This window comes from Ixodes scapularis, unplaced genomic scaffold (genome assembly GCF_016920785.2).
Source record: "Ixodes scapularis isolate PalLabHiFi unplaced genomic scaffold, ASM1692078v2 PGA_scaffold34__4_contigs__length_609834, whole genome shotgun sequence".
NCBI lineage: Eukaryota > Metazoa > Arthropoda > Arachnida > Ixodida > Ixodidae > Ixodes > Ixodes scapularis.
In genome coordinates this window covers 1-72,089 of record NW_024609862.1, presented here as the reverse complement: position 1 = coordinate 72,089, position 72,089 = coordinate 1, and the positions used below count along the sequence as shown (strand labels likewise).

Sequence of the window (72,089 nt, the reverse complement as noted above, 5' to 3'; positions counted from 1 at the left end):
GTTTTGAAAAAAACAACAATTGAAGTCACGTGGCCTATATACCAAATTAGTTTCCCCGCTAAATTTTTCGAGGAAATTGATGTTCCGCGACCTGACGTCACGAGACCTATACATCCATTCAGTTTCTCCGCTAAATTTAGCAGAAAAATATTGATGTGAAGTGACCTATGACACTTATTCAGTTTCACGCTAAATTAAGCGGAAATATTGGCGCCACGTGACTTTTGTGCAATGTCGGTTTCCCTGCTACATTTAGCGGGGAAATTCATAACAATCTGGGGTCTTCACTCCCCGATACGACTGTTTAATGTCTTCTAAGCAAATTTAAACGATCGCTCCTCAAATATTGCATTTCATGGATTATGGCCATAAAACTTTGAAGACAAAGGTCGTCCTCAATTTTTTTACGTTACCTATGGTACACCAGCGCCCGGCACTGTTCAGACTCGATTTCTGCGTCAGCACTAAGACTCGTGATCTCACTGATCGGACACGAGTCCCGGCCGAACTCTGACGTAGTACTCGTGGTCCAATCACTGCCACATGATGGATTACCTTAGGTGAAAATAAAAATCCACGTCTACGGCCTTCTGGTCTAAGTCCGGGGTCTCCAAATCCAACCCCCGGGCCAAGCCTGACCAGCGGGGCTCTTCCGATCACCCCGTGGCTGGCCGCGGTCCTGCCAATGAAGCCCGTCACGTGACCCGCTTCCAGCAGGGCCGCCGCTACCGGCGCAAAGAAGTAAAGAAACGGCGCCGCGCTGCGCACCAGCCGCACAAACTAAGGTATACCACAAAGAACGAAAAGAAACTGCTTATTGTAACACAGGTCGTCTTGCCATCTTATTCATTGGGCATTGTCATCACCAGCATCACTATTCTTAGTCCCTCGAATCATATCTGTGTAACTATACGTATGTTACAGTGCCTCTCTGTTAACACGTATATTGAGCAGTGCCCTTTGCGAACATGCCAAAGTCCCTAGGCGCTTTGAGGTATGAGCTTTCTGGATCCCAATTACTGTGCATTGTTATACTTAGCTGAATATTACATTTTAATATACATATAGTTCTGTTCAAGCGGAACAGTAGCAGAAGCAGTAGAGTTCCGTCCAGACGGAACGACAGCAAGTTCCGTATAGCCCTCCAGTTGGTGCTGTCCCGAGGGCCCAGTAGAGAGTTGCTGTTTTTCGTCCAAGCTAGAGTAACAACAACAAGCTCTCGGTCTATGTTTTGGGGTGCCAAAGGTTTTCTTCGTTTTTTTTTTTTTTTGTGTGTGTGTGTGATTTGCAAGATGCCAGCTTCTTAATATGCACAGGTAATTACAAACTTATGCGCTGCAATCAAAGAGAAGCATCGTGGAAAGTTGAGACAGGAAGTGCTCCTTCATTACTACGATGCACCCAGCCTCAGGTCTTGCATTACAATTGTTGCTATTCCTAAATAAAGCTTTTGTAATGATATCTACCGTATTCACTGGATCTAGCTCTAAATGACTAAACTAAAAGATAAGTAAAATAATAAAATAACCGATGCATGAGAAGAGAATTTGAATGGGTATATTTTATTCTTCATTTATTTACCTTGAGGACCCGTATCCGGGTATTACACAAGGGAGGGTAGGTTAAAATACACTTGTTTCAACACAAGAGTAAATATCACAAAAAATAAATAGAAAATGAAGTAAAAATAAATAAATCCTGGTACAAATGCTAAAGGGCAATAACAAATTAACAAATCACTGTACAATTTTATAACTCGTTCATTTCATAAAAGAACAAAAAAACACTGACAAGTTTACAGAACTTTGATGTGTTAATTTCTAGTACAATGTCGTTGGGTAATGAATTCCAATCTAAGCGAGAGATAGCATGGAATTTGCGAAAAACAAGGACGAAGTGCGGATGAATTTGATTTTACACACACTGTCAACCCTAGCGCAAATTTGATCTGGGACGCTGAGAAATTTTCATCTGCGGATTGTGATAATACATTTTATGAAGAAACAGAGGCCAGAGATGTGTGCTTTGCAGCGGCTGGACAAACTTTTTTTTACAAGAAGAAATAGAAATATTATAGGAGTGCTAGGACAAGTGCATCTGAATTAAAGAAGACTACATTAAAAATGACACTAGAACCATTGTCAGTTCTCACTCTGGAAATGGGACAAAGCACAGAGATCAACCCACGTGTAGGCTGGACGGAGCTTCAGCGGCGCCTTTCTCTTCCGCCTGGACAGAAGTTTTAAGCAGCCTCGCTTCAACCGCTAGTCTAGCCACCGTGGATGAAAAACGCTTTGTTTGGGCGCCAGTCTGGAAACCGTGGGTGTGCCTCAGCAATGCTTGATTATCAGACGATCTACCCACACCAGCAGCAAGATGGTGGCGCCAAGAGGCCGTACTTAAAAACATCCATAGTTCCGTCTGGACGGAACTTTAGTGGTTCCATCTCGACGGAACCAGAGTTACATCTGAACGGAACTCTCCTGGTGACTATTGTTTCGTCACGACCGAACCCTAGCAAGAGCTTTTAATATAAAGTATATATATTCATAAATCATCTCTCTTAAATGCTTTGTTCATAGTTACTCCAAGTTTCAATTTAGAATACTTAAATGATTACCTAGGATATGTATATTTAGTGCTTCCTTATTTGTATTTACTTAGTTACTTCCCGGCCCTCGAGACAGCGGTAGATACTCCATCCAGCCCCTTAGCCAAAACGTTTGGAGACCGCTGGGTCTAGGGGATGAGCATATTGCTCGTAAAGACTTTTGGTCGACTTCAGTCCGTCGGAAATGGGACGACAGAAAAACACTTGAAATAAATTACGCTATCTCGTTTATTCGTTTTGTTACTGCACCCTCAAGGTCTACATAGACCATCTCACTTTAAAGGAATGGTGAATCGAAATTTGGATTTCAGAAAACAATGCAGGCGCTGTAGGTGGGACGCTACAATCCATACAACACTAGTCGTAAGGCGATATCTCGAATGGACGGCCGTATTTTTGGAAAAAAAAGGTCAAGATTGAACGAAGCCGACGAGGCGCGTGATGTCAAGATATCTTGCTTCCTCTTCTCTTCGTTTCGCCCCCTGAAGGCGGCGAGGCGAAAAAGACGCGAGGCCGTTTCCTCTCGTTCTCGGAGAAACACGACGTGAGCATATCTGTCAAGTGCGCCTCCTTTTTTTTAAAAAAAATATGGTCATCCGTTTGATATAACGTTGTATGAGTGATGTTTCTAGTATCCCGTTGCACGCTTTTGCCACCGTGCTTTATGGAATCCAGGTTTCGGATTCAGCGTCCCTGTAAATCTGACCGCAGCCAAAGACGACGAGTGCCATGACGACGCATTTTTAGCGCTGCTTGATTGTATACACCGGATTGTAGTGACGGTGAAATGAAGCATAGAGACCAACACGCGGTTCTGACGTCACCTCTGCGGAGGCGCTTTTGTCGCCACGGCGCATGCGCAGAACCTTCACCTCACGCGAATCTGGTTTCTGCGCTTGTGCAGTGCCCACACCTGGTGTGGGTGAACGCGGGGGGCTTGTTTGGAAACAGTGGGTCGGTCTATAGTTGGCACCCAGATAGCACAATTTGTCGAGTGATATAAACACGTTGCGTCTGCTGATATGTCGAGGCACGGTGAAGTTAGAGGTAAGTTTTAGAAACGTTGCTCCACCTTAAATCGTTCCGAATATATTGGTTCTCCTGTTCATTTCGACACGACGTTTCTTGTCCAATCTTTTGCAATAAGCGATGTCAAAGATATTTGATCTCAGTAACTATCAAAGAGAACAAACCGACGCCATCGCATCCGTTCACCTTGAACCTCTACATCGAATCGGCGGGGCTACACCATGTACCGCAGCGATCCACAACACTCGGAAACAATTACCGAGATTCTCTAACAACAAAATAAAAAAAGCCAAGTTAAAAAGCGCCAGGGGAAATTCAAGACATCGACCCAAAGATAAACATCTCAGCCTTCTCCTTTCGACCAACACAATTATAAAAATATAAAAAAACATACTCACCTTGAAAAAAAATATTCTGTCGACGATCACGTCACCAAACTACGTAACAATGCTTGAGTATAATAACCCGTACCATTATAGAACTTAACAGCCGGGCGTTAGTTTCCAGAAGCTTCTACAAACTCGACCTCCCCACAACTCGAAAAAGTCCCCGAGCAATAATTCTCGAAACTTGCAACACACGCATACGCCACCGCTGGTCGAGCCGACGTCATTGCTGCGACTATCGACTCGTCACCGTCATCTACCCGAAACACCTGACTGGCAAGCCCCGCCCGCGTCGGAAAGGTCCCGTGCGCCACTGGACCAATCATATTGCAGCGTTCATCTAGCGGAACGCAGATTGGACGCGCCCGCGACTCGCATCACCTGCCATGTCTTGTTTCTGGTCGTTTGGTTTTTTTCCCCTATCCCCCGCTCCTGGAGAAGGTCCCCGCAGCGGAGGAGGGGAACACTAAATTGTGTCTTCCCTTTCTTGTATTTTGATTTCGGGGAAAGCTGCATTCCGGGGTTCGGGATAGAGACAAAAAAAAAAGGAAGAAAGGGAGACCATATTGCTCTCGAGTGTTCCACCGGACTCGTCTGCTGTCCGTTCGGCGGACATTGCCGAGGCCCGGAGGTCAACGCGGTACCAGGACGTCCTAGTTTCTTTGCCGTGGACGTGAGGTTGCCTTCTAAAAGAGCAGTTCCATACAGTCAACGTCAGATCTTGTGTTGTGTTTGTTTTTTTCTTGTCCGCTTTCTAACGGTGGCGGTTCTGTGAAGTTTTGGTTGCATCGGTTTCCCTGAGATCGCCGAGGACTCTGCGTCGAAGCATCTTGATGCTTGTGGTGTGTCCTTGAGGAACTGTCTTGCGGTGTCTTTGTCTTCTCCGTTTTCTTGCTGTTCGAAGAGCGGATGTCTTCTGGAACCCTGCACACTCGGAGAAGGATCTCTGTACACCCGGAGAAACCATAGGAGAAAAGAAAAAAAAAACACGTCCAGAACACGGCGAAAACTAACAGCTAAAAGGTAAGAGCGCACAATGTTCGTTTGCTTTTTTTCTTTCAATGTGACTTCGTACCTTTCTTTGGATTCCTTCCCGCAAAACTTAGTTTTCGTTGCCGAAAGGAGATCGTGTCGGGTTAGGATAACGTGTAGCTTGCTTGCATGGTGGTCATCCTAACGTCAAAAGGGATGGAGTCGGAGCGAACGGTTAGGCCTAGCTTCTACCTGCTGAGATTTCAACGCGCCGTCATCTCGTGTTGGCCTTTCTCCCACCTACCCATGAACCGAATCATTCTGTCATCTTACGTGTCCTTGTAGTCGAACCCTAATTTTTATCTTTGCGGCTTTTATTGTACATATTGTATGGCCGTCTGCTCAGTCGCATACCGCAGCTATCTTTATCCCTCGTGGCTCAGTACCGTTTCAAACTAGTTCGAAATATGTTTCAGGACGAAATAGAACCCACCAGTCGCGCAAAATGCGGACTGGTAATATGTGTTATTGCGAGTTCAGGTTCGGTAGTCGAGGAACAACCGAAACTGTGAGACTTACTTTTTTTTTTTAATTTAGATATGCTTTTATATTTATGCTCTTCTTAACGGAGAGATCGGCCTACCCCAACCGGTTCAGTCATAATGTATTTTGCGGGTTATTCGTTTTAACCTGGACATGTTCGCGGGAAGAAAGACTTTGTGAACTCCATCCCTCGGACGGGAAATGCTCGGGCGGCCATTTTGGAGGTCCCATGGCGGCGCAGGCGGGATGCCGAGATCCCTGTTTGTCAGCAGCAGGAGCAGTCCGATCGATGGTCGGCTTCGCCGCAGAGCTTGCGCGTCGGGGTGTGCCGTCCCCTGGGAGCCGGGCTTGGCCGCAACCTCAGTCCCTTTTTTTTTTTTTTTTTTTTCAGTCGCGTTGTCGGGGCACTGCTTGATGACCAGTCCTCGCGATTTTGGTTGGAAACGTTTTTGTCGGGATGATGCGGGATATACAGTGTACAACATTTGATGAAACTGCTCATCAGGCAGGAACAACTGTGAGACCAGGAGGTATGCATACGATTGCATGCAGGGCACCTAACCCCCGCCATGTCCCCGCTCATGTTGTGAACAAGGACACGTTCTTTCAAGCTAGCCAAATGTACATTCATGCGAAACATACTTGGAGGGCACCAGCCTTGACGCCGTACTTGCATTTGTGCATAACTAATATGTGTAACCGCCTCATTTGGTGTTGCCAGACTTTCAGGGCCGATGCTTCCATTTGTGATTCATTTCTATTCATTATGTCTTGGTAATTGTAATCTGACATGCGGATGAGTTGTTCAGTTTCAATGGGTGTGAGAGAGATATGATGACGATCCGATAAAATGACAAGGAACGTTGGTGAATTGTTTTAAATGAGGATGTAAATATCATTGTTTTTAACCGCACTTATACGTATATGTAGTAATGTTGAAGTTAAAAATAATATATTCATGTATACATTGTCGCGAAGACAATGGGTGAAGTTCGAAAAGAGAAGGAAATATATTCACCTATAGATTACAGCAACATCAAATGACTCGCAACCCTGCTGTGCTTACCTTGAGATATTAATATTAAACTCACTGATAGAACAAGAAGTGCGGGGCGTGTATATTAACCTAACGATTAAACAATGAATGCACTCATCGCCGACTATTATTTCTTCAGTGACGGACAAGTCGAAAGTAGTCCTTTTTCTGGTGTTTTCACAAGGAGTATCTGAACATCAATGACCAGGTTTCTGAACATCAACATCCCTGAACATCAATGACTTCACCACGAGGCTCTTGCTCCCGTGGGACCATGTTTTCAAAGTACAAAGCAGATAACTTTTTCAAACCTAAATATTCTTAAAGCTATGAAGCGCCATGGATTATCTATCGTCAACGAGCTTTGAAGAATGTTTATCTACGGTCAAAAATATTGAAGATCATTTAAACAGTGCGCTGCATTTCTTCTTATCGGCCGTTGCCTAATGTTTGAATCAAATACATGTTTACGTATATGAAATGAACGCAAATATTCAGTTTCTTTTTTGTTTATTGATTACATACTACAAGGTGGAAGTTCACGTGAGTAAAAATGTGGATACCTTTCTTTCTCCTTTTTAATAGATTTTTTATGTTCCTTCCATCTAGAAAAGTGGTAGCTGGTGCGAAAAGTTGCACCAAGCGCAGTTTGACAAGGCGGCCCTAGCTCCAAGATAAGAATTCCCGTTATGCGGCTGCCTAAATAACACACGATAATTATACAACTACATGTACACATGCGCACTTTTACTCAAAGCACATAAATAACACCCCATGATTTACTACAATCTTGTTAGTTATAAATCAGTTGACAAACTGCCCGTTTAAAAGGTAATAAAGGAATAGGTAACATTTATAAGGTATATAATAATAAAATTAAGTCTTGCAAGTGGGAGAATTTTAATATACCCTTCCTACATGGAATAAAGAAATCCCGGCAGTTGTGTTTTCTACTTATAATTCTTCAATACTTATAAAAAATTCATTACCAGCAAAATTACACCGATTAATTAATCGATTAAACGTCACAAAATAATCCATCAACAAATCTTGACTTGTGCATAGTTTTACTTTGTTACTTTTACTAACACTATCTTAAGGGTAGGGAGACCACACCTTCTTGCTGCGGCTCAAATCTAGCGATATTTCAAGAACAAGTCTGTCCCACTGGAACGCGCGTACGATATTTCCTGCATGCATGGGCTCAGTCTCCTCTGTTAAGTTTGTTCTTTTTTTAATTCTGTCTTGCCAACCGGGTCAGGCTGTGCCGTTCCGCGTCGACGACATCGTGCATCGTGCGTGGCATTCGTCCCCAGCTGTCCGGTGTTCGGCAGCTGTCCGGTCCGCCGTCGGTCCGTGTGTCCGTTACTGCGCGTCCCGAGCGACCGAAGGACAGCTGTCCCAACGTCCAGCCAAGCGAGGACACGGCGCGCCCGACGCCCAACTCTTGACTCGCGCTCAACTACCAAATAGTGCCGTGCGAATAGTGGTTTGAATCTACGTGGAACCTCGTTAATTCACACCCGAGTGGGACAAGAAGTTTGTTTGAATCATAAAAAGTTTGAATTACCGAGAGTTTCCTTCCTAGAAACACATAGGACGGGACCTGCGTGTTAGTTTGAATTATCCGCGAGTTCGAATTAAGGGAGTTTGAATTAACGAGATTCCACTGTAGTAACGCTGCGTCCCTCGTGGCCTACACGGTGACTTTAGGACGTCGCCGAGCTTTAATTGGCTCTGATTAAGAGGATAGTGGGTAGACCTCAATGTTGGATGCCTTTAGGTCCACCCACTATTTTTTTTATTTTTTTTTTTAATCAGCCGATAAAAGTTTTGCGTTCTGAAATCATCGCAACCCGTGTGCAAGAGGCAGACGAACTTGTGGTTTGCATAGAGTTCACGTTGCACTATTATTCGGTTCCGAGCAGCTTTCGCACACCTCTTTATTACAAGTACACCGCCGGACAATATAAGCTGGAACGCTCGATCTGGAACTCGTGCTACGCCTACAGTTCCCGCAAGCTCCATAACCATTTCTCAGATTATAAAAGAGTTCTGAAATTGTGACTCTGGGCATCACGTGACGCATGTTTCCCAGCTAAATATTGCAGGGAAACTGAATTGTTGTGAAGGCCGCGCGACATCAGCTAGGTCCCGTGACGTCGACCTCCCCCGCTATATCGAGGGAGGATCTGAGCTAGTCTTTATGTCACGTGACTTTGATTCGTTCGCTATAGACCTTTTTCGTATAGCCTCAGGCCAGCGCGTAACCGACGCACCTTCGTCCCAGTGCAGTTTCGGATTGCCCGCTGACACAAGGTATGCAACTGCCAAGGTTATGGGCGAAAAGGCTTAGAAAAAGAAGTCGTGCGTGAGTTAGTCCAGAGTAGTTTTCTTCTACCGTGTTACAATAGACCCTTTTACAAATTCAGTGCCATTTAGTGGCTGAAACATCAGTCCAACGGTAGACGTACGGAAGTTACGGTGTTTTTCGATGAACAGTTATTTCTCTATTTGGTCCAGTTTTGATGGTGTCAACAAACTACGCTGAACAAAGCGCTAGTTGGAACCAGCCGATATTTCAAGCTTTAAGCTGCTAGACGGCGTCGTCGGCGTCGCAATTCTCAAGATAGCGACACCCTTGAAAAAAGGGTATTATAGACCAGTACCCGAAATTCTAGACACCGGAGATGAAAATGGAAAGTAATAATCTCAAACGCAGGCTGTTGTGAAAAGAGGGGCTCCGCATAAAACAATAATTTTTAGAGCGGAACTGTTATAATTGCTAGTTTCCCCAGTATCGTGTCTCTTTGCAAACAAAACTCTGGACAGCTACCGCCATCCGTACGCGACGGCGGCAACCAGGCAACCGGCTCGCCGGTTGTCTGGTTGCCGACTTGCCGCCGGCCATTACTTCACAGTGAGTTCATTCCCACCATAGTAGAGCTTCGCTGGTCTTCCTTCTTCGCCATACCAAAAAAGCTGAAAGCTTTTTTTTTTGCTTTTTAGAGCATTTCTGGCATCGGTGTTGTCCTTGGACCTTTGTGATTATGCATATCTGACGTTCTTGTGCTGCGGTATGTGCGAAGGTTTATAAAAAAAAACAGTCAGAAAAAAGCGCAGCCCTCTATAATCTCTCATGGCATCAGCTTAAACAAACATGGCGGAGCCCATACAGCAGAGCAGACATTGGGCTATATTTAGCGGGGAAACTGAACTCGTGTATAAACCACGTGACGTAGATTTTCACGCTAAATACAGCGGCAAAACTAAATCGGTGTTTAGAATTACAAGGCGTGAATTGTGCCGCTAAATTTAGGGGGAAAACTGAATTCACGCATAAAAAACGTGACGTTGATTTCTCCATTTGGTGTATAAATCACGTGACGTTGGTTTCCCTGTATATTTAAGAGAAAATGCACGGATGGACAAACGGACACAATTTTGGGGTGGGGGAAAAAGGGGGGGGGGGGGTGTACGTTATAAATTATTTTATGCTTTGATAAATCCCGAACGCAGTGAACACTACCTATAGCCTAGAACTCATACGCCCTCTCAATCTCTAGACTCCTTTATACACATGAAATTGTCATGAGTAAACTCTTGAAGCGTGGAGCCGTACAAATGAACTCACGCCTAACATGATCTGAGCAGCACTCTTCATCCACCCTTCGTATAATATAGTATGTAGGAAGTAGAGATTTCAGAAACGTAAGTCTGCGGAGCAAGCTCTTCTTGAGATCAGAGCAATCGTGAATATTAAAGAAAAAAACTGTACATGTATTTTTAATTCTTTTTTTACTTAGGAGGGCATTCGACACAGTAATTAATTCGCCCGAAATATTATTACCGAAACTTAACAAATGCGGCGTTTGTGAAAGCGCCCCACCGAGACTAACGATTCACTATTTATCCCGAACGATATCAACTGTGTTCGTGGGTACATTTTAGGCCCCTTACCGTTTGTGGTGTTCAAAAATAATTCAACGCCGATATATCCAGCGGACATATATGTATAAAGCGCCAGGGTCACACTGTTCATCTACATCCTACAAAAAAAAAAAAAACAGTCCGCAAACAGGAGTCATAGCCATATCCGTGGTTCGAATGACGCGTGTCAAGTTTCTTTCTAGAACTCGTGTCCGTGCGGCATTCGAAGCGGCACGGATCTCGCTTTGACTATATAGCGTTCGAATCTGTATGCAGACTGTCTTTTGTGTGATGTGTATAAGTGGCGTGGCCCCGGTTTTTAGGGAACCGTCTTTGCGCACCCGATACGGGACGATGAACCCTCCGGTTCTAATGGCGCATGCGCAGAAGACTCGCGCATGCGCAGTTCGTACCGGAGGGCCCATCGTATACCGTAACGGAGCTGCAAAAACGGTTCCCTAAAACTCTCCATTGTCTGCAAACAGTCTTTCATCCGATCTATTAGGACTGCGACCGGGACTTTAAAACGTTGTTTTTTAGTTTTTAGACGGCATATGAGGCCGGTTTTTACCGTTGAGAATAGTTATAATGGGTCACGCTGAAGGCGACAAAGTTTTGGCAGTGCATTCAATATACGACCGCTAACACGCTTTCTTTATCATAATGCATCGAGCATTCATGATTACACGTGCACAGGCCGGTGCGTTGCTTATCAGATCGAAGCGGGCGGGGGTGTGAGGAGAGCAAGTCGTCTGCTTCCTGGGCAGGAGTGGCGGTGACGTCAGAACAATGCCGAGTTCTGATTGGCTTTGATTGGAAGGACCCCAATGCTGTTTTGTTCAATCAGCCAATAAGAGCTCGGCATTGTTATATCATCGCAACCCTTGTGCAAGAAGCAGACGACACTTGCGCTTCGCATAGGAGCGAAACCAGGACTCTTGCATTTGGCCTACACCGCCTAGAAGACAGGGGCCATATAGTGCTTACATTTTTACGTCACCATGACGAAAGCCAACGCTGGACACGGATTGGAAACGAGTGCTGCGTCAGCGCTCGGCTTCGATTCAAGTTTGCACCGAACGTTGAGGAAATCGTCGTGTCCAATCAGTGACCAAGAGTTGGCCTTCTCCGATGACGTCATCTCTATCAGCACTACGGCTTTGTTATCTAGGGGGTGTGGGTACTGCCGCCGCCAACTTTCGCTCCACGTGTTCTAAGCTGATGTGCATGATTATTCGGGAAGTTATTATGCACGCTGACGATCCAAGCACGCGTATAGTGGTTCGACGAAAACAAAAGCACAGCACACTGCCATCTCTGGAAACTGTCAAAATTGCTTGAAATTTTTGTTGGTTACGATTAGACTCAAACAAAAAAAAAACATCATTATCAACCCAGTAATTAAACGGTATCATGAACTCATAGTCGTGTAGATAGAAAAGATAACACTGGAACAAGTAAGCAGGAAAACTTTCCTTGGCGAATAATTTACTGAGAAAAAACTCTAATTGGAACATTACATCATATAAGGGAATTCCGTATTTCCGGATAAATCAGAAAAAAAAACTCAGAAAAACAATCGCGCGGTAAAATTTTCGTTATATCAGATTTGTCCTATGAAAAAAATCACCGTGAAAAAAACAAAAAAACAAAAAAAAAGAGTTTTACAAATGTGTTTGTTCAGAGCAGAGGATAATTGATTCGATCAAAGTTTTCTTTGAAATCTCAGATCATTGACGAAACGGGGGTGCACCGCTTATCTCGTCATGATTGAGTCAGGACAACGGGTCACGTCAGAAGCCCCTGTTTCGGTTTCCAATATAAACTTTACCACTTTTCTGCATATAACGGGGAAGGTGGATTGCGCTTTTTAACAGTAAAAGCTATGAACAATTATTTTTATATGGAAGTGGGAAAAGGGCAGTTAAAATTTCCATATTCCTCGCTTCGCCACTTCCCCGGGTCCGTGCAACAGCGGGATGAAGTGGTGGAATGATATCAGAATACAGCTGGTTTCCCAGCGACTATATATCCTTGAGTTTCTAGATTTTAAAGTATCAACGTTCATTGAAGCACCGCATTTGCTTCCAAGTTTTATCGTGAGACAGTTATTTACATAAATGTCAACGACGCTGACGCCAAATTTAGCGAGAGAAATCCTTTCATGCTCAGGAGTTCTTAAACATTTAAAGCAGAAATCTGAAGATAAAAAAAAATTAGAGCAGATTGAAATAAAATTTTGAATGCTGGAGAATTGAGAATCTACTAAAAATAATATCCGATAGACCCCGAATGCTTGGTAAATAATGAGCTCCGAAAATCACCCTGAGGATTTCACGAAAAATAAACTCCCAAAACACGGAATCCTACATGTCACCGAGCTAAAAACTTGTCCATTCTTAAACAGAACAGTTAAAACAGGCCCTGCGAATGTTCGAAAACTACAAGGAAGATTATAAGAACTTCGTCGCGGGACTGGGGGCTGTGTTCTATAAAGAGAACTTACCCGAGACAAGTGAAATATATTACTTTCTAATTACCTCAAGTAATTAAAACAAATCAAGCCTACCTAACTTCCGGAGAGGAACTAACGCTTATGTGTGCTAGGCGGCGCCAAAAACGTAAAATACCCTGAGGTGCAATCAAAGACGACCAACCTCTAGCTTTCTAAACTGCAACTATTTTAAATCGCGAGCAGCCCGAATTTTATTTTGATGTCCCGATTGTAAAACCGTTCAGTGTTTACAGTAATTCAAAAGTTCATGTAGTGTTCTAATACTTTTGTGTGTTTCTTCACCTTTATTCTGTATGCTTTCTTTATTTTATTTTGCTTTTGTAACTTACAACTTTGCAACTTTATAAGACATGTAAGCTGTATACCTGCGTTATTTGTAAGTCTTAGAGTATTTTTTTTCTCAACACATGGTACTGTATAGTCTAGTTTTATGTGTTTACTTTTTTTGTTGTGCCTAATATTTTATTCTAAAAATGTGTGCTTTGTGAGGAAGTTTATGACTGAGTGGGGGAGGCGGGGCGGCCTTATCGGAAATTTAAGCATTTTCCTTTGGTCGCCACCGCGAAGATATTCACTGGCACACACAAAAATTAGGGGGGGGGGGGGGGGGGGACGCAGCCATTTTGGTCCTTGCAGGCCTAACCTAAGCAGCCCTTGGCTGTTACCATTCCCACACGCCGTATGCACATAGTTCAAACAGTTCAAACACTCGAAGCTCGGAGTACCGGCGCCATCTTGGTGTTCATCAAACCTATGGTTCACCTATGTAGCCCTTTAATGCCACTGGTCGAATTCATCTATAGATTGCATGTTCAAACACTCGAAGCTCGGAGCTTTGCCGCCATCTTGGTGTTCCTCCTTTACCTGACCTCACCTAACCTACGGTTCACCTATGAAAACTTGGAAACAGCGCGAAGAAAACAAAGGACAAGAACGAGAAGTGAACAAACACAAAGCTGTGTGAACGAACACACAGCGTTGTGTTCGTTCACTTCTCGTTCTTGTCCTTTTTTTTTTTTTGGCGCTGTTTCCAAGTTTTTATAATGCACCAACTAGCCCTACTTCACGCCTTGTTGTGGTTCACCTAAGTAGCCCTCTTCTGTCGCAGGTCGTACGCACCAATAGATTGATGTTCAAACACTCGAAGCTCGGAGCACCGGCGCCATTTTGGGGATCCTACCTTACCTTCCTCACCTAGCCTATGGTTTACCTAAGTAACCCTCTGTCACAGGTCGTATGGCCCTATAGACGCTCTACCCACGCTTCAGATTACCAGATTACAGCCGCCATTGCCGACCTTCTCTCGTCTTACCAAGAAACCGAGCCACCGAGAAACGGGCGTCGACGAGCCTCCACAAGGGTCAACGCTGAGGAAAAGGACATAATAAAATCCAAAATAGCAATGACCTGGCCTGCAACGGTAATGATGAAGTGAAGTAAACGGAATAAGAGGAAACCAAAACTGAAGGTCGGTTATGGCGGCGCCCGTGCACAGCTACGGCAAAGCGTCTATAGATTGCATGTTCAAACACTCGAAGCTCGGAGCCCCGTCTCCATCTTGGTGTTCCTACTCTGCTTGACTCACCTAACCTATGATTCAAATAAGTAGCCCTCTACCTATAGATTGCATTTTCAAACAGCGGAAGCTCAGAGCTTTCGCCGCCATCTTGACCATCCCAGCCCACGTGAGCGTCGCGTCTCTGCACCCTTCCGGATAGAACGCATATCGATCGGGACTGGCGAGATTGCCTCCCACTCTTCTATTTTTTCTCCCCCGTCGTCCAATGGGAGGCTCTTGCTGGGGGTTCGATCGGACCAATGGGGATGCGGCATCCCGGAATCCCGGGAAGAGACATCCAATGAGAGGAGACTCGAAGGGCGAAAAGTGGGGAAGCTGGGCTCGGGCGTTGGGCTCGAAACCGAGCCCCACGGCGCGTTCACGGAAGCGGCGTAAATTGAGCCCTTGACGGCCAATTGTGATGCGCCTCCGCACGCAATGGGCCTTCGCAATGGAGAGTCGCGATGTTGCGCTTTATCGTCGGAGGGGAATAGAGCTTAAGATGGGGGGGGGGGGGGGGGGGGGGGGGGGGGGGGGGGGGACAGGGGGCAATGCTTTTACGGGGAGATGTGTCGCTGAACGCATTATTTATTTCATTTTATTTATTTCAGGTTAGTGTCAGTCTCTGATGGGAATATATGATAGGAGAGAGCATGTACACTTTTTATACAGGAAAACAAAACGAAAGTAACACACGAACAAAAAAGAATGATAAATTTCATACCATAATTCTCTCTGACGTGTTGGTTGCAAGCTGCTGAAAAATTCAACATATCAAGCAAAATGTTACTTAGCAATAAGCTATAATGACAAACGCTGGAATGCAAACCCATGCGAAACTCAAACTTAAAAAGGAGAGAAAATTTTAGAGTTTTAGGCGCTGATACTGAAAGGAAGAAATTAATACTTAAAGATAAAATTGGCAGCGCGAACTTTACTTTCAAAGTTCCATAATGCATGAAATGCGTTATAGGAAATTGGTGAGGGCATTGGTGTGTGACGTGACGTATATTTTCCCGCTGAATTTCGCGGGGAAACTTCCCCAAGGTGTATAGATCACGCGACGTCAGGTGACATGACATGGCGACACTTTCACCGCCAAATATAGCGGGAAAACTGAATTGGTATATACGTCACGTGACGTCAATTTTCTACTAAATTTAGCGGGGAAACTACATTGGTCTCTATGTCCCGTGACGTCAGGTCACATGGCATCACTTTTCCTGCTTAATTTAGCTGCGAAACTGAATTCGTGTGCAGGTCTCGTGATATCAGTTTTCCCGCTAATTTCCCGCCAAGTTTAGCGGGAAATCATCGGACGGACGGACAGAAAACAAAATTTTGGGGTTGGGGGGGTAACGTTAAAAAGCATTTCATGCTTTAATAAGAAAAGTAATAAGGACTTTTCGTAGACCGTTTTCCCACTCCTGCTATGCCCTCCGAAACGAAGACGATACTACGCAGGCTCGACGCTAGCCTTGCCTGCAGAGTCCCAGATCTTGTAGATGGTTGCGGAGTGCGTTGCGGAACAACGGAAACGATCTACGATAACTCCTTAATGCTTAGAAAATACGCTATTTGGTGACTATTCGATGAAAGAAACCTGCTAAAGTTAAGGCTTGGGCGAGTTGGTACATACTTCGGAATTAAAAACAGCGCGAAAAGACGAGGACCAGATGAAGAAGTAATACGGCGCTGCGTCCGTGTTACTTCTTCGTCTGGTCCTCGACTTTTCGCGCTGTTTTTAATTCCGAAAGAGACCTGGCATTGAAAGGGAACAAATACGCCGGATCTGTGTAGGTTTGCATGCGTGTGTATGTGCGTGTGTGTATGTGTACGTGTGTGCGTGTACGTGCATGTATACGTCTAAATAAAACAGAATTTCATTCTTTGATAAGAAAAGTATACCTGTAATAATGCTGAAAATTGACCGCATCTTTACGTGGTGAATGATGTTGATTGGGGCGGAGCTCTGGTGGTGCTTGTCTGCGTAGACGCTGAGCCGCAGCATGCCGAGCCTTTCGTTCGTTTTCATCCATGTCGGAAAGAGAATGTGTGGTATGGAAACGTGGTTATATACGCATTTGAGCATTTTACCACAGCGCCCTCTCGTCTATAAACGTTGAGCCAATGCATGCAAAGTTTAACGCGATTATATACGCATTTGACCGCAGCGCCCTCTCCTGTATAGACGTTGAGCGGCTACATGCAACGTTTCATCCACGACATCCCCAGCTCTTGAGTTACTACCACATCTCAGTGCCCCTACTCGTCCCGCAGTCGTGGCCGAGTGGTTAAGGCGATGCACTAGAAATCCATTGGGGTCTCTCCGCACAGGTTCGAATCCTGTCGAATGCGCAAACATTTTTTTTTTTCTTTTTGCCCTACACGAGCACGTGAGCACATGAGCTCACAAGCACGATCTCGAGCACGAGCTCCAGCAGGATCGATGTGAGCACGGACGCCGGACGGACAAGGCTAGACCCTAAGGAGCTTCGCGCCTAAAAAATACGTTATTCGGTGATTCTTCGTAATGAAAGAAACCCGGCATGAAAGGTAAAGAAGCACACGCCGTGTCTATGTACGTGCGCGTGTGTGTACGTGTGCGTGTGTGTGCGTACTTGTATACGTCTAAATAAAGCATTTTGTAATTGTCCTTCTTTGCTCCCTCAATCGCAAACTTGTGTCATAATAAAAATTAAAAAGAAAACTCAAGATGAAGATTTTTCTTTTTGGTACATAGTCGGCCACCGCGGTCGTTAGTGCACGACTTTAGGGAATCTATTTGGGCTGCCCACGTGGGCCACCTTCGTGGGGCCCACGGGGGGCCTAAGGGGACTTCCCTTATGCGACCACGTGGGCCTACATGGGCAACCCATCATAAGGTTCCCCACGGGAACCTTAGCCCGTTCGGGATCGTCTCATCACTCCCCAGACGATGTAAGACATCTTATCATTTCATCAATTCTTTACGATGTGGTGTATCGCAGTGCAATAACAATTGGACATGCCTCTCTTTCCCAAGTAGGGTACCTCGATGTCAGTCCTCGCCGGATTCCAGGGTGAGGACATCTTTTGACCCGCGCCACGCTGCCACTTCTTGGCCACGACGATATCTTGTTTCAAAAGTAGTTAAACGGAGTATGTGTGCGGGGTGCGGTACGTGCGGTTGGACGTGCGGTACGACTCTTTTCCCATGAGTAGGGCCGTATGCGAAAAAGTGTTTCTGGTCTTCCCACTGATCTCCTAGTCGTCGAGCGTTAGCATGACCGGCTGTTCTGTGTCCATTTGGGCCGCTTCGTCGGCAAAGGAAGTCCGATGCTTCCGCTTTCCCCAAGAAAAGGTGCGAAGAAGAAAATGGGACTCCCGCTTCAAGCCTCGATCGCTGGAAGGCAAGTCATACCTCGAGGATCTGCGAGGTAAGTTAGAAAAGCACGCCCCCTTTATTACGATATGAGGCAGTATTCAGAAATCGTCTTAGCAGCTCCGATCGATTGCTCCATGATGGGAGTTGCTCCACTCAAAATCAGCCCTCGCTTCGTGACTCACCGGTCGGATCGAACGATCAATCGGAGTTGGGACGTAAGAAATTGATCCTCTAAAGCACCCGATCCCGAGTTTTAATGGTAATAACTATATCAATACCCCTTTTCTGCCGTTAGGACATATTCACTCATTAGCCTTCCCAGATTAAGATAGGTTCAGGGGGTAGCTCTTCAGCGTGAGAGTTTCTCGCTCGTGTACAAAGTTGGGATGATTTTTGTGCTTGTTTTACTATTCAAAGAGCCTGAAACGATCTGATAAGCGCGGAATATTGTCGCGTGCGCGTACACCAACTTTCTGTAGTTCAGTGACTGCATGCTATCTTCGCCTTTCGATCAATAGCCTTGATTCGCGAATGACCACCGACTTTTCTTTTTTTTTTTTTTTTGTGCATTCTTTTTGTGTGTGTGAAAATAATCGTCGATGGCGAATCTCGAGCATGGTCAATAATATGTTTTCGAGACGATACTCGCGAATGCAACATCGCGATATATCTCGGTAGTCGGCGTGTGATATATTTCATGGCCATGTCGCACAGCTCAACGTCTGTCACACAATGACATGACCTTGTCCCTGTTTCATTAGTACTTACATCAGGATTGTTTTCACGTCAGATATTATGCAAATATGCTGTTCAGTTTTTGTTTACACTCACGTCTCTGCCTTCCAATATGCACATAAAGAATAATCTCATTTCTTGTTTATTTCAGCGGCACTTCGAAGAAGACCAGTACGAGATGAGCCGTCAAGATGGGCGGCGACTTCTCAAGCGGACAACTGTACCTACGCTGTTCGATTTCAGACGTAAGTATTACTACATCTGTATCTGATTCGGTTGCGTACAATTTTATTTTGTGTTTAAATCTGTGCTGAGTGTCTCTCCCTTCCCTGAGCAGCGCAGCTGAAGCGAAGAATGTCCCACGCACCGCGAGCCCTCCGGCTGATCGTGAAGGTGCCGCCACTGCAGGCCCTTTGTCAAATTCTGCTGCAGGAGCTTCGGACTAAGAAGACTCAGGCACGGAGGACACTCAGGCAAACTCCATTTCAGAAGAAAATGTACACGACCGCCTGGACGGCACGGTTAATATCGTGACTCTGCATACAAGTGAACCGCGGAAAACTTTGCAAGACACAAGAAGGAAAAACTGCGAGTTGGAAGAGAGCCGGTCAGCTGCAAGGAAGAAGTTAAAGAGAGCTTTGAGAGAAACAGGGCAGTTAGAAACAAAACTTTCCACGTTCACCAGAAATTTGACATTTCTAGACGAGGACTAAAAACGTGTTTTGGAAAAACTAAACAGAAGGGGCTGTGCTTGGAGTGCTGACACCACACGGAAGGGACTACAGCGCAAGTTCGCCTGCGGCTTCACAGGGTATGACCTCCTACTTGAGCAGGGCATCCCCCTTCCGACGAGAAGGACGCTGTGCAGAAGACTGCAACACCTGTCACTTCAGCCCGGTGTGCTAACTGAAATATGGCGTGTGATAGAAACAAAAGTCGTTGCGATGTCAGACATTGAAAAAAAATGCGTCATTTTTCGTGATGAAATGGAAATTCGAAAAGGCGTTCTGTTGGACCGGGGCAATGACACTTTGCTTGGCAAAACGACGCTGCCCAAGAGTGACCATCGTGCAAACCATGCTCTCGTTTCTATGGTGGGAGGAATCAACTCACGCTAAGAGCAAGTCATAGCGTACAACTCCTCGGGCGCATATATAAAGGGAAACGAGATGAAGAAGTCTGTTTTTTACTTAATCAAGCTCTGTTTGGACATTTCACTGTGTATGTTCTGTGTGACGTGTGATATGGGCAGTTCTAACCGTGCCATATGTGGAGATCCCTGAACCTCTCCAGTTCCCGTATTTCTGTGACCGTATATATATGCAGTGTGCCGCATCCCTCTGATGATGGTAAGTCATTGATCTTCATGCCAGACCCCCCGCACATGTTTTGAAAAATCCAAGAGGTCACCTCGTACGAAAAGATGTAATGCATCTAAGTGGCGAGGTAGTCTCCAACTTCAATTTGCCAAGCAGTGAAGTCTCATACAGCATGTGGATATGGTGCTAAAGTTGGACACAGCAGCTGCGTGTGGCACCCAACTTAAACAGTGCTCATCTGCCAAATGGCCATTTCACGAAAATGAAAGTCGCATTCAGCCATTCAGGGAAGCTCCCTCGGCCATTCGGTATTTTATCCAACCGAAAAAACTGCCGGTTGAGGCCAAAGCAACTGCCTTTTTTTTTTCTTGTTTTTTTTTTAACTGTGTTCAAATGGTACACCCTAATGACTTGTTGCCATCCTGTCGTTGCTTGAAGTTTTGCGAATGAGAGCCAGTATCAGAAGGTCATTTCAACCATGAAGCTCAGTATTTTAGTCGTTGAGAGCTTGGGGTTCGGAGTGAAGAAAGTATAGAAGCCATGCCAGGCAGGGGTACTAATGTCGACAACCGTAATGTTGCCATTTTACGGTGTTCTTTTCAAAGAGTGTGGCTACAGTTTTGTGCTAATGGGACGGTTAGCTCAAGACTGTCTTGAGAACCTGTTTTCAATTGTCAGGATGAGTTCTGCAGTGCCGAACGTATATGACGTGAAACATGCACTCAAAATAGTGACAAATTAGTGACATTGACGACAGCACCTACCTGGTAGATTTTCTCTCCGCAGAAATCAAAGAAGTGCATCAGGAAGTTGAAGAGCCTCCAGGAGATGATGAGATTATAGAAATGGAACCACTCTCTAGAGCCGAGTGCGACATTGTTGCTCATTTGGCAAGGTTTTTGGTAAAACCTATGCTGCGCTGTACAGTCGTGCCGTGTCTGCACACTAATGCTCACAGGAGAAGAGGCTTCCGAGGATCACGCTCGTGTGCATGCTTATGAAAAATATGTTCAAGGTGGAAAACACCTCACGTACGTCAGCCTGGAGGTCTTCAACTTGGTTTCTTGTTGTAAGGGGGTATTTAAAGCATTCTCAGAAGAAGAGGACATTTGTCTTTTGAAGAGCCCAGTCAAGACCGTAAGACGATTTATTGAGCAATCTGTTCCTGTTCCTCCTGTGCAACGAACACCCAAATATAATGCGCAGGTTGTTGGAGCGTTTTGTCGTGATGCGCCTGCGCGTTTACTTGCATTGGCTAAGTTAGCCAGAGGAGTCGAATGATGGTTACTGTAGCAAACGGTCACCGGTACCAACCTGCAGTGAGATGCAGCTTTTCGCTTTTGCAGAAATAAACCTTGTTGTATACTGAGTTGAGGTATTTGTGTCTTTTTCCTGTAACATGGCATGTGCTAGTAAACGTATTATTTGGTATAATAAATTACCGAACAAGTGCATAATATACAAACCGAGCTCTGCAATAAGTGTCTCTATAATGGTAGAACAGCTGGTCCATTTATAACAACCCGTCGCAAAGTTGTTAAATCTATATTATTTTGCAATTATGTGCTACTTCATATCTCGAATAGTACTCACAGGGGTTGCCATTTTAAAGTGCTGCGCTCGTTTTAGCAGAAAAAATGTGTGGCAATAAAAAAAAGACGTGAAAGCGCGAAGCCCGTGCGGTCGCTTTTCACAATGTTTGCGTCACGTCCGCTCATTTATCTTTTATTTATATGAGTAAAAAGGCTCTCTGAGATGCGCGTCTGAGTTAGAAAATGCAACACGTAATGGATGTTGCACGACGTAAGCGTACGTAAGCGCATCCTAGGCTAGAAGTAGCCCACCCGAAATAGCGCATCTACACGCGATTGAACCAAGATGGCGTCGCCGGCGGAGATGTCTCCACCCTGGACGGAGGCGCGTTAATGGAGGCATCCTATCCTCAAGTGCTTACCGGAACAATTATAAGCCTTTTGATAATTATATCAATGCGCATGTTTTGTTGGGTCTTAAAAAAGGTAGTAAAAGATTGGTCATTTTACGTGTACAAAATAAAAAAAAAACCTCTGCGCTTCTTTTTTTTTTTTTTTTTTTTGGGGGGGGGGGGGGATTTCGTGTGAGATTGCCCTTTCTACAGACATTCTGAGTAGAAAGTTAGCAAAAACGTTTTCCAGGCCCAGAACTTTTCTCTCGCGCTTTAAATAGAATTTCTTGCTGATATGGTATCTCATTAAACGGATCTCCTACGTTAAATTTTCAGAACGTTCACTTAACGTTCACGATATCAGCAGACGTGCTGTACCATTTTGGAAATTACGCGGGCAGTTCAATTTGGGCACGCTTCCGTTTTGCCTCCTTGGAGCCCACATCCGTGCTATCTTTGCCCCCGAAGAGCCGACGTGGGACCTACGGGGGTATTGCACCAGCTGTCCAAGTCGAGCATGCCCTCAGGCAAACAAAGTGGGATCCAATCGGGGTATCTCGTGGACAGCCGAAGTTGTCATGTCGCCGCTTTGCCCATATGTACGCTAGCTCTAGCCCACTTTGCCCACATGGACAAAGGAGGCTATTTACTTTTGTAAGGTAGTGTACACCACAGCTATACCAACGGTAAAAAAACAACTTCCAAATGTTTTTACCTTATAGCGTGCTTGTCCGTATTAAATATTTGATGTTCACGGAATATATTAACTTCTTTATTTTATGCGTTACGTAAATGCGTGTGATGAAAAAATATACACGCCACGGTTCGCCTTCTGAGGTATCATAGAGAGTTTTAGTTTTTCGTTGTCGTGAGCGGAAAACATATCGCTCGTAAGTCCGCTGCCTCCTTGGACTGCAGTCGTTTTCGAACTTCAGAACAACGGCGTCGTAGTCCTCCTGCTCTTCTGCTAAAATTATATAGTATCCGATGTATTATTGTAAATATCGATAACGTTCTGACCTCCAACATAGTACAAACACGGCTGTTTTCTGCGCCTTTCTTCGTAACTTGGGGATGCGCTTGCGAAATTTTTTTTTAGTTTTCAGCAGCATTCTCCGACAGCACGTACGGGGCTTTCTGGCGGCAGGAGGCTTTTCATGCTTCGTGTAGATTCAGCTCAGCAGAGGCAAATGTTCCGTGACCGGCAGAGTCGGAAGTGCAAGACCGACGTTCTAGGTTGCTTCTCACACCTTGTTTCGGAATCAGATGGAAGGTGTGGCATCTGAGCAGAGACTGGCCTAGGCTTTTTTTTTTTCAGCGCGAGCTCTTTTATAAGATCGGATCAATATTGTTACTTGTCAATATTGCTCTTTTGGGTATAATATACAGGGAGTCCTAGTTGATTGTTTCTGGATTCCTGTAATTCTGTCCGTTTACGTTTGGGCCATTGAGCAGACTTGCGATTAGAGAGTTTTAGAGGGTTGTTTTTTTATGCTACGATAACGATAGCCGATATCATTACAATGGGTGCACGCAGACGCCGGCGGCGTATCGAGCAATATTATCAGAATGCATGAACGACCTTCTGAAGCCTCTTTTCGCACTCCGTTGGTGATGTCACTCCGTGGGCGCTCTGCGCAAGCATTCTATTGTTATCGGATTTCGTTATTGGATACCGTTATCAGTTCTCGAAGAGGGTCTAATAAAACTCCCTATTATTGCGTGTGCATTTCGCCAGAGTGTCGTTTTTTAATATCGGGAGTATCTGGAACATGCGTGACTCTTGTCATCGCCTGATTTGGCTAATTGCTGACAACATTCGGCTGGATTGCATGTTTAATAACCCGTTTTGAAGAGAATCTGTCATTGGAAACGTAATGGCACAGCATGTGTGCTTTTCCTCTAGAGAGATTAGTCACAGATATATTGAGTAAATCACGGCATGAGTCATATCAAAGAAATAGAGAAACAAAAACATCCCTCCACACAGCTGCCATCAGTACTTGAACCGAGACAGGCGTTAAAGAGATCTACGCCTTTCCCGTTTTCTCAACTTCTCGTGCGGCTGATTTTAATTCCACGGTACCGACAACCTTAGCATCACGTGCACTTCGCGCTCTGCAGTCTGAGTGGTTTGTTTATTATTTTCTTTTGCATTTTTAGAATAATCAAGAAGGTGGACACTGAAAGATGTGTTGACCTCCGTTGACGGGGTGAATGGTTCCGGTGAGTCAGAGAGGTAAGAGGGAAAGATGAAGCAAGATGTTTGAAGATCATGTAGCTGTGAGCCACACATGGGGTATTACTTGTTTTGCTTGGGAAAGTCATAAATTGACGCTTTCTTATAGCAAAAATCACCAGCGAGGCCGGTTTTTCGGAGAAAGGAAAAATATTCAGCGTCCTCACACCAGTGTTGTACGGAGCGGCGTTCCAAGGAACGTCGTTCCTGGAACGCGTTCCTTTTTGGAGGAACGAAGGAACGCCGCCGTTCCATTTTGCATCGGTGGAACTGGAACGGGAACGCGTTACATTTTTGCTGGAAGGGAAAAAAGAACGGCGTTCCTTTTTTTCCTCTAGTGGGGTAATTTTTATTTTATTTTTAAGAGACAAATTCTAAAAAGTATAGAAACAATATCTTTGCGAAGAGCAGGATCTCGTTAACTTTTTGGTTACTTATCTTAGGGCTCATTTTTTGTGGTTCTCGCTTGGTAACAGTCGGGCTCAGGAGCGCTAGTGGAAATCGATTCTTTTTTTTTCAATGCCCGATGTTGCTGCGGTACAAAAAGCGAAACTTTTAGTCGAAGGAAAAGACACAGAAAGAGGGACGATTTGAACTCAGCTACTTTCTTTGATTTCACGAATCCTCATACACCCTAAAAGCCAAGGCGACTACAGCCATCGCTAAGCTTCCACAAAGAGACCTACATTTACAACAAAAGAGCAGGTTAGCAAACATCAAGCACACCCTTGTATCCCGAATATTGCTGACTTAAAAGATACACATAAATTAACCTTTACTACTTTTCAACTTGTCCCCTACCTTCAAATTGAACAACAAATCCGACCTTCACGAAGGACTTGTAGGACTAAACTTCCAAAAGCCCTACCCTCTTCTTCACTTGCTCGTCTGGCGGACAGCAAGATCGAGAAGCAATTGTTGTTAAGTTCGTACAAGTGACTTTGTTAAGTTGAAACGTGCGAGTTTGTTGTGAAACGCTGGTGCGATGTGGAGTAACAGTACATTTGATTCATCTGAATTTCCCACCACAAACAGGAATATGGTTAAAAGCCGAGATTTTTGAAGGTGAATATATCACCAAGTGAAACCCTGCTTTCGCTTGTTTCCTTCTCCTGGTGCCCTTCCATCGCGATATTCAAATTCGTATGTTGCTATTTGATCGGATAGATAAATAACAGAAGAAAACTTTGCTCAATCTAACTAAATATGGTTTAATCAGCAAAATACAAATGTAACGTATATGTAACAATACGTTCCATTTTTTTTATTGAAACGGGAACGAGTTCCTTCTTCGAATATGGAACTTGTAACGGGAACGCGTTCCAAAAATTAAAAAGAACGAGGAACGAGCTTTCGTTCCTCTTTTTGAGGAACGTGTACAACACTGCTTCACACCGGAAAAATAGAAAAACAGATACACCATAGGAAGGCCCCTAAAAATGCCTCCACTGTAATGAGACGGGTCAGGGTGAACAAGGATGTCCATCTGGCTCCGCAAGATGGTTACAAATCCCGGATAATCATACCTGTTATGCGCGCATTGAATTCGCCATGACGCAGTTCCCGCCTCAAAACCTCGTAGGGCGCATGCGCGTACCGCGACCACGTGACGCCACGCGCAGCGCCACCTCGCGGCAATGGGGGCCACGAGATCGCTATCGACATCAGCACGCGCGGGCGTCCCAATCCCGGTAATTTGCCCCCGCATTTTCCGGCGCTCAAATCGCCAACCTTGCGTGCATGAGAGGGTGTACCATCTTCCGTTCACCCCCAAGCTGACAGTCCGGTGGGACCCACGCGCTCACCGGACCAATCAGCAGCCTCCCTTTCATCACCTGACCCCCGCTCTCTGCGCCTCGGTACCGGCGGGAACTTGATCACGTCGTGGGTGCAACGAACACGGTGCTACTTCTACACTGCCAGCGTAGGGGCGAATGGAGTATGGCCCCAACGGGACGCGTGCTACAGACCGTGTGAAACCGTGGAAGCCGGGAGATCAACCTTTCGTCCACATCGCCTCCCCCCCCCCCCCCCCCCCGTCCCCTCCCGCCGCCATGTTTGCGGTTATGTTTACTTGATTTGTCGTGCATCACTTCGCGGATTTTATTTCTCCGCGAGCTGATGGCGGAGGACCGGCGCCACCGAGTCCTGTTTGGTTAGTTCCAACTCGCACTTCGCGTCTTTCGTTTTTTTTGTGGGAATTTAGATGACGGAACCCGCGTTCATTTTGTGTTCTTCTTGCTCCCTGGTTTTCTCTCTCTCTCTTGCCTGTCGTCTGTCTTCCTCTCTTTACTTTTTTTTAGCTCGTTTCACACACAGATCGTCATTTCGTATCGTCTCTGAGGGGGCGGGGACAAGGATGCTTTGAGTACGTGACGCTGGTACAAAAGTTGCGTACTTCATAAGAGAGGCGTGTAGTGACGTGGCGTGTACTGTCGGGTAGGCTAGTTGGGTGTATCAGACGATTACCACTTTAGCTATAGGCTGCCTTGCTGTGTAATTGTCTCGTGTGTATGTTCAAGTAGCGGTACGTTAGTGTGTGTCCCACTGGGGCGCCAGCTGTCACCGACGTGGGCCGACTTGTACGGTATACTCGTTACAAGTAATCAAATGACTTGTAATCAATTATTTCTTAGTGTAATTTTGTAATCATTTGATTACATTTATTAGCAAGTAATCACGAGAGTAATCCGATTACTTCTGGAAGTACTAAAATCACTTGTAACCGTTAGTAAACTTCTTAGTGAGCGCGTTGGTAATGATGTAGGTTTAGAAAGAGTTATATACGTAAAAACAGGGGACGGGACAACACATCTTTCATGTGTTGATGTGTTGTCCCGTCCCCTGTTTTTACGTATATAACTCTTTCTAAACCTAAACCGTTAGTATTTTTTCTTCTCTTTTCTGATGGCTTTTTAGAGCGCAGCTTTTAGGGGCCCGTTTCCGGCTTGAGCGGCGTCGGCGTAACCGCGAGGTCACGTGACCCCCCGAGGTCACGTGACCCCCTGAAGTCACGTGACCCCCAGAAGTTACATGACCGCAGAAGTCACGTGACCCCCTGAGGTCACGTGACCCCCAGAAGTCACGTGACCCCCCCCCCCGAGGTCACGTGACCCCCTAAGGTCATGTGACCCCTTCAGGTCACGTGACCCCCAAAGGTCACGTGACCCCGCTGAAGTCACGTGACCCCCTTGAGGTCACGTGACCTCAAGGAGTCACCTATCCCTCAGTACGCTTCCATCCTCCTCCTCAAAAGCTGCGCTCTAACCGGCGTTACAGGGAATTGTAAACGGCTTTCATTTTTTTTTGTTGGTACACGTTTCCTACTAAAGAATCTTTTAACCAAGGCTCGGACAGGAGGTTGGTTTATCAAAATTGGTGGATTAAGAATAGAGAACTTTAGGTAACCGTTTTTGCGCATCCGATAAGGTACGATGGGCCCTCCGATACGAACTGCGCATGTGCGAGTCTTCTGCGGCAACCGCATGCGCACTACGTACCGGAGGGCCTATCGTACCGTATCGGACGTGCAGAAACGGTTCCCTAAGACTCTCTTATGGACAGTGCGAAAGGCCCGTTTTCAAACTGGCAGAAAAGGTATTTCGTTTTGAAAATCAGAAGTAAACGGAAAAGTAACGGTTAGGTTTTCATGTAACGACCAATTTCTTTTCTTCCCCTGTAATTAAGTGATTTAGTTGAATATTTTTAACCAAGAGTAATTGTAATTGTAATTGATTCGCATTTTTCGAGTCACGTGTAGAAGACTGGCTGTAGGTGAGGGATTTAGCCAGTGCAGTAAGATGGATATGGCCTGAGGTCTTTAACGTGTATCCCGCAGTATAGAGACACACGACCGCATGCCAAAACGATCCTCATCCCGATCGAAACGGGCACTGGGTGGTGATTAAAAACCCATTCCTGGGTTCTGCAGGGCGAGCTTTGACTCACTCCACGTGCTCCGAGCGGCAATGGCGTTAATACTCTTGGCCATTAATCATACGCGAATCGCGACAAAGAAAAACATTTTGGGGGAAAGGACGGAGTGCCGGTGCACCCAGTCGTCTGCGTGTACAGGATAGATATCGTTCTGAGGAAACGTACTCCAAAAACATTCACAAAAAGTTATCTATCCCAACAATTCAAAAACGTTCAGAAATAAGACAACAGGCGCTCTCTGATGTTCCAACTAGTATGACGACTACGAGTATATCAGAAAAATGGTTCGGTGATAATTAGCGCCACCTGCGCATAAACTTGCTCCCCCCCCCCCCCCCTTTTAAACAAAAACCCGAACAATAAAAAAAAAAAGGGGGGGGGGGGGGGTGGGTACACTATGAAGTCGGCACTCTCAATGATATAAACGAGCCCAAATAAAAACAGCAGTCATTGTCGACGACGCCACGCATTGAAATCGCCGCTGCCTCGTCGCTCCCCAGCAGCCAGCCCCCCTGCTCGGAGTCCGGTGGGAGCCAGCGATCCTGGCCCCACGCGTTACCTGTGCGGAAGGAGGGGGTGATCGGCGGCATCAGCGAGGCGTGTCCCCCCTCTCCCTGTCCCGTTCCCCGATTCCGGCCGCACAGCCTCCATCGAACGTGCACCTGCCAGCCGATACCGCGTAAAAGACAAGGCCGCCTTCCCCTCAAACGTCATCACTTGTGGGCCCACGGCAGCGTCGCCTTGCTCGCGTCAGTACGTCCCGCAGCGTCTCACAACTAGCGCGGGGGTCCACAAACGATGACGTCACGCACGAGGCCTTGTCTTCTCGGAAGGTATTGCGCCAGCCCGCCCCCGCGGGGCGACTGCTCGACCGATCGATGTCGCCGCTTTTCCGAGTCCGCAGTCGCCGCCGCCGCGTGCACCTCTTCGATCGGTCCCGGCACGCGAGTTTCCCAGCAGCTTCGGGCGTCCTGGCGCCTGTCATTTTTCTTTTGAATTTTCTTTTTATCTTTTTATTCTCTGTGTCGCCCCGCCATCAGCAATCATACGACGTCCCTTCCGCCCTTTCCGCTTCCATCCCCCTCTTAGCGGCTACCGGCCTTTCGTGGTTGCTGCTCTATATGGCGCCAGGAGAGTGAGCAGGGGGCGCAGCAGTCGGTCGCTTGTCAGGGCCCCTGGTGGCGAAAGGGGGAAGTTTGAGTAGTGACTGTTTCATCGCTGCTTCCACCTCCCTCGGCTACAGGCGTTTCTCGGTTGCTGGTGTAGGGGCCCCAGGGCAGTGAGCAGGGGGTGCAGCGGTTGACCACTTGTCAGCGCCTCTGGTGGCCAAAAAAAGGCAACTTTGACTAGTACCTGCGTCATTGCTGCTTCCGCCTCCCCTTTACCGGCTACCACCATTTCGAGGTTGCAGTTGTATTAAAGTTACTTGATATTTTTTTTTTTTTTTTACAAGAAACGACAACCAATACAAATGAAAAGCAGATTCCGCTGGAACAAAATGGCGTCATCCAGTTCAGTCCTCTGCTGTGCGCCGCCACTCGCTTCCTCGAGCCTGCACCGTCACGCAGCCGCCGCTTCAAAGGATCACGCTACTTCTAGGAAGGTGCGACAATCGCGCTAATTACTTTGGGCATCATAGACTTCACAATCAAAATGCTTGTTGACATAGAAAGGTAAAGGAATGCCCTAAAATTGCCCATATTCAACGAAATTAGAAATGCTTACGCGTTTCTAGCCTCGTGCTGTTCTTGAACGTCAATCATCCAGAGGACAGCCATTTTTACTTATTTTGACTAGCGTCAACGCGCCTTCTATACACCCTGTGCGGAAAAGATAGGGGGCGCTTTGAAAAACGCGCGTAGCGCCACTAGTGGAGGAGCTGGCGTTCGACAGTGGGACGCGTTCAGCAGCCTGCGGCGCCTTTTCGCGTGCGAGGCTGTGGCGGCAGAAGTGTGCACGAAGGGAATTTTGGTTTGTCGAGCCGATACGTTGAGGGTGACATTGCATGATGGAAGGGGGAGACTTATGAACGACATGTTGCTGTTTTCCGTTTCTTATATATCCCGGAAAATAAATCGAACATATTGTATCAATCACACTGCAGGCTTGCTTCCGACGAGAAACCTAACCCGGCTTCTAGAGGGTGAAACCACCGCCCTTTTTCGCAAAATCAACGAGGCATTGGTATCCAGAAATGAATCTACCACAAAATGATTGAGTTCAGGGTGGAGGATAAAAATCAAGACGATTTAAATCGTGATTTAGGCGACACCAATTTCACTGTGATGACTTTCCCCGAGAAAACCTTTTACACAAAAATTACTTCCCGCAAAGCTAATATCTAAAATACGTCTTTATTCATACTTGTCTATAATTTAAAGTCGTCCGTGTAAATATATGTTGTTTCTAATTAAAAAACAAAAAAAACATCTGGCAAATAAAAACCATAACAAGCTGAACGCGAGCAAAATGCAGTGTTTTTTCTGGGCTAATCGGAGAGGCGAGCTTTGTTTCTATCTTCCACTTCTTTCGTTAATTACGTGGCACCTTATTGCAAACATATGAGAATGCGAAGGAAACAAACAAAAACGTGTATGATTGCGCGCACACATACACAGACCGACAAAGGGAGCGACTGGGAGGGACAGGCACAGAAAGATATAATTCTATGTGTAAGGTTGATCTTACATCGGTCAGTATAAGTGTATACGTTTTGTCTTACACGAGCCTGCCACTTTTTGTATGAACTTATGCCACCATCTTAAGCACTTTAAAACAAAAATATAATTTCATGATCGTTAAACAACTCTAAAACTGTGCTCGAGTTCAAAGACCACACCATTGCGTCGTTGAATTTTTTTTTAAACTTTTAGTGCTGTTGAGTGATATTTAATACTTTGTTTAGAACCGGCCTCAGAAGCAATGGCAACAGTAAAAGCGTCTGCACGAAGCTAATAGAAAACAATTAGGCGGAAAGGAGGGGTTTCCTCGGCATTTTCATTTGTACTTCGGAGATACCTTATTTTGTTTTGCTGAAATATTATAAGAAAGAGTTTGTTTCCATCGTACGTTGATGATGACAGTAAAAAAAAATAGCTGTATGGCACAGCTTGACAAGTCCTTGACCGCCTAGAAGGCATAGTAGCAGCAGCTCGAAGGAAAAAAAAGAAACATTCACAAATCTTAATTACCGCAATTTAACAATGCGTGTTTTAGACATAATATATTTATCCTCGGCTATAACACAAAAATGACCTATTTGCAGACAGAAGGTATATGAAACCCCAAAAGTTTAGTTCATGCTCAGATTCCTGTGTGGACAAAAATTAGTCGAATTTCTCTAAGGGGCAATGTACTGAATTTCAATCCTTTATCTTCAAGTAGGTTAAGTATTTTTGGGAAAGTATGTTTAGTCATTTGTGTGCCATGGTTCTTTCTTGCAGTGAACGCCACCCAACATTTCGCACGACTAGTAGAATACGTGTGAATATTTTTAGAGAGCTGTCCAAGGTTTATCAAAAAGTTTGTACTCCTAATTTGTTCTAGTTTTAGACTAGTGACAAGTCTATAGCTAAATTGAGCATGCATATTGATAACGCGAAACTTCTTAAATAAACTAGCTGGTACAAGTGTATTTTTTTTAAAGATTCGTCGACGTTGTTGTACCCCAGACTAAATTACAATAATTGATGTGGGAGTAAAATAACGAATTCTATAATAATAATACTAATATAACATTTTAAGGTAACATACACCGGTGGCGGTTTTTCGCCCCTACTACTTGTGTCAGCTTAGAAATAAGGAAGTTGACATGACTATACCATGACATTTTCTCGGTAAAAATGTCACTTTTACAATTTCTATTTTGGATGAGTTCAAAACAATATCTCTTGTAATTGTGACTAGCTTATGTTTTGGGCGAAAAAGCACTGCTTTTGTTTTTTCGCTTTGATTTGTAGTGAAATGATACTACTCAATATTTCTAATACAGATAACGCCTGATTTGCCATGTCAAAAAGCACATCGACATTTTCCACAGAAAAAAATAAAGATAAACTAGTGCCGTCGGCATAATTAATGAATGTTGCATCAGGGTTAATATTCACAATATCAATAACGTGAATATTGAAAGAGGAACGGACCTAATATACTTCCCTGAGGAACACCAGAAAGAATACGCTTCAAACTTGACTAATGTTCATCAACACAAGCAATTACAACAAATAAAGCTTTAAAAATATCTATCTATCAAGTTTTTTGTTTTTTTAGTTTTAGTATGACAGTGGTTTGTATGAAGAAAACAGTTTTTAATTACTCTGCACCTTGATATTATTAAATTTACAGTGAATCCTTCTTTTACACTGTTTTCAATAATTGGGCGGATTGAAGAATCCATTTCCCGTGCTTAAAACGACTAGTAAAAGGGAAATGAGTTTTTTTTTATGATCTAAATACTGTATCCGAAGTGCCCCCCCACCTCCCCCCCCCCCCCCCCCCCCCCAAAAAAAAAAAAACCCAAAAAACTACTTTTTTTTTTTTTTGGTTTTACCGCAACAATAATTTAGGCATCGCCGAACGCTCATTTTCCACCCAAAGGTGGCGCTAGAGGTTCGAACCAGATGTCAAAGTGTTCGGCCCGAACGGAGTTCTTTTTCAAAAGTTATAAGTGATTTTCTGAAAATTTCAATGAAAAATTTAGCCCATTTTTGCCCGTTTTTGGTTTCTTGTTGCCATACAGCCCCATGTATTCGAGGTCCCCGTCGGCCGCAATCTTTCTATTGATTTTTTTTTTTTTTTGAAAATCACTTTTAGTTATTGAATAAAGTATCGGATCGAATTGAAACTTCGGCATTATGGTTCGGACCTCTAACGCTACCTTTGGGCAGAGCATGAGCGCTTTGAAATGCCTAGTTTGTTTTTGCATTGGAAAAATACCTGTAAAATTTTTGCTACACCCTGCGCATCTGATTTATATATGATTTAAACTTAAATAATAAAAATGATTTATTTAATGTCTTAAAATTATAATTTTTTGGCTTTTTATTTTTATTGAGACGTACTCAGTTATATTGCACTCATTTGATCAAAAACTTCCGCCATTTTGTTTTGCAGTCACCTACTGCCTACAGGCAACCCGATATTTAAAGAAAGGCGATTTTCCGCGTCCGAAAGGACGTGGAAATCGCCTTTCTTGCATTATGGCACCATACAGAATGACTCCGCAAATTACGCAGTGCACTTTGGCTACGCCGGTTCAAGGTAACAGATCAAAACGGAATTAAAAAAAAAACTGCCAACGCACACTTGGACGTAGGAACAGTAATGGTTATAAATTGCCACAGTATTAAAACTAATATGGTTAAATAGCTTCAAACATCTCAACGTGTGATTGTCTTAGCGACAGAGAGTTGGATATGCCACTGTGGTTTCAAGTGAAGTGTTTCCAGATAATTATTCGGTATACACAGGAAAGACAGAAGCCTCCATGGTGGAAGTGTTTTCATTCTTGTGGATAAGAATATTCCTACCACGCCAACACTCATCCCGGGTATTAACATAGATAAAGTGTGGTGCCAAATGTCCGTTGATGGTGAACATATTGCAGTAGGATTGTTTTTATCGTCCCCCAAACGAGGGCAACGGTACCTTAGAAGAACTAACAGATATCATCTTTGAGGCCTCTAAGGGATATGTTCTTTTGGGTAGAGATCTTAATCTCCTCAATTTGATGTGGGAGAATGGCAAGGCCCATGGCACGGGAAGCTACCTTCATACTAAATTTAATGCCATTCTAGAAATGTTCGATTTAACGCAATATCTCTCAGAGGGAACACGTATTTCCCGAAGGAAAAATCCATCAATGTAACCCTGTTTGGCAGTCAATGTTTTCTAGTGGACCGCTGACTGTGCCTGACTGTACGTCAAGCATGTCTGATTGGCCAACAAGTTAGTCTGACCGACAGTCAAACTCCAGTCAGACCCCGTTTGTCGGCTTTCTGGCGGTTTCCTGGTGGCAGTCGGCCGCTGCGAAATGCCATCAGGATGTCTTGGTGGTGATTCTGACCGTACATCGATTGTCTCTGACTGTACGTCAGAAAGCTTTGACGTGCAGACAGACGTACGGTCAAAGGACGTAAGGTTCGTTCGGATACCACTATTTCGTCAAATCTATGAATACGAAAAGTAATCTATGCACGAGAAAACGATTTTGGGACGTGAGCCCATAAAACCGCTGACGTTAGAGATATGACACGCAACCGACCGACAACCTTGATCAGAAGCCCGCCGAAGCGCCGAACACGACACTTCGCACTTCGCTTCGCCCATAGAGGCTTCGCCGAGCTTTCATGAACGATCGCTCTCGACTCGTTTTGTTTGCCCGCTCGCTCCAACCTGTCGATCCTGCCCGGGCTCTACAATGTCTTATGTTTTAGTAGAATTTCTACTCGACAAAACCCAGCATGTTGTGAGTTCCGACGATGTAAGGGACTTTAGCGGTGTAGTTGAAGACGACAGGGTGTACCAGGTCTACTGGGCCGGTGATGCGCGAACAAAAGGATCGTTGTACGACGCGAAAGTACTCTACATGGCAGGTGAGTAGAACTGAAGTACGGCGAGTGATGTACGAGCGCTTTGCATAACATGCTGACGGCGTAACTGCATTTGCAGCCAAAGCATTTCGTATACAACAAATACTCAAATCGAGTGTCCCTAACGGTGGCGTAGCATAGCGGTTAAGGTGTCCGATTTGTACGCATGTGGTCGCGAGTTCGATGCGCGGTGGTGCTGCTTGTTTTTTTTTTTTTTTTTTCTCGAACATTTTGTTTCATCGAGGCATTTGGCGATATTTATGAGTGCGTATAGCTTTACTCTTATATAAATGCTGCCCTTGTTGATGAAATTCCCTTGGCAGTGGCAGTAAGACGTCATCTGATGGACCATCAGATGACGTCTGATGGTCCATCACGTTCCACCAACGCAGCTGACTGGCAGTCAGTGTCCCAAATTACGTAGCTTGATGGAATTTTCAATAGGGTTGAAATATTTTAGATCTTTTACTTTGCAATTTACCGGGAGCGATTAACAACGTTTTGGGTAATGCTTGGTATTTCAGATCATGGGGTGGTGACGGCAGCGCTAGCTCACCCAAAGGTTCATAAAAAGAAGTGCCAAGTAAGGAGAGTGTTTTATTACGACAAAGGAAACTATGATGCCAAAGGAAATGAACTAGTTGGTTTCCTACCTTATTTCTTAAAGCAAGCAGATGATATTGGCATTAATGGGCTCTGGAACATCTTTAAACTCAAAGTTCACGAGCTAGTTGACAATTCCGTTCCCTCTGGAATACACTCTTCTAGAATTAAAAACAAACCTTTGGGTGATGAAAGAGGTTAAGCAGATAATAAAGCGAAAACGAAGAGCTTATCTACGATTCAGAGACAACGGGGGAGCAGCCAAAAGGTCGATCTTAGAAAAAAGTGACACCCTTTTTAAAACGGCAGTTAAGGGAGCAAAATAAAAGTACTACGAAGAGTTTGACGCAAAACTAAAAGTGCACCCTAAGGAGTTTTCAAAAGCAGTTAAGGTAAATAAGAAGGACGATACTATGTTCCTCCACTTCTAGTAAACTGACAGCTGATAGTGGACAAGGAAAACAAAGCTACGTGTCTAAATAATTATTTTGAATCTGTTTTTTTTTTTTTTTGGTTGCCCTAATGTGCGATTTGTAAGGGAACATGTCATTTCACCCGGAGAGATTACGTACAGCGGTATGGCTTTATTACTAAGAGATATCGATATAAAAAAATCATCCGGGCCTGATAATATTTCTTTTTATACTGAAAAATTGTTCCTTGGAGATGGCAAACGATTTATGTGGGTTTTTCAACAAATCATTAAGGAATCAAAAGCCCCCAACAGACTGGAAAATCGCAAATGTAGTGCCAATACACAAATCAGGACCCAAAAACTGCGTGGAAAATTACCGACCTATTTCTTTAACGTGCATATGCCGCGAGCTTGTGGAGTATACGTGATTTATAGTAATCTCACCTGACCATAGATAATTTTCTAATTTTCTTATCCGAGATCAGCATGGGTTTCACTCTAGAGTATCCTCTGTCACTGTGCTTGTTGATGTTTTTTTTCACGTTTTGGCGGGTGCCATGGGTACTGGAAATGAAATAGACTGTTTTTAGACTTCAAAACAGCCTTTGATCTCGTAAACCATTAATTGTTAATTTACAAAGTTACCTTACTTGCTATTAATCATAATATTTTAGGTTGGCTCCAGGATTACCTGAGAAAACGAAAGCAGTGCGTTGTGCCAAATGGTATAAAGTCCGATTACGTTGATGTTACATCTGGTGTTCTCCGGGGTTCTGTTCTGGTCTTGCGGGTATATGAAATGGAATACGATCAAATATAAGGCTATTTACAGACGACTGCATTATTTATAAGAAAATTAAAGATTCGAATGATGTAAATTTCTTACAGGCTGATCTTGACAAACTTTTAATGTGGTGCAACAATTAGAAAATGAATCTGAACGCTTAAAGTTTGTTCACGTGAGATGTACTATCGTGGACACTGTTAGCTATAACACGGCAGCGGCGGCCATCCCGTACCCCCAGCGCCTCATAGCAGGCGCCGTCCGAAATCCCGCGCATGCGCCGTGTGGCGGACTCGCTCTTCCCGCCTGCGAGCACACCCTCGCTTTGTCGTCTGCTAGGCACGGAGCAGACGACGCCACAGCGCTTGCCAATTTTCCTGAACAGGGTTCAGCAAACCACCGCGTAAGTGGTGTCCACGGTTGATTCCCTGACTCCGCTGGCTAAGGATAATCATCGCCACTAATTGTAATATCACGGTAGACTACTTTTTTTTTTTTTAATGGGACAAACTTGCAGTTATACTCCGTTTCACTTTAGGTCTAAGCGCGGCGGATGCTACGAGACGATAGGGCCAACCGAAAGCGACAAAAGCTCACTTTTTGCACCTTATTGTGTCCCCCGGTGATGCACTCCGTGACATTGCACCTTTGCCGCTATTTGATTGGCTATGTCGTTTTGTAGCGTACGCTGCATTCGGACTTTAGGTGAAACGGAGTATAAGTCTATTTCTGTATCACACCTGCTGCGCTCACACTGGTTTGCGAGCGCATATTGTGAAAGATGCATTGCGAAATCCTGTTTCTGAAAAAAAAACAAAAAACGTAGACAGGGTTAATGCCTCATTGACTGCAATCTCCCCCAATCAAAATCGCCGGTTTAAAATGAGTTTGAGACCAGTTTGTTAGGGCCAGGGTCCCAGACGAGCAGCACTGTGGCATCGCACTGCTCTGCGCCTAGCAGACGACAAAGCGAGGGTGTGCTCGCAAACGGGAAGAGCGAGTCCGCCACACGGCGCATGCGCGGAGTTTCGGACGGCACCTGCTATGAGGCGCTGAGGGTACGGGACGGCCGCCGCTGCGGTGTTATAGCTAACAGTGTCCACGATAGTACTCGAAATAAAAACTTCATTGGCTCAACCTACATAATAACAACCGCAATAATTCAGGCTAACTCAAACGTAAAATGCTTGGGTGTCATTCTGTTTTGCGATATAACTTGGAAATCTCATGTGGGAATGATAACTCTAAAGGCTGTACGCATGCCAAATTTTATACGACGAAATTTTCGACAGGGTTCATGCAAAATTAGAGAAACTTCGTACTTTACGTTTATTCGCCCTTTTATTGAAAATGCAGCAGTTGGTGTGGGATCCCCATCACAAAAACTTCATAGAAAAACTAAAAAATACAAAATCAATGTGCTAGATTTGTTTTGAACGATTACCAACACGGGGCGAGTGTCACCACTATGAAGGTTAGTTTATAAAGGGAATCACTAATTGAACGGCAAAAAATGTTTCGGTTCAAATGTTTACATTATATTTAACAATCGCCCTCTAATCAGTGGAGAAATGTTTTTAGAGAAACTTTCTTATATATTGTCACGGGTGGTGACCAAAAACAATAGATAAACAGGAAGAAATAAACGTTTAATGTGGCGAACTTGTGCCAAAAATAAACGGGTACAAAAGATAATAACAGAGCGTCGCGGGCGTCGAAGTCGGCGTAGCAGCAGAGTCGAACGCTGGGGTGAAACTGACTCCGGCTTGCCACGCGGAGCCGCTTTTGTACACACGTTGGCTTCTGGAGCATTCGACGTGGAAGGTTCGGCGCGTAGTACATTCTAATCTCGAATCAGCAAGATGGCTCTCGAATTTACCAGAATACTAGTCTGCAGGAATAAACAAAAAGATGCGCCGCTCCCAGGAATCGAACCCTGTCCGTGGGAGGCAAGAGCGATAACCGTTAGGCCACGGCCGCGCTGCCTACTTGGCGCGCGGCAATATTAGGAATGGCAGACCACCAGAACAAAATTCGACCCTACTTTTGCCCAATTTATGTTTTTGCGTTTTTTTTTTGTTTTTTTTTCTTCTTTTTCTCGAAAACGATAGAAGAATGGAAAAGTTTGGCTACTGAAGGATGTGTTTGACATTTATTCAAGTTCGTTTGTGTTTCGATGTTTTTGTTAGAAATTAATGTATTTCATGTACTCACTTCTGCTATTATGCCGAGCAGTGATGTAGGCCTCTATGTAAATAACTATAAATCGCTTTTTGCACCGTTCGAATCGCCTTTTTGCACCATTCGCCGTTCGCACCGTTCAAAATCGCCTTTTTGAACCATTCGAATCTTTCTTCGTGAACTCCAGACTGCAGCCATACTGGTGCAGAAAGATCATCAACACGTACGATGGGGAAGAAACGTCTTTGGAGGGCATCCCGCCAACGGAATGGGCGCTGCGTACCCGCGAGTGTGGGCTGGTTTTTCAGTTCGTCCCATCGGCGCTAACAATTGTAGCGTTACTGGCACAAAAACGAGCACAGCGCGCAAACCGGCAATGTAGATATGTCGGCCGTGCCCCGCTGCCCCACAAAACAACAGTGAGTTGAAAAACCATCAAACTTTGTCCCCACGAGTAGCTCATGCTATCAACGCAGCGCAACCGCACCGCTTCGACTTCAATGCATAACAATGTACGCGGAGTAAATTCGTTTTGCTCGTGTTCTCACTGCCTATCTTCGGTAACGGCCGCACGGCAGCGCACAGGTCGCGTTGCACGGAGTGGATAGGTCGCGAAAGTGGAGAATTGCCCCAGAGCATGTATAGGGGGCGCAGCAGTCAGCCGCTGTCAGCGCCCCTGGTAGCCAAAAAGGGAAACTTTGAGTAGTACGCGTTGTCGCTGCTTCCATTTAATTAGCAGCTACTGTCATTTCGCGGTTGCTGCTTCTTACCCCAGGGTTGCGTGCAGGGGGGGTAGAGGTCAGCCGCTAATCAGCGCCACTAGTGGCCGAAAATGACAACTTTGAGTACCGTATTTTCCTACAGTCCCCGGACTATACCTGTTTAAAAGTGGAAAGTTTAGGCTGTGCGGACTATCTACGCGTACGGACTGTACAGGAATTTTGTTTTCAAGATGGTTAATTTTGACGAGACATTACGGATTTTGTGAATTAAAGAGTATGCTAATGATTATTTATGTATAATACGAGCATCTTTGTCAGCTAAAAAAGCAGCCACTGTCAAGGTGTTCCGTGCATGACAAGATTTTCGTGTCGACTAAGCACCAGGTGCGGACTATGCACGGCGTGTGGACTATGTGCACCGTGTGTGGGACTATACCTAAGCAAAAACTTTTTTTCTTTTTTGCCTAAATTGGTTTTTGCGAACTATACATCGGGTGCGGACTAGAGCCCGGAAGATACGGTAGTGCGTGTGCCATCGCTGCTTCCACCTCCCTCTTAGCGGGTGCCGGCGTTTCGAGGCCGCTACTGCATATATGGACCCAGGGCAGTGGTCCGGGGAAACAGCACTCGGCCACTTGTCAGCGCCGCCGGCTGCCAAAAAAGGCAACTTATGCCACCGTGATCATGCCTCATTGTTCCGGAAATTCCGGACTATATGGCGCTGCCGGTACAACTATATTGCACGGTCTTTATACTTTAGCAAGCACCGTCTCCGTCGCGCATACGCCATCGATACTGTCGATTGCAACTCTCGAAATCCACGTATACTGTCAGTCGCACAAGAGTTGCACCGGTGGCGGTGACTGGCGTGGCCAACACTGAATCTTGATGTGAAACAAACAAAAGGCGATCACAGCAGGATGTCTTAGCAAACCGTTGTCGAATGCCTGATACTTCCGGGCGCACACCTTAAAGCACTTCAAATATCCCTGCAAGAACTACCTCTGGCATTTTTTTTCGTTTTTTATGACACGCGTAGCTTTTGACATTGTATTAATGCCAACTTTTTTATTGAACTTTCTTATCGTCGCTTCTATATTGGTTCGAAAGGAGTTGGAAAGTACACCACTAAGGAGGCGTCAAGATGTTTGTGGACACTGAAAATAAACGAGTTAATTAATTATTCGACTCCTGGAAGTGCATGCGAACACAGGCATCCGATAGTGCCTGTGTATCGTGCTACCAGGGCACGATGCGCCAAAAACTACCCAACAGGCTTGCTCTATGTCTTCGTGCACGCCTTACTAAGCGCGCAGTTCACCAGCGAGGACAAGTCATCGGGATTGCAAGCATCAAAACACGTCGTGGTCATGCCAGACACCACGTGGAAAGGAACCAAAAGGGGGATCGAGCCACACAAAGATATTGCTTCATCTCTCTCTGAAATTGTGAAATGACGCATAGATTATGCGCAGCCCCCCATTACTTGGTCTTATCGCTTCCGGAGTGAAGCCGCTCGATTAGTTCCGAGTTCGCGCCGAGCACTGACGCAGCACTCGCGTGGAAAGCGCTTCGATCCGACTATGACCAACTAATGGCGGCCGCACATAATCTGTGCCGCATTTCGAAAAGTGACTATATCTCACAAGTTACCCACGAGAATTGTGTGCAGTTCTGGCAAAGACTCGCGCGAAAGCATACCGTCACTGACAGCTTTCAAAACGAGGGGCGTGGACTGTGGAGAAAACATCTTATTATCGCTCTTCATTGCAGGATTAGCCTATAAGAACGCCAACCAAAGAGTCACATTTAACACGTCCGTGTCTGTAGTAACCTAACTAAATACTCACGTGTTCTTTTTTTTAGAACAGAATGTGTTAAAGGCTTGATCTTATACGAAAAGCGTTGCGCTTGAGCATATCGAAGAACCGTTACGCGCAGGTCAAGGTAACATGAAACGCATACATAACCAAAGCAGGCAATGTATAATCATAGATATCATATAGAAGTTCATAGTTTATCGTAATTCGCTAGATTTATGAAGCAGCGTAGCGGGAATCGAACCCCGGACCGTGCGATCCGCAACCGGGCGCCATCGCTCGGCGCCACGCGAGAAGGGGAACGGAAAGTGGGAAAGCTCCCCGTAACCGAGCGCAACCAATCATATAACGCCCGAACATGCAGGAATCATGCGGTGTTCCTCGGGTTGATTCGAATGATCGAGACAAGTATTCTTCGTCTTCACTCCCACGCAGCCGGCGGCCATGTCCGGCCTGACAGAACTGTCCAAGGACGAGGCGGCCGAACGCCTGGCCCGCAACTGGAAGGCCATGTGTCCTCCGCTCCCCTCCAGCCACGGGCCGGCGCTGCTGGACAACAGCAACAACAACGTGGACGACGCTCTGACGAGCCTCCACTGGCTCCAGAACCTCAACATCATGACCAGGCTAGGGGCCCCCACGCCGCCGACGCCGCCCGCGAGTCCGCCCGGATGCGGGACAGCGTGCGGGACCCCGTCCTCGTCCGGTCACCGGACGGCGATGCACGGCGCTGGACACACTCCTACGGCCCTCTCGAGGTGAGGGCTTTACACCGCCAATAGACGGTGTGGACGCATTATAATTTTTTTTTCCCTAGGGGGTGCAGTTCACCTATTTGCTCCGTCCTGTTATGGGGTGTACACACAGGATATACAAGAAAAAAGGGAGCGCCACTTAGTCTTTTCGTGGAGCAAGGCGTTGCCACCACCATTAGTCCCCTGGGGGACTAACGGGACGGAAGCAATTGTTGCGCCTTTTCCGTTAGTCTATCAAGGTTGGGCCCGCAGGACTATACTTCGTTTTAGATTCCGCCCGAGCGCAGCCAAAGGCTGAGGGACGGTTCGCAACTTCGAGAAGAGCATTCCTACGCACCACAAAGTAGTTCACAAAAGTAATTTATTTCAAAATAACTGTTTTGTGCGTAAACAGTGCACAATATTCCAGATATGTACTGCTGATAATGATCTGCAACTAAAGGAATCAAATCTCTGAAGTTTATTTTTTTGCAATGATTTCGGGTAGGCGTTTATTAAACAATGATGTCAACCAGCGCCTGGTGCTGGTTTGCTACATTGTGAAATGAACGGAAGCGAAAATCATAAAGATAGAAGAGAGAAAGGTAAACAGAAAAAGATAGAAGAGACAAAGCTAAACAGAAAAAGATAGAGGGAGAAAACACACAAAACCAAAATATTAATAAACTTAAAAAAAAAAAAAAACTAACGAAAATGTTTATGTTTCTATTACTGTATGTACGAGCTCGTAAATGCATGTGGTTTGGTGAAAACATGTATATCCGCTGGCAACACGGCTGCAGCGCTCGGTTCTTCTGCATGATCTCGTACCCCTAATGGCCGAATCATGTGCTTCGCTGCTTTCCTCACCGAGTCGCTTCAAAACGCCCTTTCGCGAAGGCACATTTGGCCGTCAGGCGCGAAAGGTCGTGATGAATGTCTACTTTCAAATTCGGTTCCGTTCAAATTCAAATTCAAATTCCGCGTCGTACCGCGAATGCGTTGTAAACAAGCAAAGCGTCCGGGCCAGTGCAATTCAGATACGCGGCGAAATCAGGGCACCCCTTTACCTGCCGATCGCATTGAACGCCGAGATGCTGGTGGAAAGGACTGCGCCTCGAGCCCTGGTAGGGCCAAACAATACAAGGAAACATCAACGGCCGGGTCATCGGGGACCTTGCAACGTGTACTTACATCTCGAAACTATGCCGAACAGGTGGAAAGCTAGGACACAGATGCCAGTGGCCAGCCTACGTACTGACATCCCCTGTGACTAAGTTTCAGAACGTGAAAGGGCACTTTTTAAAACTGTAGCAGCCGATATCGTTGATACACCCGTAGCAGACGAAATACTCGCCGAGTGTGGGTGGCGCGGGCGACCAGCGGCGCAGCGGAGTGATACAAAAGTGCAGGCGAGATCGCGTGACCTACTGCCTGCGTGTGATTGGCTCCGGCCACACGTAGCTTTGGCTGCGCTCGGACGGAAGCTGAAACGGAGTATAGTCATTGCACGCTTGCATTTAGACCCCGGGGAATAACCTTTGCCCTATTGCATTTAGAACCTTAGGTCTAAATTTTGCGCCCTTGTATTTAGGCCCCAAGGACTAAATGTTACTTCTTTACGTTTGGTCCTCAGTCACTATATTTTGTACCCTTGCTTTTAGTCCTGCTGGACTAAAAGTTGTACCCTACTAAAGAAATGTGCCTCGCCCAGGCCTACTGGTTGCCCAGTGCACTGCACTGTCGGTGTACTGCGATCTCAGAAATAAAATGTTGCAGTTCAAGTCAAAGCGTATAGCTTTATTGTTTCGTATAAATACACAACAGATTCAAGGAGAGCAGAAGTCCAATTTTCTAATCGGCAGAACCCTCGTTGAGGTCGAATTCCGAAGAATGAATTTGTGTTGATGATGCCTTAGACACTGCGACGTCTGATCAAACCGTTCGTGGTTCAAACACCTTTTTTTTAGGGCCACCGACAGCACCGTTCCTGTTCGCGGGTAATTTTATTTATTAGTAGCATTAACAGTAACATTACCTAAACGCTCGACAAACGTATGAGAGATAACACTTATAATAAAATAAAAAGTAGGCGGCCTAAGTGCTACAACGGTTCACATAAAGCATGCGTTTTATTGGCAGCGGGCTGGTGCTCAATCCATATTTTCAAAGTGACGGCACGAGCTCCCGATAGCAACGCGAAGAGCGTACGCTACTGTACTAAGTTTCATACTTACAACTACTAAATATGAAACCTAGTAGTTGCATACTCAGTTTCATACTTAGTATACAACGCTGTCAAAGCTACTGGCGCGAACGCGTAGCTTTATATATGGTTTCGATTTCGCGAGAGCACGTGCAAATGATCTGCGAGATCATACGCTTTGCTCGCGCCAGAATCTTTTGTAGCGTTCACACTCAACGTTTTACATCTAGGTTAGTTGACAGGCTTCTGAAGACGCCTGACGCCTTTTTTGGCGCGTCCGCTGAGTGGCGCTTGCTACACTGTCAGCCATGTCAGCCCAGAGCCGTTTATGCTGAAAGACTTTGGCCTTATTCTTAATGAGATTTTGACAGCCTGGCAACCACAGCAGCGTAGTCTGACAACCGGGGGATGACTACTTCCGTCTGCCATTTTGTGGCTTTGACTCGAACTCTATGCGATCTCTCAGGAATAAACAAGACAAAGAAGTAACGCCATTTAGTGTTATCGCGAAATCTGCTGGTTCTAGCGGGCAACAAGCACCTATTGCCCAAACTCTCAGTATAAACGACTTTTTGTCAGCCCGCCCTATGGACAGACGGGTAAGAACCCCTGAAATGTTGGATGCACATTACCGGCTTAGCGGCGTTATATAGAAAGTGATTTTATCGTGGTTCTTAAGGTAAACGTAAGGTAAAGTAACTGATTAAGTTTTTGGATAAATACAATATAATCACTCCGTCACAGTTTGGGTTTCGTAACAACCGATCTACGGAACTCGCTCTCCTAGCTGGAGCAAAAAGAATATATTTTGCAAAGTTTTGAGGATAAAAAAATTACCCTTGGGATTTTTATTGATTTCACCAAAGCATTTGATTATTTACATCATAGACTGCTCATAAAAAAAAAAAAAAACTAGAAAAGTACGGGCTCCGTGGAACCGCGTCAGCTCTCATTTCGTCATGCCTTGCTCATCGTAAACAGTAGGTTTAAATTAACGGTTATTCTTCTGACATTAAATCAATCGTATCCGGTATCCTACAAGGCAGCATTCTGGGCCCTTTTTTGCTTAATTTATATATTAATGACAGTGTCAATTTAAATAAAAGTACAAAATTTGTGATTTACGCTGAAGATACAAGTCCATTTTTTTTAAAGGAGACTGCTGTCTTGGACTAGCAAATAGGGGTAATCAAACTCTCCATAAGCTGGGTAGCTGAAGTCACTCTAACGCGCTAAAAATAAACGTGAACAAAACCAAGGCTGTTTTGTTTCAACCAAAAAATAAAAATGCCTCTATCACAACAGATATTGTGTTGGATACGACCAAAATTGAGGTTTTGACTCGCTTCAAAACGCTTGGTATATTATAGTCACGGAACGAATGACGTGGGTTGACCATGTAAGTATATTTTGGTAAAGTTGTCACGGTTCGTTGGCATATTATGCCGTCATCGCTCCATTCTGCCAGCAAGTGTGAAATTATTCATCTACAACTCTTCATTTCTCTCGCATGTGCACTATACTGTCATATTGTCTGGGAAAATACTACTAATGCAAATTTAAATAAGATACTTGTGCTCCAGAAGAAAATAGTACTAATTAGAAGTAATGTTCCATATGATCACCCTAGCAGATTTCTTTTCGAACGTTTGAATGTATTGCATGTGTATAGTTTATATAAATACCGTTTATGCCTAAGTTACAAGTCCGAAGTCATGAAAAATATGTCATCTTGTCAACCTAGCGTCTCTGACGAGTATATATCCAATATATTCAGCTCGCAACATAGAAAACTGGAAAGTGCCAAATTGTAGAACTACTTACGGTGAGCAGATATTATCGAATGTATTACCCAACCTACTTAATTATCTGAACACTCAAAATATTGAACTTTTAACATAAACTCCGAAAGAAATTCGATCTTTTTTTAAGCGTGGAATTTGATGACTTTGATCGATCAGTGTTCTAGTGTCCTGACGTATGTATAGTTATTATGTCTGTTCGCCATAAGCTTATAATTTATCATAACTTATATAACAGTGCTTAATCATGCTCTCTATATCTCTGAATACGTGTGCTTTTGTTGTGATAATCATACTAACTTTTTATTGAATTGTTAGAGTTGGAACTTGCTATATTCTGCATGTTATTGATACATTTCGCTATTTGTGTTATTGAGCTTGTTTTTTTTTTGTTTTTTTTTTTTTACTTTGTGTTTTTTGTGAGCTGCCACTGCTGCTGATTGTAGGGAGGGGGCCGAGGACTCGTCAAGCTGCATTTTTGCAGCTTTTTTTTCTCGGTCTCCTTCCATCATGGATGTGATGGAGAAATAAACATTTATTTATTTATTTATTTATTTACCTCATTCTGCGCAATACTTGACGCAGAATGGGCGTCATTCAAGAAATGTCCTTATCCGTTGCACGTAGAGGAGGCGTTGACGCTGGTGACGCTAGGAACGCTATCCGCCCTTACCTGCTCGCGTGCCGGCAACACAGAAGAACCGTTTTCGAACGCCGCCCTTCCGTGAAGCTTGTCAACTAATAGATCTAAGAACTTAGGTTGCACTAGCGCTCTTAACTGTCATTAAGCCAACGACAGTGGACTCAATCGCGGTCGGCTGGAGTTACACGGCGGCGCCAACTGTCATCAAGCCGCTAATGATGATTGAGCTCAACTGAGCTCGGCTACCTCACTGAAAGGGATTCGCCCCAATCAGCCCCAAAGAGCTAAAGATGGCGGCGTCCGCCACATCGCCGCCGATAACCAGCACCGGCGAAGCACTCTTTTTCCTTAAATTTGCTACACGGGCCACGGTATACAATAGGGGGGGGGGGGGGGTTCAGAGAAAAGAGTGCAGTCCAGCGTCGTGCAGGAACTGCAGGAGTGACTTGTAGTACTTGTCGTCATTCACCCATTGGGTGTATAGCTATCGTGTGGGTGACAGCGCCGCTAGCGGAGGAGCTGGCGTTCGACCGTGAGGCGCGTTCAGCAGCCTGCGGCGCCTTTTCGCGTGCCAAGCTGTGGCGGCGGAAGCGCGCACGGGCGAAACTTTTGCTTTTTGAGCCGATACGTTGAGGGTGACGTTGCATGAATGCTGGGGCAGACCTAAGAAGGGCATTTAGCTCTTCTCCTGTTCTTATATATTGAGTTTTAGTCGTTATTCGGGGGAATTTCTCTAGTTGCGCCCAAAAAAGGAGTTGGAGCAATTTTCCGAAAAGCAAGACGGCCGCCACCATAATTGCTTTGAGTGGGAAATTTATTTCGCTCGTCGCTGTAAACGTAGGACTGCTGGAACAATGATATTGGAGGCGAGTGAGATGTCCACTAAGTTTGTGCACGAAGTGTGCCAAGTTTCATTAAGACAGCAGGTGTGAAAGTTGTTTCTAACGAATAAAGAAATAAAGCTGTACGGTATATCCAATATTGGACCGAAATGTGGTGTTATAGCGGGCTGTGCAAAGTGCAGATTTGGGCACACAGGTGCTTGGACTTGACAGTAACATGACACAGCACTTATTATACAAAAAAAAAAAGGTGGCATTGGGAAACCAGGTGAAAATTTGGTTTGGGCAGCGTAACTCAATGGGAACCGGTTTTGACCATGAAAACGCTGTCAAGAGAATATCACTGGTCGGGGGAGGTGGAGACTTTAGAGGTAGGAAGGGACTAGTAGACTGCACCTCCAATTGAAACAATTTTACGAAAGGTGGTTCCAAAGCCGAGAAAACGAAGTTGTCGGCCAACACACGGTTTGCCCGCCAAGGGCTTTTGCGGTCAGCTGTTGTGTAATAACGTGTTGTGCGAGGTGCTGATTTTCGGCCCACAGGTACTTTGACATGACCGTCACTTGGCACAACACTTATTATAACAAAAATAGTTGGCATAGCGAAACCAGGTGGAAATTTAGTTTGGGCGGCGTAATTAAATGGGAACTGGCTTTGACCGTCAAAGGCTGCCAGAAAATACCACTCATCGTGGGAGGTGCACACTTTACAGGTAGGAAGGGACCAGTGGACGGTACTTCCAGTTCGAACCACTTTGTGTTAGGTGGCTCTAAAGCCGAGAAAAAATAATGTTGTCTAAAGAACTCTGGGTGTCAGCGTTTCCACATCTAAAAGGAGGCTGATCAAGAAAGAAAGCACACCACATAAACTTCCATACTCAAACGCCGATTCTCCAGTGATTCCGAGTTTCATGGTTGTTTTCTTTAGATATATATTTGTCACTTTTTTACCGTTCAAATCTTTCTTCATGAAGTACAGATTGCGTGCCATATTTGTCGGGAAATATCATCGACACGTAAGATGAGGACGAAACTTCTTTGGAGGGCATTCCTCCAACGAAATTGGCACTGCATACCCGCGAGTGTGGGATGGCATTTCAGTTCGTCCCATCGGCGCCGACACATGTAGGCGTTACTGGTACGAAAACAAACGCAGAGCGCCAAACGGCAGTGTAGAATATGTCAGCCGTGCCGACACAGCGGCAGACATGATCGGGACACCAAATTTCTCGAGTCGTACGGCACGGCTCCATCGTTGTCGCTGTCCCACAAAACATCGGCGAGGTGAAAAACTGTGAAACTTTGTCTCCACGAGATACGACGCATAACCATTGAAGCACTTAATGACGCAGCACAGGCAGCACTTCATGCTGTGAACCCAGCGCAACAGCACCACTCCGACTTCAACGCGTACCAACGTACGCGGCGTGGTTTTGGTTTCGTTTTCTCTGGGGTGCTCACTGCCTACCTTCGGTACCGGCCGCGCGGCGGCGCGCCAGTCGCGTCGCACGGAAAGTATCTTCTCACTGGTGGTCTTGGTCCCGGAGCAGAGCCACAGCAGATGATGGGTATCTGCCGTAGCCACAGGGGCCGGACACTTAGGGCAGGTTCCCGGGTCCGCAGGTGTGTGTCCCCAGGTAACGAAAGGTGCTAGGGCCGCCCCAGCCCGAAGCCTTCGGAGAGAAACTTCCTCCACCCGAGAAAGGTTACGGGGAAGCGCGTCCCGTCTGAGGATTTTTTTCTGTGTCATGGGGTCGGAACGGGCATCAGAAGGGAGGGAAGCGGGTGGAAGTTCAAGTAAGGGCTGAGTGTGGTGGGCATGGTGGTCAGCCAAGCGGTTTGAATGGTCCTGGCTATGACCCTGCACCCAGTGAACTTTTATGTTGATGGTTGTCTTCTGGTGTAGTATGTGTATCTGCTGACATATTTGTAGCGTCTGGATAACTTGTTTCAGATGCTTAATTGAATTTAGCGAGTCAGTGTAGATGTGAACTTCCTTGATGTCTGGCAGACTGGTGACAGGTTTGATTGCGTCGTGTATGGCAAAGGAGTCTGGTGTGTCCGACTTGTAGTTACAGGTGGCTTGAATCCCGGGGTGTGATCCATGGGCTCACGAAAGCGACCCGTCCTCCCCGCGGCAGAAGTGCCGCGTCCGTGTATACCACGCATTGGCCCTGAGGAATGCTGGTTTCAGGGGTTGGAGCTGGCTGGTCACTTCGGCGAAGCTTCGTTTTCTTGTTAGTGCTGATATTGGGATGTCGTCCAGTGTCGCAGTCAGGGGAGGCCCTCCGTAGAAGTAGGAATGAAGAGCTGCTGCCGCCGGAATGTGCTTGCGTTTGAGTATTCTTGCTTGTTCGCGCTGGTTCACCAGTTCTGTGAGAGTATTGAGCTGAGCGTGCTCTTGCAGAGTTGGAATCGGGGTAAGAGGAGGGAGTGCCGTGGTCGCTCTTTTATTATACGAAAGATTCGGAGAAGTATCTAGAAAGTATCGTAGCAGAAAATATTGTCGGAAGAGGTATGATTCGGGGCCAGAGCTGCTGTATAACGATCACGGCACTTTGCGGAAGCCAAAGCTCGGAGAGGGTGGCCATTGTCACATCGGTGCCGATAAGATTTTCCTTAGTATATCTTGCATGAATTCGCGCGAAACGCCCTAATTGTCTTTTTTCCTCTAAAAAAAAAAAGTTTGCTTTATTTTGTTTTAGACGTTTATAATGCATGAAACGTGCGCATATACTCATTTGCATCCCTTTGTAAAAAAAAAAAAAGGGTTATGTGACATCAATTTTGGTTGTGTTTCGATTTCAACTGTGTCCCGCGACACGGAGCTCAACTGGGTTGGCTAGGCATATATGTACCGTGTAACGCAGGACAATTTAGTTGAGCTCAATGTCTGTTGGGAGACAAGAGAGGAAGAACGTAGAGACAGGACAGAGCGCTCTATCCTGTCTCTACGTTCTTCCTCCCTTGTCTTTGCGCTAATTTTACCAAGATGTTTAGCCAACTAGCCCACCATATGATGTTAATACTGTTGGGAGATGCCAACGATCGTTGGCTTAAAAGCAGTTCAGAGCACTCGTGAAACAAGGGTATAATTACCCTGGTCCGAATGCCCACAGAGCAGAGAATTCACAACTTTCAGCGATGGTGGTACCGCGGTGTGAGAGTTGCGCTCCTTAGCTACGGGGAAGAAACACATTTAAGTGATGACTCCGGCCGCTCTTTCCGCGGGGAGCGAGAGACCAGATCGTGTTCGCAGCTAGCCTCGAACCAGGAGTAGTTCGTTCCGCACGGCCACGGAAGGCGCTGAGGTATGAGGGGACCTCCTCGGCGGCCACGGTGTCGGTGGCGATAGCGTGCTCGCTTTTTTCGAGGTGTGGCGGTCATGGTGGTGGTGTGCGGCCAGTGGCTGGCCTCGTGCTTTGCTTTGGTGCTGTGTCGATCACATATGCCACCACGCATCGTGCACGAAGGTGAGCCTTAACCCGAAGAAGAAGGAAGAGAACACACATTTACGGATTCCGGCGACTTGCTGGCGGCGTGGCAGCGGTGAGGTACAACAAAAGGCGATGAGCGAGGGAATGCGGGACCACCGCTGGGAGAAATAACCGGAGCGGTCGGTTTGGTAGGGACCCGATACATGGGCGCCATCTATCCCCGTGCGAGTGAAGCGCTCGGTGCGCCGAACATAATGTGGTCGCCGCGTCGGACAGAGAGTCATCACCTAAATGTTTCTTCCATCGTGTCTCTCGCCAGCTCCTGCATCATAGGCTTCAGAATAAAGGTGCTTCACAATACCTTCCTGGCGTGAAAAAAATGAAGTAAGGCTCCAGTACTGTTTGTATATAGCAAAACTAGAGTTACTTACGCGTCGCAGACCCAGCCTCGTACTGCTGTTCTACGACGATCACGCAGATGACAGCCATTTTGATAGACATCAGTGCGCCTGCTATAGGTAGCGAAAGTTGCGAATTCGTGTAGGGTCCTACAGCAATAAAGTGGAGATTTGGGCCAGTTGCTTCATTGCAAACGAAAAAAGCGCCGAAAAAACACAGGGACACAGACGAAGGGAAACAGGACAAGGCGCACTCTAAACTGAAGTTTATTGAAAATTCACACGTTATATAGCCACAAAAAACCTTGCTAACCCTATCTGCTCAACCCGCTTTTCATAAATGTGGGGATAGGACCATGACCCTGTGGGAGGTGTGGGTGGTTGTGTGGGTCGCTTATTTAACCCAAACACCCTGTGCACCGTGGACTCCATGGAACTTGTTGGAGATTGTTTGGGTTAAGTAATTAATTAATCAGGTATCCCACACATGCACCTGGAGCACTCCAACTTAATGTGGCCAGCCTGTGGGTCTATGTGGAACATTCCTAATAACGTATAGTGACGCGTATAAATCGACCTCAGAAATTAACATCTAAAAAATAAATATTAAAAAAAATTATCAACAATTTTTTTTTTTGATGGGTTAGCATATATTCAGAATCAATCTTTCCGCGACAATGTACGGTAGCTTGTGGGAAACAGAAAAATAATCTTAGCTTCAAAATGCTTGCATTTTAATATCTTTCAATCGGCTTTAACAGCTGGTCGATTTTTCGTTTCATGACGACATACATATGCCAATCATACTTTCAATGCTTCGAGTCTATATTCATTACTTAATATTTTATTCATTGGTCAGAGTTCAGTCTTCTTTTTGCTGTTTAGTATCTACTGTTCTGATCAGGCTGCCAATCTTGCCTTTCGCATCTTCCTGACTTTATTGTTCTCGCATGTTTTGGATTGTTGTGACCGCTAGCACAATAACAAGTGTGCATGATCAAACGCAATCATTCACAGATGAATGGTGATTTTATCGAACATGTACGTTACAATTATCAGATAAGACAATTTAAGCTTTCACGGTAACGATAGTGATGTCAATCAAGCTCATATGTTGCCAGTATTCATAAATTACTACAAGAGATCGTGAGTTAGTGCAGTACTTGGTTGTCAAGCGGGTAAGGACAGACTGAAATCATAAATACAAATATGCATAAAAGCGAAACGGTATTCAAATGAAGTATCGGTGGCAAAGTGTGTTAACGCGCCACAACTCTGGCCAAGTGGGGAAAAAGCTAGTTTTGCACGACCCGAAGGTTCTGAGCTCTTTCACAACTCCAGACATTAAAAGTATACCTACAACCCTCACTTGCACTCCAATGGGCATCAGTGATCGAGTGTGGTAACGCATCGTAGCTCGGAGCACGTAGAGCGACAGCAGACTGCATATCCTTTCTCTAATTTGTGGGTTCCAAATGCAAAGGCACTCGCAACCGGACAAAGGCCCACTGTCATAGACGTTTGGCAAAGCATGGAGAAATCTCTGCAGAGACGAGAGGAATGCCAAGAACTGACCGTAAAAAAAACGCTGTAGCAACAACGACAGATTCGGCCGTTGTCAGGGTCTGCAAAATAAAACAAATAAGCCATCGGTAGAAGTGGCGTCTATAGCTTGCTTTTACGAGGTAACCGGGTGCGATTGAATCTCACGTCATCTGTGCCACATAACCAAATCAGCATTCATGGTGTCAAAAGTAATAGTTCATAGCGCCCACTTTGTCAGTTCGAGAACGCGCCTAAAATGAAAACACTTTCTCAAACCGCACAGAAGTAATAAACGTAGTAAACAGCATTAGCCCGACACACCTTTGTCGGGTCCCCTTGCCTTTTGACTTTGGAACAGATCAAAACATCTGGCAGTGCTGCAGCACTGCAAATCCAAACCGGGCCCCGCGATCCCGCTTCGAGAGAACAAAATGGCGACCCGTCCTAGAGACAGCTAATCAGAGCTCTTTATTTCAAGCAAATGTGCTAGTGTTTTTTTTTTTTTTTTTTTTTTTAAGTTTGGTGCCGTTTCGGCACGGGCACACGGTGACTGCCGTTGCGGGAACATTTAGTTTGTTCTTAGTTGTTGACTGTAAAGTTGTGTGCCACAGCGATGACGTCATGAAGGCTCTGAATGTGTTGAGTGGAACGTGCTGTGCACCAAGTGTGTTGTCGCGGATGTTGAGTTCGACATAGGATTACGCAAAAAGGTTGGTCGCAGAGAGACACAGGGACGAATCTTGAGTTGTTCTCTGTTTTAGCGATTGAGGTGGCGATCTACCGTGACTACGAGACTCCAGTGCTAAAGGCGCGTCTTCGGTAGATTCTTGAAATGATGTAAGACGAAACTGTATGTCTGGCTGCTAAATAGACGTTTGAAAGTACAGCCTCTGGGCGCCTCAGTCTTGCTGCTAGTGTGGTATAGATTGTCTAGTAGACACCCCCCCCCCCCCCCCATTTTTTTTTTTTTTTTGCTAGGTGATTTATTATGGTGTCAGAAGAGTACCGAGTCAATATTTTGCTACAGCGTCACATGTATTTTTAATAAAGTCAAAAAGCACAACTGCTCGAAACCGAAACCGAAACCGAAACCGGACTGGGGAGGAAGAAGAGATATAGAGGAGGAGAGAGAGTTGGCGGAAGTTACGTGACTGTGCAGCCTTTTTCTCAGAAATCAACATCGTATTTTCAGATTTTTAGAAGCCACAAAAAATGGGTACCATATTTCTTTCCTGTTCTTAACATTGTGTGTGTGCCTTCAACAACTTTGATTAGGTTTGGTGGTTGTGTCTAAACCACAGAAAACGGCTCGTGACCACGGAGGGGAGAGTGAGTGTGACTCAAACCGGCCAGTTCTCAATCGGCGGTTTTCGGGCGGAAAAGAAACGAATTTCGAGTCGCGAATTGTTTTCTGGGTACTGTGGCTGTTATATGAAAAAAAACATTGGTGAGCATAAATACCATGTCAGTGTCCCTTGAAAGAAAACTGTCACCCCCCCCCCCTCCCCCACTTTTTGTTTTTGTTTTGCCAAGCAATTTATTATGGCGTTAGAAGGTAACCCAATCAATATTTTGCTACAGCGTCACGCATATTTTTAATAAGGTAAAAAAAAATTAAAGCCGCTTACAACTCCCTGTAACGCCGAATTAGAGCGCAGCTCTTGAGGAGGAGGAGGGAAGGGCACTGGGGGGGGGTTAAACTAACCAGGGGGGGGGGTCACGTTACCTTGGGGGTCACATGACCCCCAATGCCGATGATGTCATCACTGACGTCACTGATGACGTCATCAGTGACGATGACGATGCGGGTACCGATGACGTCATTAGTGACGTCACTGATGACTTCACCAGTGATGATGACGATGACGATGCGAATGTCGGTGACGTCGTCAGTGACGTCGCTGATGACGTCATCAGTGATGATGACGATGACGATGCGGATGCCGGTGACGACATCAGTGATGATGACGATGACAATGCGGATGTCGGTGACGTCATCAGTGATGATGACGATGACGATGTGGATGCCGGTGACGTCATCAGTGATGATGACGATGACGATGTGGATGCCGGTGACGTCATCAGTGATGATGACGATGACGATGTGGATGCCGGTGACGTCATCAGTGATGATGACGATGACGATGCGGATGCCGGTGACGTCATCAGTGATGATGACGATGACGATGTGGATGCCGGTGACGTCATCAGTGATGATGACGATGACGATGTGGATGCCGGTGACGTCATCAGTGATGATGACGATGACGATGCGGATGCCGGTGACGTCATCAGTGATGACGATGACGATGTGGATGCCGGTGACGTCATCAGTGATGATGACGATGACGATGTGGATGCCGGTGACGTCATCAGTGATGATGACGATGACGATGTGGATGCCGGTGACGTCATCAGTGACGATGACGTCATCGGGGGGTCACGCGACATCGGCGGGGGTCACGTGACCTCGAGGAGGGGGCCACGTGACCTCAGGGGAGTCACGTGACTTCGGGGGGTCACGTGACCCCCCACGAGGTCACGTGACCTTGGTGGTGGGCTCGCGCGGTGCATTATGGGACATTTCCCATGATGCACCGCGCGGTTACGCCGACGCCGACGGCGACGGCGACGGCGACGCCGACGGCGACGCCGCTCAAGCCGGAAACGGGCCCCTAAGGGCTCATTCACACTGGAACCACGGAGAAGAAAGTGCGAGCGACTCAAACTGGCCAGTTCTCGATCGGCGGTTTTCGGGCGAAAAGAACGCGAATTGCGAGCCGCAAAATGTGATCCGAGTTGTTGGGCTCCCATTTATCATGTACAAATTGAAACCTTGGCGAGAATAAATACCCTGCCAGTGTTCCTTTAAGCATTGATAAGGCGTACCCCTGCCCTCAGCAGTGCTTGTCTATCAGACGATCTACCCACACCAGAAGCAGGATGGCGACCCCCAGAGCTCGTACTTGCAAACGTCTCAATATTTTTTTTTAAAAATCTCTACGAATAGGGTAGTTCGGGAAAAAAGAAATACTTTTAGGGAACAAACTGCCAGCCACGGTGAACGTCAGGGACTGAAAAAAAAAAACGAATTAGCAAAATAATTACATACAATTTACTAATTAAGTTTTAATTACTGAAAATAAAGGTATGGTTCCAGTCAGAAATTTGCTGAGCGTCATTGAAAACCTCTAAATCAGTAAATTTTAAAGGACTCGCAGCATGTAGACAGCGCGGCGGAGCGCTAGCACCGCCGCACTGTCCACATACTGGGAGTCCTTTAAAACGCGAAAAGGGGGACGATAAGAAAATCATGCGTGCTTTCACATCGCCAGTCTTCCGCCTGCTGCACGAGTGAAGAGGACTTTAATGCACCCCCCTGCTTTTCACGTACTTTGTCCTAAAATTGACTGTTTAGGGGTTTTTGATTACTCTCAGCGAGTATCTACTTGGAACCCTATGTTTATTTTCATCAATTAATTAGTTCAATAGCAAATTTTAGGCAATTACTTTGCTAATTAACGTGTTTTTTTTGCAATCCCTGATATCTGCCGTGGCTGGCAGTTTTCTTGTTTTTTTTTTTCCTCCACCACCATGTCGAGACCGGTTATAACGAAGTCGGTTATAACGAAACAGCGGCTACAGCGTAGCGATCACGATTTCCCATTCCCTTTTGCACTTCGTTATAAACGAAGTCGGCTATAACGAAATAGCGGATATAACGAAGAGATTTCCAATTCCCGTCGACTTCGTTATAGCTGGTCTCGACAGCATATCTGTAAAGATTTTTGAAGGAGTTCGCAAAAACACCCGGCAGAATTAACCTGTGTGACTATTATTTCAACGAAGGCCTTGACTGTTTATGAGCACAAAAAATGTAAACAACTGAAATTAATTGCTCGGGTCACGTAGGTGCGTACCGGTCGAAGAGCCCGACTACCGGAGCCAGGGGTCCAGCAAACCTCCCTACTCGTACGCCACGCTCATCTGCATGGCCATGAAGGCCAACAAGAACAAGATGACACTCAGCGCTATCTACAAGTGGATACGGGACAACTTCCTCTACTACCGGAACGCGGATCCGAGCTGGCAGGTGAGAAGCTCTATAAGAACCATGTTGCACAGTGACAGCAGTGTAATAGACCCTTTTCTAAAGTTCATCGAGCAACATTGGCGGTCGCCGTTGCTAGGTGGCGCAAGCTACCGCCCGTTACAAAGGGCATAGCCAAATATCATCCATCCATCCATTCATCCTGGACAAGAAGCGCGTGATTGGTTCCGAGTCCTGCCGAACGCTGACGTAGCGCTCGTTTTCAATACGAGCTGAGCCGAGTTTACGCCGGATGTTGACGGAGCCCTTGTGTCCAATACATGCTCAGAGTATGTGATCAAGCTATGGCGGACAGGTGTTGGCGCTGACTTTTGAAAATGGTCTATTGTAGCAAAATGCGTTTATATTTATGTTTTCGATTTAAATGGTGTCAGTGTCACTACATCTGACGAGCAACATGTCCATTAAGGAGCCTGCAACATAAAACGTGACTACTGGATCGCCAGCATACGGCTGTAATGAAACCAGTGCGCATATGTCTTGTATGACCTCTGAGGAGGCACATATGTGTCAGGAGTCGTCGTCTGCTATCGGAGATGAGGAATTCACAGGAAAAGAGAGTTTTGGTCATATTGGGCATGATTTTGATGATGATATACACCAACCAACGTTACTAAAACAGTCAGTGGGGAAACTCGCCGTCGAAACCTGGGCTGCTGGCGTCCACCGAGACCGAGCTAAATGCGACAAGAGCGCCACTCTTTATCGTTTGTCTGTACTGTGGTCACCTTGAGCTTTTTGAAAGCCTGTTTTTGCGTAAAAACAAACGGAAAAAGACTCTTTTTGTATGACATTTATTGGAGTTTAGTACAAAAAGAGGGGCGCGTTATGTTTTTAAAATCTTTAGTTTGCAGGGTTTTGCGGCACAATTAATATTGTTTTTATACAACCATGCCTCAGCGGTCCTTTCAGGTAGCGAGTCCCGACCTAGGTGCATTTTAACTTCCGTATGTCGACGCGGAAGTTAAAAGCGCGTCCGCCGGGGAGACGGGGTGGCATTTCTGTAACCTCTTCCGCTGTATCTGTTCTTAAAGCCAAAATAGAAGTCACGTGCAGTTCCTCGAGTGGCCGCTGCGGGAGAAATGGTGGCGTTGTGTCCGTCATTAGCTCGGTGCTCGGAGACAGACCAGAGCCACTTTTTCAAAGCTGTCTCTATGGGAGTTTCCCAACTGAGTGTTTTAGTAACGTTGACACCAACTATTTGTGTTCAACCAAGCGCGTTTGGACGTAGAAGTTGTAGGTCCTGCGGACACGCGAGAAACTGATTTTTGAGACGGGGTGGAGCGTCTGTTCATTGCCGTTTCAGAGACCCGAGACGGCGAACAAGTTTCTGAAAAAGCCGTGCCGACATTGAGCCATAAGCCGGAATTGGATATATTTCGCTTAATCGATAAATTAAGGTGGTGGTCAATTTGATTATATTAAAACGCTTTCGTGTGGAATTCGTAATGATCCCATGGTGAACAGAGAAACAAATCTATCAGGATTTACCGGGTCAAACTTTTCAACCAAAGTACAAAAAAAAAAAAAAAACATGACGGGGAACGTTTAGACAGTAAAATGTCGGCGGCTTACCTTTGAAGTATTGCGACATTGATTCAATCTATAAATGAGAAATTTAGCCAATGCGCTTTTTTGTTTAAGCTAGCATGACAATAATTTTAAGATTTCGATTATTGAAACTAATTTGGACGCTTTGAGCTTGGTGCAATATAAGGCAGCTTGAAATTTTGTCATCACATATGTGATTCCTCTCCTCTCCACCTTTTACTTTTTATGGGTCTTTTTTTTTCCTTTTTATATTTTGTAAAGTCATGAAGAAATTGGTTTCATCACTTGCCTTTATACTTTCCTCTTATTTCTCTCTTTTTATCTCGCTTTAAAGAAACGCAATTATCACACTTTTTGATGTCGTTTCCCTGACATGCAGAACTCTATCCGCCACAACCTATCCCTCAACAAGTGCTTCATCAAGGTCCCCCGCACCAAGGACGAGCCGGGCAAGGGCGGCTTCTGGCGCCTGGACCCGGTCTACGCTGACTCCCTCGTCGACGGTGTCTTCAAGAAAAGACGTCCCGCCCAGCGACACCCGGGAGGCCCCGGCACCAACAACGGCCCCACCAGGCGAAGGAATCGGGACCGCACGTCGTCTTCCAAGCGAGCCCTGACCCTCCCCATCGAAACCAGGGGTCCTGCGGTCATTGTCGAGCGAGTGGATCCAGCCGCGGTCGTGGTCATGGACTCCGCGAGTGCCACGGTGCCCCTGGACGACGTCTGTGGCGACCTGGGCGACACCCTCAAGAGCGACCTCTCCTGGATCCTGAACGAGGGCGACCTCGACCTCGATCAGCAATTGGACCGCTTTAGGGCGTCCGAAGACACCGCGGCGGCGCTGCAGCTGGAAGAAGACCTGTTCGGGAGTGGCGGGGTTGTGGACGCTACGGCGGCCGTAACGTCTGTCAACGGCGTGCCTGGTAGCGCGGACTGGTGGACCTGCTTCGGCCCTAGCGCAGAGACAACGCTGTGTTTACCGGTGCAAGGTACCTCCGGAACGGCAGTGCAGACTTTTGGCTTGCTCTACGGCACCGGTACAGACCCGGAGAGTCCAGACAACGGGGTCGTGGGTCCTGGAGGAATGGTCTTTGTGGATCCGACGTCTTCTGCGACGGCCACGTCGATAGCGCAACAGCAGCAACCTTGGGCGGATTGTAAGGCTGCCCTCGAGGCGGCCGCCTTGGAGCTTGAGACGTACGCCGAAATGGACGCCGTATCGACTTACTAGTTGAAGGACGGTAACGATGACCTTCTGAGCACGGCGCAAAATTGTGCCCGTGGTACGGACCGTGCCGCCTTGATTAGCCAAGTTACACTAACGAAACTTCTGCGTGGCGACAAACGATGGAACCGGTATCCATCATTTATCATAAATTCAGCCTTTTGAGCACGTTTTGAACGTTAGGAAATGAATGGGTATTCGACGTCAGAAGCAAACACTTGGTAAGCTGCGCGGATGTTTTTTTCGGTATTCACGGGACCAACTTTGACTTTAAAACTGACGTGCTTGAAACGCCTCTCAAGCACATCAGGAGGATCCGTCCAAAGAACACTACTTGCATAGCCCTCGCTTGCAGAGTTGAGAACGTGGGCGATATGCAAGTCGTTGTGGACGTTCTGTATATCAAAAACCGTCCATGTCTTCGATAATCGTAACTGGAACAAATGTAATAGTAGCTCTGTATGATGCTCCGTCCAGATAATGATTCAGATCGGCGGAGGCCGGTAGCCACTTTTTCGCTCAAGGAGTTGTGTTATGTTCGTGACAATGTGTAAGGGACCCTAGTCATAAAATTAGAAATCCTGAGACTATTCTCTATGTGTCTCGCTATGTTCTCTGCCTCATTTGAGACGTCTGCGACACCAATACGTTGGTGCGGATGAGTTATTCACATCTGAAGGAATTTATTAGGACAGCTTGCGACATCTTTTGTCTCTTCCCTAGGCCGTCATGATACACAACAGAGTTGCGCTTAGCTGTCGATTTCTGTATCTGCTCACTCAGACGCCTTGTCGGCGTGTAGAAGTCAGGCAGACTGAAATCATAATGTACGCTATACAAGTCTAAACTAACCATGTTGTGACTTGTCGAGATATTTCCAAGGCTGGGAGGGATTTCTTGATGACATACTCTCCGAAGATATGCCGAATGACACCCGCTTTCCGTCACCTCCGGCATGAAACGCAGTAAGTGCTCCGCTTGAGATTAATGCGCGTCTCTTGTAGTTTTTGAGGCCATTAGAAATCGTATTTCGTTGTCAGTGTCGGCTATCTGCCTTCGTCGAGGACGCTGGAGTCGACGCCATCAATGACATCTGCTGCATTTAAGAAATACCTCTGGCTCATCGCAGTTTTAGTCTGACTTTTTTCCGCCGGTCGGTCAGCCGCCGCCATCGTCTACCAGTGACGTAAGCCAAACAAGTGTTTATCGCGAATGACGTCATAGTTTCTGTGGTGGGTGGGATGTACATAGAAAAAGTTACATCGACTGCGAGCGGTGCGCCATACACTAAGCGTGGAGTTGTGACCCGTCGTATAAAAAACGACAGCAACAAGAAAACAACAAACTGGGTAATGCGCAAAAAACAAATCTACAAGGTTCAGAAACCGGTTTTATTTATTTTTTGTTGTTGTTTCTTTACCCGTAGAAGAAAAAAAAAAACTTTTTTAGCCTTGAGAAGACAGTTATTACGTTGCGAGTACAGTTCTCAAAAGCCGGTGACGCCATTTTACCTATATAGACCCTTTTCAAAAGTACGCGCCATCTATACTAGAGCTTCTGTGTCGGTCATCCGAGTTCACCAGAGTTCGATCACGTACACTGAGCATGTATTGGACACGAGGGTGACGTCAGCGCTCGGAGAGGGCTCGGATCCAATCACACGTCTCGCGCCCGAGAAATGGCGACCGCCAATGTTGCCTGACGGGGTTTTGAAAAGGGTCTGTTGCGCTCTTGTAGTACTCCTCCTTACAGTGTATCCAAGGAGTGTCCTGAAATTCGCATCGACATGTTCACAGCTACGACTAAGATGGGGCCAACTAAACATGGCGCTGTGTGAAGGGGATGCACACCTTCTACACGAGTTACGAAATCAGCTATACGGCTCTAAGGATGTGACGTCTGTTCCCATACTGACGTGCTGTCGCGGGGCTGTCCTGGAACTAGTGGTCTGCTACAGATGAATGTACAAAAACTAAGATCCACCTTGTAGGGCATTTACCCCGGTTTGCATATACTAATGCACGTGTAAGTGTGTATACACGCCTAGATTCTCGTTAGAATATGGGATTACCCCACTATACAGGTTACGGCCGTTTTCCACTATAATACAGGCTTGCTCGTGCAATACTTTCCTTACGTGTTGGGAGTTGCTCTGAAGAGTGACAGGTCTCAGGACAAACCACGGAATGTATCTACATAGTATTCGATGGAAAAATATAGGTTAGTCGCAAGACGTCTTTTCTATTTATTTATTACGGGACATTCTTTATTGTTTATCTGTTTTATTTGCCAGTATTTTGATTTTTTCTAGAGACAACAAAAATTTTGTTAATGAGTTAATCAGCTATTTTTTAAAGTTCTGGAAAACAAAAACATCTGTCTAAAGATAGGACTACAGTTGTGGTGAAACTCTAGCCGTCACTATGGTCTAATGGTTAAGTTTATTAATTAGACGATAAAAAAAATTTTATTAATTGACGTTGCAAATTTCACAGCTGATTCTAGTCGTGTGTCAAACTTCACATGGCTATCTTGGTAATCTCAGAGATAACTGGGCGCATTTACGCGTGTCTTCAGTGTCCCATAGCTCTTCGCACGCGTGGTAAATTAATGTCGTTTGCGCGCCTAGCACCGTGTGAATCGCACGTGTTGACTAAGCAATTGAAACGTGTGTACATACCTAAGCGGCCATTTTGTCGCCATAACGAGCTGCTTGTTTCTGCGGTGGTAGTCAAAACTCTACTGCACGAGACACTCTTTACGTGCGATTAAACGTCTAAAGGTCGCAGGCTACTTTAGACGACGATGCGCATAAGACGCAATATGTGGTGAGATGAACATGAATTATAGTCTCACAGTATGCCCGGGTGTCTGGTAAGAAAGATTAAGAAAAACCAACTTATCCGAGTTGGAAATTCAGCGAAAAAACCTATATTCCTTTGGGCTCGCCACCCCTGGCATCCGAGAGATGGCGCGAGCAGTCCTCGAGATGAAAAAAAAAAAAGAAAAGAAAAAGACTTCTCCCATTGTTGTTTACATTAGCAGAGTGAACGCTGGAGAGGAGGTCTCCTCCTCTCCAGCGTTGCCTCTGCTAAAGCAGAAAGATATTTCAGAGTGTTTCCAACTGCTAGGTGGGGGTCACGTGGTTTCTGGGCCGCGTTCGCAGATGAGCTATGAGGTGGTGACGAAAGCGTTAATCGTCTGCAAGCACCTCCGCCTTTCCAATCGCTTTCCTCCTCGCCCCGCGCAAAAACTCAGCGCATGCGCACTTGCGATCAATCCGCCCAGGAGGCGTCCGTGATTGAATTGCAAAAACGCTCCCCATGGTTCCAGTTGCTTCCTCTCTCAAGTTTAGGCTCTCTAAGTTGAAAGTTACTATTTCCTTTGCGAGTTCTTCATACTTTCCGGAGGACAAAGATGGCAGCACAAAGAAGGCAACTATGGCCCCATTTTATCCGCCATCTTGAAAAATATCTCATCCAGCGGTCGCAGCAGGACTAGTCGCAAGCGGCGTTGTAAGCTCGCACGCAAAATAAGGAATACTTGATGCTTTCTCCGGGATTACTAACGCATGTTAGGCACGGTTTACATAATTTAGGTAGTACGGCTTCGGAGTCACGCGCGTTTTTTTATCGCCTGTACACTCTCCTTCCTCGGATCCCGTTTAAATTTGGTCTTTAGGTAACGAGGATCTGCGAGCTTATATAGTGATAATAAGTCTGCAATGTTCGAACGCATGCAACTAGCTGATTCGCAAAAATCAGCGCTTGCTCCGCTTGCCATCATGTCGGCCCCGCCGAGAGTTAAAAAACCCGTCGTGACCCCCTCATAGTGGTTCGCATAAAATCCACCAGGCGGCGACCACGTCACTGTGAAGTCGTCACAGAGGTTGTAATTTTTAAGAATATGTCGTTAAAAAGCTTTACCTGTTGAAATTAAAAGCTTCGACTAGATGGCGCAACCCGCCGCCCGGTTAAAAGGGTTTAGCCGTATCCATATCCATTCGTCCATCAAGTGGGAATAGGGCAGCTGCTTGCATTAACCCTAAACCGCCAGCAAATGTATGCTGACAGCAACATACAAGGCTCGGCTCTTTCGGGGAATTAAGATCCTACACTGTATGACGTGTATCGTGCGATTTGTCGAAATCCTAACGATCTACTTTGACTATATCATCTTCCATCGTCCAGAAGTGCCAAAAAAAGAACGCACGCTGCGCCTCAGTTATGAGAACGTTACCGTTCTTTCACGTGCTTGTGGGTCAATTGAAAGATGTTAGCCTTATTTTCGGCTGTTCACCTCTGTATCTTGAACACGACGGTATATGCCCGAGCTGGTCTGAATACCCTATTAATCAAATATAGACGGGGATGACTAAACTGCGCCGGTACTACACAGAAAACTTGGACATCAACCTCAGAAACTTGTCCGCTCATCTTTTTTTAAAAATTGGGCCCTTCTCCAGAGCATCACCTTGATATTCGGGAACCTTACGTTCCTCGATGTTTTTGTAGCATAGAAAAGAGGAATTTAAAGCGCACTAAACACGATTTGAAGTAGTATTTATTTCAAATACGCATATTACGCGATTACGTGACAATTTCAGAAAGAGACTTTCACAGATATGTTGCATTCTAAACAGCCTTTTCCTGTTTTTTTCGAGCAAATTGCTAACAACCCTATATGAGCTTCTGTTCAATACCGGTGTCGAAGTGTTTTGTCATCGACAGTTTTATTTATTTATATTTATTTATTTATTTATTTATTTATTTACTCGCTTATTTATTATCTTTTTTTTTGCGAAACAATGTTCTACCAGGTATTTTAGGGTTAACTTGCTTTTGGAGTTTGCTTAAGAATATCTGCTTAGCTGAACATTGTTAGAACATTCCATGAAGAATCATATTTTTGATGAATTTTGAAGTTGCCTTCACTGTTTTGTTGGTAGAAATGTTTTCGTTTCACGTTAAGAACAGGATCAAAGGGGTCTTATTTCTTCTAGATCTAAGCTGTTTCTTTTTTTTTTCCATATCTTAATTATGGTTCTTTAAGCGTACAAGCGTGCGAAGTTCTGATGATGATGTTACGCTGCATAACGACTGGGAGAGTTGCAGCTGGGGAACTCGCCTAGGACAGGTTTCATGAATAAACAAACAAAATACGAAAGCATCGTGGTTGCGTTATGGCGAGGTATCACCACCACAGGTGCAAGATGGGCACTGCTCTTAACGTTTTGGAAACGGCTATCGTTATACTTATTATAATGAGACCTCATTCCCATTGAGAGGATTACATGTGCTACATGATTAGTTGTTTGTGTAAACATGATGGTGAAACGATCACTTGGTTATATTATACGATCTTGGCGTTCAGTTGCGTACCAACTTGTTTTTGTAAAATAGTTTGTTGTTGGGCGAGTTGGTGAACGTTTGGATAAATGGTTTTGCGCAAAAATGCCGGACACAAGAGAGAGAAAAAAGATAGAAAAAAGAAAAAGAAAGAGAAACAAACACGAGCGCATTCTCTTGTGTCCGTCTTTTTTGCGCAAAACCATGTATCCAACTTGTTTTCGAGTGGGGGGGGGGGGAACAGACCAGACCCCCCCCCCCCCCCCCCCCCCCCCCAGGGCCGGGGACAGTGCCCTTGGTATCCCTCGGGCGTTGCCGGCCAGTGTTTACCCTGCCCAGTGGCGGCTGTTTGAGGGGGGGGGGGGGGGGGGGGGGGGGGGGGGGGGGGCAAAACACATTCCTTCCCCCCCCCCCCCCCCCCCACTCTGAGGACCGGAGGGGCAAGCGTTGCCCCCCCCCCCCCTTCTCCAGTTTGGTACGCCCATGTTAGCGTTCTTAGCATGAAAATGCATACCATTCGAATTGCCCACGATGACAACTCAAGAATTGCTTGAACAAATTGGTTTGCATAGGTAAACGAGTCGCACGAACCTATTCACAGAACAAAACTCAGGAAGTCAGGAAGTCACTTGGACTATCCTTGGTTGGAGATTGTAAAGAATTCTATAAAACTCCTAAATTACAACAAGTTTTTTTTCTTCTGCTTATACATGTATTTTCTGCACAAATGTATGCATAGAATTATGCTACCTTTGATCGCGTGTGATGTTCTGACTTTTTGTACACTGTGAAAAATGTTTACACCCTTCTGGAAATGTAACATGACTTGTTCCCTGGTGTTTCGCTTTACAAACGATTAGGAGAGTTCATTAAAGAATGTGCTTGCAAAGACTCCAACACTGCTCAAGAATAAATATCAAGAAAAACCACACACGACACACGAAGGGTGCCGTGTGTGCCTTTTCTTGACTTTTGAGCACAGTTGGATTTCCATCATATGTTTGCAAACCCACTGACCTAATTCTCGACCTTGTTATAGAGTACAGGGTGCTTAGTTTTGTGGGTGGGGATTTGAAGAAAAAAAAATGATTACTTTAATTGCTGATCGCCGGTTATTTTATGGCCTTGTTTGTTTTGTTTTTAACCGGCACACCTAATTAACTATTACAAAGTGAGTTCCAGTATTTTTCAGGATATTATTTTTTTTAGAAACAAGCAGGGGAGAACTCCGTTGACAAAAAACACAAATAGATTCATATTATTTAAATAAATTGTAATCAACAAGAACCGTGCCACAAAACGTTTCAGAGATTGTTTGAACTATTAATGTTCTTTGTGCGGCTACAAGATCCGCTTGCAAATTGTAGGAATGGCCTCCACTCATGCTGAGTTTTCAAGTGCCAGCCAAATCTGTGGCTGAAACAACTTGGTACATATCGCACTCCTGGACGCTCGCAAGTAGTTGACAACCCCTTTGGTCGTCTGACTGCGTCTGGCGTCGATAGACAAACATGCAGATGGACGTCCAAACGAGTTGTCCTATAGCGGGTGCGGATGGACAACAAAAGGCTGGTACACTCAGTTGGGAATGCTTACCATCGAGTGTCGTAAAGCCTCTAAGGACCTCTTGCGACGATATAACGCATGGGCGCGATCTATCGGGAAGCAGTGGAATACTAAAAGATGTATATTTCTTCATTCTTTTTTTTTTGCGTCTTTTTTTTTTTTTTTTTTTTTTTGGGGGGGGGGTTTTAAAAGCTTTTACATTTCCGTATATTTCTTCTTTTTTTCACATCACTCTTTGATTACTGTCGAGACCGGTTATAACGAAGTCACCTGAAATCGGAAGAACACTTCGCTATATCCGCTATTTCGTTATAACCGACTTCGGTTATAACCATGTGCAAAAGGCAATGAGGAAACGGGATCGCTTCGCTGTGGCCGCTATTTCGTTATAACCGACTTCGTTATAACCGGTCTCGACAGCATTGATAATGCAATTAAATGCAAAGGTGCATCAAAAACTTCTGAAACTTACAAACGACCCTTTTCTCATCAACAGTACGCACATTTGACCCCGCAAATACCGCAAAACCTTAGCTCTAGTGAAATGCAGTTCCAGGGTCACTTCACAGACGGCGCCAGCATCCCGGCGTGTTCTCTTGTCGTACAGGTCACGAGAACTCGGTCGTAAGCAAACGCAACCGTGTGAACGTTGTGCAACCAAAGAACCCATACATCTGTTCCTGGTGTACGCCCAGATCTGTCCCTGAAAGTCACTTGCATTCCAAAGATGGTGTAAACTATTTTACAGTGCGACACGCCCGACCAACGTGTATATACTTCCCAAACGGCGTCCTGCAAGAAAACTGCTCGTGTGAATATCGTAGACTTGTCCTGGTTTCATAGAAGACCCTCTGTATAATGATATATTATACTGTCGTCCTATACCAAATATGCCAGCATTTGAACCCAAACTTCTTCCAGACCCTTTCTCGTCATTCATAAGCGTCTTTTAAAGAGAGAGAGAGAGAAAGAGAGAAAGAAAATACAAACTGATATATATATATATATACTTGCTCGTCCCATTGCGCATATAGTATGCGACAAGTCCGATCGTCTCAATAAAGTCTCGGACTCGCAATTCCTGTCTCGTTTGTCCTTCCATCCCTTTCAAAAACAAAAACAAAAAAACACAAAAAAACAGGGGTTAGTGGTTTTTGTCAGAAGACAAATTCGTCATATTTCTGCCCTAGCCCCTCTGACTTGTCTGAAATAAACATAGACCTAAACAATGTTTACAAACAAATCCGCGTTTTCCCGTTTGGCCACTGCGCGCGGGCAGAAACCACATTCGCGTGAGATGAAGTGTTTGCGCATGCGCAGCGCCGACAGGAGCGCCACCGCAGCAGTGTGACGTCAGAGCCGCCTGTTTGTGTATGCGAACCGCAAGTTCGTCTGCTTCTGGAGCAGGGAGTTGCAGTGACGTCAGAAGGATGCCGAGTTCTGATTGGCTCTGATGAAGGGATAGTGGGTAGACATCAATGCTAGCTGCCCTGAGGTCAACCCACTAACCTTCCAAACCGAACCAATCAGAGCTCGGCGTTTTGACGTCACCGCAACCCCTGCTCAATAAGCAGACGAACTTGCATACAATATACCAAAATGACTAGAATAAGAATTATGAAATGTTGCATTCGTAACGATGCTGCGTACGGTGTATCGGACCTCCGAAGCTGCATCTAAGACCGGAAGGAAATTGGGATTGGGTTGTTTTCCGTACGTCACCGAGAACATCGAGTTCCCTAACGTTCGCGAAGGAGAAAAAATACGGTTGCTTGTATTGGAAACTTTTGATACCGGTAAGGGGGTTCATCTTCCAATATATATTCTTCAATCAATATTTACTCGTCAGGTTTCTGCCATTCATCTGGTGGCTTACAAGAATCCTAAAACAAAACTATAAAACCCACAAAAAAAGCCTTTTTTTTTTTGGGGGGGGGGGGGGGGTGGGGGGGCGCTCGCAAGCATAGTGTAAGTGCTGAAGCCCCGTGAAAGTGTGACGCTAATAGTGGTAATAAAATAGGAACGTTTGAGAACATTATGTTACCTGGACTAAAAGATAAAACAGGTAAAAACATGTATTTAAGAGGTGAGATCCACCAAAGTCTAATAGTCGTCAAATCAAGAAATGACATTGAGGGCGCCTGCAACACGTACTTACACAAATGAAAAAAAGAAAGTGCAGCAAGGAAGAGTACATTGTTCTTGCTGACAAGATTTGTTTTTAAGTGAAAGAAATGTTTAAAAACGCTTACAATGGCTTATCTTATTTTTACCAATATCCATTACGCTGAGATAAACGTCTTGTGGGAAAAAAATTATTATCTTCCTGTTTAATATTTTAATTTAAATGTTTTTTTTTTTCTAGCCTGCACGCAGAGTCACAGCTGTGACGGTAGGGGCAGTTCTGAAGAGGAGGCACCCCCCCCCCCCCCCTTTCCCGAACGTCCTCGCCCATTTTTCTTTTCTTTTTTTTTTAAGTATTGCGAGGGCTATTTTGTTTACTGGAAGTATCCAGTCAACTTCAACGATGTATACTAGCCACACCTCACGGGTTATTTCGAAGTTCGGCCATCTCTCTTCAGATGAGAACCTTGGCCGTCACTTTGATGTTTTTGTAGTTTAGGCGGCACCATGTGGACACGGCGGCGGTGGTCGGCATGATCTCCTAGGCGCCATCCGCCGCGACTTCCCGCCTAGATTATCGTTCCCCCCCTCCCCTGAAACCCATATCTGGAATTCGCCGACCCCCCCCCCCCCCCCTCCCTCCCTCTAAAACGAATGTCTGGGGCCACGGGCCGGACTGGGGCCAGGTCGTAGCAGAAAGGGTAATATAGAGAAAAAAATGCCCTCCCTTTCTCACCCACATATCGTCTGCTCCGCCGAGTGGGCTGTACCTAGAATCCGGCTGGCGTACAAACTCTGTTTAAAATCGCGTCATCTTGGAAATTTCAAGCGCAGATGCGCAGATTTTAGTATGCCAGTCATCGTATAATACTATGCTAGATAAAAAGATTAACAGGGTTTAATTGCGCTGTTACCTGCGTGCATGCAAATTAAAAAAAAAAAATAGGGAAAACTGTGTCAGATTTCCCGGTATATCCGGTGAAAAGTAAATCCGGTTGCTGTACCTTTTTTACTATACAAAGTTCGTACTGGTGTAGGCCTTTAGTGAACATGAGTGGAAGTCTGAAATTATAAATAAAAACGTGCTCTTGCCGCAATACACGCAGGGGTTGAGGGTAGTACTGCCGGCTGACTCAACTGCTCTTTAAGTAACAGAAAAAAGATATGCTAATTGATTATTTACCGAAATAGAACAACAGAGAGCTATAGGCTGATTTTGGAGTAGCCATAACTATTCTAAGAACGCGAACCGCTTCACAACGGCAGCGACGAACGGGAGTTCGATGTTCCGTACAGCCCGCCGGTACAGCCCAAAGATGGAGAATGGCAACCTCCCGGTTTGTCGTCTGCTAGCCCTGCTAGCGGAGTCGGGCGCGTGCCCTCTCTCTCGTTTTACACCGCCGAACCCGCTGAATTTTTCGGATGTATGGAGAGGGCGCTGCTGTCGAACAAAATGGTGCCGCCCAGAGAGCGCTAAATGGAATGGTCTGGCCAAAGCAGCCTTTACATTTTTTTTTATTTATTTATTTAGCAGCACTGTTTTGGGGGGAGACTGAAATGCTCAAAGCATGTATGCGCGTTTGTTATATCTATTTGTACGGTTCAGTCTGTGTGCACCGAATGCTCTTCCAAAGCGCCAACGGCACGGCGTTCGTGTTCGTCGTCGTCGGCGCCACCGTCGCTTCCCCCAATAACACGCACACAGCAGCAATGCGCACCTTCGCAAGTGTAGACGATCTGTACGTGCGAGTACGCGCATCCACAATATGGCCATGGGTGACTGGTTCCCCTCACGGATGCTTCTCCTAAACAATTTCTCGCAGACCCCCGCGAAGAAAAAAACGGCGGTATTTTTTTACATATCTATTTGTTTACGTTGTACACAGAGGGAGTGGGCAATTTAGAACTTTAACCGTCTTGTGTTCGAACCAGTCGTAAGGTTCCCCTTCTTTTTCCACACTGGCACATGGTTTTATGTGCTGTTGCTCGCCATTTTTATTTTTCCGTCCTTTTCGATACAAGAATTTGGACGTGCAAAAAAAAAAAAAAAAAGTAGTGGTGTTTTTTTTTTTTTTTTTTACGAGTTGTTTACATTTGCAGATTGGTCCACCTAATAATAACACACACACAAAAAAAGGTTAGCGCTTTCTGCCTTGATTATCTTGCACAGTAGTGAACGTGTGTAGCAGTGGCAAGCGAGCTGCCATGCCTCGGAATTTGTAATAAAGCGGGCCTCAGCGGGCACGTGAAAATTAGCGTCGGGCCGGGCCGGCTGTCGGAAATGGATAGCGGGCCGGGGCCGGGCCCTGCCCAAGAGACAGCGGTCCGTGCTGGGCCGGGCTTCTAAATATCGGCGAACTTGGCGAAATGTGGAGTCTACAGCCCCCGCGACCCAATAGGATCGTTGGAGTGAGGCACGTGATCCTACGTCACGGGAGCGTGTGTCACTGCGCCAAGGAACCGGCTGTCGTCTGATGGCCAAGAGTCGTCTGCTGCGAAATCAACAACCTTCGGATTAGCGTCCACCGTACCGCCGCAACATTTTGCCGTCCGCTAGAGTAGCGAGCTCTTCGGGAAAAGTTCATGAGATCGTTATACACTCAATTTACCTGCTAATCTGTGGCGAGTGCTAACGCCCGAGCGATGTTTTGAGCGGAAGCGGAAGATTACGCGGCTGCGATCCGCAACAACCACGGCGGTACAAGAAAAAAGAAAGAAAACGGAAGCGAATGCGTTGTGACTTTTTTTATATAAGTATAAATGAAATTCATAAATTCGTTAATATTTATTCTTTATCGTGCTTATGTTCTCGACAGAGATGTAATCGCGCGTCCGCAACAAAAAGAACTACTTTTTGTAGCGGACGGCGCTGTTGCTGTGGCGGTAACGAGCCCTCCGTGGCCTCGACCATGGAGTGTTATCACGTGACTTGATCCGACGCTCTCCACAGTTTGCCAAGTTATCGGCGTGCCTAGATTTCAGAGTGTTTCCAACCCCCTCCCCCTTCCCATCCCCCCCCCCCCCCCCCCCCCCCCCCCACCTTCCCGTCACTCAGCCCGCTTTCTTTCTCGCAATGCAAAAAAAAGAAAAAAAAAAAAAACGCATGCGCACTCCGACTGAGTGTGCCCTGGACTCAAGGAGGTTTGCCTGGACTCAAAGCGTCCATTAACGCTCTCCGTTATTTGAGCTCTCTTAAATCAAGGAGCCCAAAACTTCTCACGACGAAACAATCGTGAGGGTGCAGGCGAGCTGGTGAATATTAACCATGTTGAATTAACCTGAGACTGGAGTAGAGAAGAAACATCAAAACGTAGAAGGGACAGAAAATAGACAGGACGACGTC

General features: G+C 45.6%; 1 protein-coding gene and 1 pseudogene across 1 annotated transcript; both read left to right on the top strand.

The window, feature by feature from the left end:
- Nucleotides 1-17,845: 17,845 nt before the first annotated feature.
- Nucleotides 17,846-19,800, top strand: LOC115331678 (annotated as a pseudogene).
- Nucleotides 19,801-41,659: 21,859 nt separating this feature from the next.
- Nucleotides 41,660-59,714, top strand: LOC8029122. The gene is made up of 3 exons (XM_002403327.5): nt 41,660-41,973; nt 56,734-56,914; nt 58,863-59,714. Exons 1-3 carry the CDS (start codon nt 41,660-41,662, stop codon nt 59,712-59,714), a joined length of 1,347 nt encoding a protein of 448 aa, XP_002403371.3.
- Nucleotides 59,715-72,089: the final 12,375 nt, after the last annotated feature.

What these genes read in the sequence shown, in the direction of transcription:
- LOC8029122 (XM_002403327.5), top strand. Translation starts at nt 41,660, where the DNA reads ATGTCCGGCCTGACAGAACTGTCCAAGGACGAGGCGGCCGAACGCCTG. An exon ending in ACTCCTACGGCCCTCTCGAG is followed by an intron (nt 41,974 to 56,733) that starts GTGAGGGCTTTA and finishes CGGGTCACGTAG; the next exon opens with GTGCGTACCGGTCGAAGAGC. An exon ending in ACGCGGATCCGAGCTGGCAG is followed by an intron (nt 56,915 to 58,862) that starts GTGAGAAGCTCT and finishes CCTGACATGCAG; the next exon opens with AACTCTATCCGCCACAACCT.